The sequence below is a fragment of the Mercenaria mercenaria genome, chromosome 10 (assembly GCF_021730395.1).
Source record: "Mercenaria mercenaria strain notata chromosome 10, MADL_Memer_1, whole genome shotgun sequence".
Classification (NCBI taxonomy): Eukaryota; Metazoa; Mollusca; class Bivalvia; order Venerida; family Veneridae; genus Mercenaria; species Mercenaria mercenaria.
In genome coordinates this window covers 82,774,832-82,846,920 of record NC_069370.1, presented here as the reverse complement: position 1 = coordinate 82,846,920, position 72,089 = coordinate 82,774,832, and the positions used below count along the sequence as shown (strand labels likewise).

The following is a 72,089-nucleotide window of genomic DNA, read 5'->3' as shown; positions in this document are numbered from 1 at the left end:
AACTGCAACGGTAAATGTTGTACTTGATTGATCAGTTCTGCGTAGAAAATTGCGTGAAATAGATGGACACAGTGATAGGATGCTCGTGTTAAAAATATGAGCAAGGGTGAGAAAAATATACATTTCTTTTGTTCACTTTTTAGCCATATGTAGCTATATTAGCTATAAATAGCTAAATTTGCTAAATTTAATACCTTCCCCAACCTGATAAATGACTTTGTAAAATTTGTATAAAAAATATTTATCCAAAATTACTGGGGAAGAGGGTGTTTTTTGCGCATGCTCACTGTCGAAACATGAAGGCCTGACATTTGTTAACTTTTCATTACTTGATCAGGAATGACTGTTGCAGCTTTTTGGGGAAAGTTTCAATATAATAATACCAAGGAAATTTTGTAAATGACAAAGGGTTCGAATTTATCATCAGTCAACGTTCATAAAGTCCCCTTTTTACATACCCCTTTCAGGCCCTCAATTCGTGTGAGTTTGCTTACTAAATATAAATTTGAATTATATAAAGTTTTCAGCAAAGGTTAAGCTTTATTTTGATACCGACCATTGATTTCAATTTGCAGAAATAAAAAAGTTACAGGTAAAAAACCTCATTTTCTGTTCGGGTTTATCATCAGTACCAGTATATATGATATTGAAGATAAACCTTTTATCTTTATCATGCAAACTTTTTTATTTGGATATCCTAAACAGTCATTGTGAAATCTCAAGATGTTTCCACCACGTGTGCAACCTAAGTCATGGCTGCCATTTTCCTATATCATCGTGCCACTTGTGTTATTTGGGACGCTTATGTCATTCAAGCATGGACATTTTCCCCTTCGATGAAATTAGGTTAGGAGAATTGGCAATGACCTTGGAATGAAACTGTCATAAGTTTTGGAAATGAAAACTTGGATATTTTAAAAATAATTGCATTGTACTTGGTTTCTTTGTAAGCAACTACACATTTTTAATGATAGATATTTAATTAATGTGGATTAAAGGCAAACTACATGTTTTTTTATGCATTTTGCCTTCTTTGTTTACGAAATACCATGTGCTTATTATTAAAGTAAATCCTGAGAGTGAAAATACCAATGTCCCTACTGGGGCTCGAACCCCAGACCTCGAGATCTGTAGGCGGACACTCAACCACGTCGCTAAAGGGTTAACCCAACAGCGAGGCTGTTGGAAGTGGCCTATAAACCTACTATCACTACATTATGTTAACACAATTTAGTGACGTCAGAGCTTTTGCAAGAACTAGGAGCGCGTGTAAATGACACAGGCACGAAGATATAGGAAGGCACGAAGATACAGGAACTGGGGATAATTCGGTGGCGGGCTGTGCGCGGGAGACCCTTAAAAACATTGGAAACACAAGAGTTTTATACACTGGCAGCTTGTTAAACCTGATTTATAATATCATCTAAAGAAGACTGACACACCAGTTGACAAGAATTTTGTCCAACAGAGATATTGAATTAATTTAAAATGTATTTTATTTATATAGCGAAAATGGCCTTCGCTATACAGGAGTTGACACTCCTATTAGAGACAGAAAAGGTTCCTAACCCTAACAGGCAGAAATAACTACTATACAGGTCACTTACTACCCAGATGGCCCTGGATTTCGGTGGATGATACAAAAGTACATGTACAATCAATGGAGTCTGGTCTTGAAGCGATGCTGCTCCTCGGTGATTGGTCCTCCTGGCCATGTGATGGGAATCCTCCTCTCTGATTGGCTGGTTCTCCTGTGACCTCTTACAGTGACCTAACTAACCTAACTACGTTCCCACTACACTCCCCCCCGTTCTATAAAGTTGGTTACCAGGGTCTGTGTGAGTCACACAGAAAAGAGATGGCCTGGGAGGCTATAGATGGGTTCCTCACAGAGACAGGCATAACAGGGATACCCTGCTTAATAATAATCATGGAGGTTTCACCAATAACGATTTTACATCTCGTGCAAAACAGACCAGAAATCAAGGACTTCTGAAATCATGGACGAGATTCCCCAATAGGAGATTGTCATTTAGAAGTGGTTGTTCCAACATCTCTTTTAATAACTGGAATTAAGGTCATGGGATCCCCATACTGACCTAAGTTCATCATTTTTGGGTAACCAGATAAACATATTAAATTATTAAGGTCCTGGGATACCCAGGGGAAGAACTAATACCGATACTAATGCATACCAGGAACTACACATACTTACATCAGTTTATAACTTTAAGGTTACCGGAAAGGCATAATAAATCATTAAGGTGCTGGGATACCTGCGGAACAACTGTCTTATCAAAGTGTATCATGGGATACCCATACTGCAGTACACCAGGACATACCACAAAATTTACCTAGCAAAACATTCAGATCTGAGAACTCCCCAGTCATTGAAATACCTCTTTTAAGATCATGGGACCCCATATTGATCTTAAGAAGCAAAGCTGTCTAAAGTTTGGACCATTCTGCATTAAGGTTTAAAGAGACCCAATAGAATTTATAGTCTATGGAAATAGTTTAGCACTTGACAGTATCAGGACAAGTTATCCCAATGATAACCTGGGATGCCCACGAGGCTTGGGGTGCACTGAGCAGATGGACAATTTCTACATCTAGAACAAGGATAAACCCGGGATACCAGGAGGCTGGGGAGACCCCAAGAAGATGGGACAGTTTCTGCGTCTATTGAAGGACGAGGCATTGCCTCTACTGATCCGTATAGGGAAAACGGATCTGAAGTAGGCGATCCGTGACCCGAGTCACTTCCCCAGGCCCTTAGCCCAAGGATCTCTATTGCTAAGACCAGACGGTCCTGTGACAGATCCCGGAATCCCCATCCCATCTGGAAGAGGTTTGTGTTACAGCCCAAAGGATGTGTGGTTAAATAAAGGTGCACAGACTTTGGTCTCACACTAGGAATGTTGCAGGTGATACCAAAATACAATCAGACCCACAAGTGAGACTCTGGCACACCATGCCCTACAGTTCTGTCCATCTGAACAGGAGACCTGAACACATCCCAGAGACCCTACACCAAAAACCTCTCTTTCAGTATTTCCACAATGATGTGAAACTGTTGCGGCAGAGGCACTGAGGCCCTGACTGAACCTGTCAGAATTCAACATTATTACCCCGGACTGTGAACGGAAAGTGTAGAACAAACTTCTATCTCTGAATGAAGGGGCGAGTAAAACGGATTCCCAGAAAAGGACACTATACTTTGTGACCAAGAGCAAGAATCGCTAAACCCATACTTGTTCCATAGTTGCTGCCCTGGAGAATAACATAATGTACAGGCACTCTGGTTAATTACCGGAAAAGGGAACCCTGAGGGAGGGGGTGGTACAGAGTACTATGACAAGGTTGCTGGTGGCGGCAACCCCCAAGCAAGTGAACCTTCATGGGCAAGTCAGATAGGAATAAGCTAACTGTTGGTTCTCAACGTGATAAGGCGGCAATTTCCAGAATGATTGAAGTGCAATACCTACCGAGCTCTTGATATTGAACATAGCTGCTAGTATCAGGTCCGCAAACCTTTGGAATACAATGGCCTCTGAGCTTTCCACCGGTGCCTTGACCTTTAGTAACAAGATTCCTCCTATTCCCGATTCATCTATGACCTTACGTTCCCCAGATGCCACTAGAGGTCCAGATGACTTTGTATTGAACTGGGCTTTAGTTTGGCATAAGCTTGGCGAGGAGTTTAGTGGAAGACATTGGTCATGGCCTTCACCCCTAGAGTCTGAAGTCCCAGATTTGCTGTCAAAAGAGTTACTCTTGTAAAAACCAGTCTCCGAGTTGGGCAAATCTGATGTACATTTTGCCTATTTCCTTTCGCACCAGAGATACATCAATTTCACTTATGGGATATCTTATTGTAAGGCAGTTCCTATAATTATCTTCTTGAATTACCATTAAATATACAGGCAGTATTAAAAAGAGTCACAGTGTTGTGCTCAAGAACATTATTGGATAACTGCTCCCGAAAAGCCGTATCTTTGTTATTGTCACAATCTGCAGGGCACTCGGACACTGGAGCTAATTGAGTACCATAGTGTTCAATTTGCACAGGGTGTTGCAACCAGGGTATTTGCAATGTTCATGCTTTGGTGCAAAGCTAACTGGACATTAGGATCAGGAGAGAATACGGTTTCCGTATTGTTTAAATTGAACAGGCCCTTGGGGGATAAGAAGATACTGTATCAGTATTAATGTGTAAATCACATGGGGTGCTAGAGCTGGGGATGAATGTAGCATCCATGTTGTCTATAGCACATGGAACTAGGAGAAGTGTTACATACATTATGCGCCTTATTATACAGAGCGCTAGAGACAGGAGTGACTAGGGTAACCATACTTTCTGGGGCATCCAAAGATATGGTAAGTACGGTATCTGCTTTATGGTATAGGGCGCTAGCTTTTGTGGCTGATATGGTACGGTGTCATTAATAGTGCACATGGCGTTGGAAGGAAAGGTAAGTACAGTATCATAACACCATCCAATTCATATGGGGTGCTAGACTGGTGGTTTACTACGGTATCCGCATTGTCTATATTGCACGTGGCATTGGACAGAATGGTAGTTACAGTATTTGTATTACTGTCCATATTGCATTGGATGCTGGCATCCACATAGTCTATATTGCACCTGGATTTGGACAAAATGGTAGGTACAGTATTTGCATTACTGCCCATATTGCATTGGGTGCTGGCATTAAGGGTTAATACGGTAGCCGTATTTTCTAAATTACTGGGGGCGCTCAGAGAAAGGTTAAGTACGGTATCTGAACCAACACACATAGTGCGAAGATCATGAGTGGGTACAGTCTCTGATTGTGAATGGTCTCCTTCACTAATTAACTTGTTGGGAATCAGTAATTTAGTGGTGTCAGCAATATTACTCCCACCATTATCTGCAGGGTTGTCAATAAGTTTTTGTTGAACAGGCTGAAATAGAAATGTAGGCGGCCAGCTAGGGGGGTCCGGGGGCATGCCCCCCCCCCCCCCTGAAAATTTTGAAATTCAGCGCTTCATTTCCTGCATTTTGGGGCATTTTGGATGCATTTAAGAACATCTTTTCCACTGCATTTTTAAATACAATATACCCTTATTTTCACATTTTTATGAGCTCACCTGGTAAATTTGGAGATAATAATAAAAATGAGTTTACACGTTCATTAATGCATTTTCAAGTCCTGAAATGCTAATATCTAACTTGTCACCACACTCCAACTCTTTGTTGTACTTCTTTGCAAAATCAAATAGTTATTGAACTACTGTATATCTAAATTCAAAACTCTACTGAGAATTAAACCTGTAGGCCTACTCATATTTCTTTTGTGGGGAAGAAGATTCCCCAGATGATTTTTTACAATTTGGCATGACAAAAAATGTCACTGTTAGAACCATCAAAACAAAATGTACAGAGTTAGAAGTAATACAAGTTTAGGCATAGAAAATTTACTGTTTGATTCTCATCCCACCTATCCTTATCCAAAACCCCTAGCCTCGATTTTTTATTGATCAATATCCAGATATCCAAAATGTATGTCCGGGACCAAATCTCCAGTTTAAAGGATGTGTTTGACAAATTATGATGGTGCAAAGACAGTTTAACAGCATTTGACAGTATCTGATATAAAAATTTACCATGATATTTCCTCTTATTAAAATGATTTAAGAGAAATATTTATCAAAAATCGGCCGGCTGATACCGCGACAACTACTGTACTTTCGATTTCAAAAATTTATAGAAAAAAGGTAAAAGCCAATATATATTTTCTGATCTAAATTTGATTGTGATTAATAATTTTTTTATAGAAATTAAATATCTGTCTCAGTTGTCACACATTATAATCAACACCTTTCTTTGTTATACAATGCAATAAACAGCACTCGAGAGGGGTAAATAGGTGTGAAAATATCCGAAAATTGTTGTTTACAGATTAGTTATGAGCGATTTTGGATTATTAAATGTGAAGGAGCTTGTGGATAATTTCTTTGTTTTGTTTTTTGTTGTCTTTTCTTTTAAATCGGGACCATCGACACTCATGATTTCAAAATTCTTGGAAATTATCGCGGATGTCCCATCACTCTTTCTTCCGAAATTATTGCTACAAAATATAACTTTGACACTACGATAACTGATGAATATATTTTCACGCAGATCTCTAATATTAATCGGGCCTCAACCTTAGCGGTGGACCGTTGGACCGACGCAACCAAAATATCGACAGGTCCACTATCAAAAGTTGGGTAGACCGACGGTCAACCAATTTTCAGTCACGGTCTGCAAATAAAATAAAACCCTTAAAAGTGAAAAATAGAGGTGGGGGGGGGGGGGGGGGGTGTGGAAATCGAATTCACAAAACGAAAGTTGATTTTGCCTTAAGTACGGCATTCTACAGTTATAAGCATTGGCGAGTTAAAGTCAGGATAGCACGAATGGACTACTCAACCGATCGGGCGAGTGGTTTTTACGTGGTAACTTTACCAAATTGAGAAATTACATCCGGCAAAATTACCTGGATTGACTCGAATTTACCCGCGAATCGTAAAAATATCAAAACGTCATGCTGGTAATTTTCCATTCCACAAGCACGTGCGCCCTATCGTAATATCTAATTTACATCGCGGTTACTTTTGACACAAAAAACGCGCGTAGTGCATTCATTTTTTAATATAATCGCTTTAAATTTTCAACATCGCTTGAGAACTAATACAGTTTGAATTCTATAACAATTTTAATAAGATATCTACAGGAATGTAGGCAAAATTCTTTAAAAACGATAAAATTTTCATATAATGTTTTGTAAAATTTCAAACAGCGTGATCTTGATCATTTATTTCCTTCTTAAAGTAAATAAACGGTACATACTACGGTAATAAAATTCAGACTTTTGACCAGAAAGTACAAAAAACACAATTAAAAAATCTTAAATAATGAAAAAGCGGCAGCAATTTTAATACATGGAGTAAAACGATTTTTGGCAAACAGATTTCTGTTAGCGCGGCAGAATAAGTTACGTGACCTCATGAACGTAAATAGAAATGTGCTTTTAAAATGAAGCAGTATGATGTCGTTGCGGTTTTTAATAAGTTTTAAATGATTCTTTGTACATATTTTTTTTGACACAACACTTTGTTGTTGTTAGATATTCTTCTCAAACAATAATGTAAATTTCTTGAGGGCAAATAGGTCACAGAGGTAGGACATCCACTATCATCGTTCACGGTTTGACACATTTACATGTCAGTTTATTCGGGACATTGCACAGTCGCTTTTAAAAAATTAAAGAAAAAACTTGTTTACTGATTTCTTCTCAACAATTAAAGGAATCGAGAAAGTACGATCAGACAGTGATGTGTCACATGGCGCGAAAACATGACGTAATGCCATGACAATCTCGGGGAAACTATACCGCTTTGATCTCCGCTGCAGATGCCACAATAACCGACACACTTCTTTTAGCTCTTTGAGGGGGTGTTAACTGATGATGAAAACGGCCAATTACTTAGTTTATCATCAGAATAATTACCGATAAGTGTTATTTTTTTTTTCACTTTCAACACCGGTCGGGAGGATGATGATTATTGTGTCCATATTTTGGGACACTTTCCAAAATAATTATTTTTCGGGATAACAGTTTGCTACTGTCTTCCATTTTTAATTATTTTAGAAATAAGTCCTGTTTCTTCGAGTCATATGAAGTTATGACGTCTACAACATCACAATTTATGTGATGGAATTGGAGGTCCACTAAAGTCTGAGCAGGTCTACTAGATTTTAGCAGTTGGTGGACCTGCTGGCAACTGCTGAAAAAAGTTAAGGTCGAGGCCTGAATATAATAATTCAGTCCGTGAAACATGATTTTCGTCTCTTTGTCGTTAGCTTTGATTCCGTCAATTATGACGTACGTATATCATCATTTGTAAAGGCGGAGCTTAAATAGTTTTGCCGATAAAAAACGTCACGCGTTCTACATCCACAGCTGTCATTGGTTTATTGCGTGTTTTAACTCAAGTCAAAGATCGACAGGCACGTGGCAGTGTATGAAACCATCGCCCGTGATGACACGCTGTGTATTATGAACGGAAACGACCGTGAGTAATATCGATTTTTAAACTGGATGGAGAGTTCTTTATACAAATTATATTTTCGTGACAGAATCGTGAAAAAAAACTATAATCGACGGGTTAATGTTTTTAGGCCCTTATTTTTTTTTTTTTTTTTTTTTTTTTTGGCGAATTTGAACCGGCCCAAATGCCATTTGAACCGTCCATTTCGGCCGGCAGCCGGTTCTTATTGACAACCCTGTATCTGATGCAGAGTTATCAAACTGGCTACTGGTCAGTCTACTGCTCCTCTGCAGAGACTCATCACTGACTCCCTCAAGACTGGAATCTGGACTCAATAAAGAACTAACAACCCCAGAGCTATTTGCCTGCTCTCCCCAAGGTTTCAGACATGCTCCCCACATGAGAGCACTACTATCATTTTCCCCCACACTCTCCCCACTTCTAAGAGAGCTTGATGATTTGCATTCAGTAACTTGGGACAAATCCTGCTCTGCAAAGTCCAGAAAGTTAAAGAACTGTTCAAGGTCTTCATCTGATTTTATTGGAACCCGGGGGACACAAGGCACACTACCCTGATCCTTAACTAGAGTATCACAGAACAAATCCCCCAATTCCGTTGAGGTACTTACCTCACACATTTCCAGGGAAATCTCGGATTTGGAGAAGTGTGAGGAGGCTTCCTCCCTTAGCACACTCTCCCTTAGGAGATTAATTTCTGACTTGAGGGCTCCTATGATTTGTTCAAGGTCATCATCTGATTTTAGTGGAACCCGGGGGACACATGACACACTACCCTGATCCTTAACTGGAGTATCACAGGACAAATCCCCGAATTCCGTTGAGGTACTTACCTCACACATTTCAGGGGAAATCTCGGATTTGGAGAAGTGTGAGGAGGCTTCCTCCCTTAGCACACTCTCATTCAGGAGTTTAATTTCTGACTTAAGGGCTCCTATGACTTCATCATCTTCCTTAAATTTCTTTAAACTAGACTCAACAATTTCGTCGGAGTAGTTCTTCCACCATGATGATTTGTCATTCAGGGACTTATTTTTATTTCTTAGAATTCGTGTACAAGTCATCAGATACTCCACACAAACACAATATATGTCGCATTTCTCTGTCAATGTATCTACTTTCTTTTGGAGGCGATCCCTCTGGTATTTTAGTTCTTGATTTTCACCCTCCAGAACTTGTATTCTCTGTGATAAACTTTCTTTACGTATTGGCGAATTGTAGGAACAGTTAGCCCCATGGGGAGTTACAGGAAAAGTCACGGGATACCCGACATGTGTTTCTGAGAGATACTGGAGGTTATTAGCATGACCTTGGCTCAAGACCTTTACCGGAGATGCAGCCCGCACTGGTGTCACAGGTGGCGTATCATAGGTCGTCTTACATGGTGTGTGGGGGACTACTGTTTTTGGTGAAGACCACCCATGCCCATCTTCTGCCGTCACGCCTAGTGTGTGAGGGGATACCACCTCAGGGGGAAAATATTCTAATTGTCTATTGGCTGTAATGCCTGGTGTGAACTGGGATAACGCCCCTGGGGACCAATATCCAAACCCCCAATTTGCCCTCATGTCCGGTGTGTGAGGGGCTACCCCTCCCGGTGAAGGCCACCCATATCCCCACATAGGCGGGTAACATCCCAAATGAGGCCCAGTCCCACCCGAGTTACCTGGGGATTTTGTATTGCTGCAAGGAGTACTTACTTTCTCAGCCATAACCTTAGATATAAAGTATAAAGCTGATATATCTGTTGTAAATTAAAATACTCTACGTTTTGCTATTTGTTTTCTTGAATTCTGAAAACCTCAATAACAGACAATATCCCTACACCCTCTCTAATTTTTATTCTTTTTGACCTTTGGTGTAACAGCAATAAGATATGTAGAGGGAAGGATACCTTCCACAAATGAACCAAAGAAACAGTACACAGTAACACTTACTATCTTTCTATCCTTGAATTGAATAGAATGGAATGAAATAACTTTTTGAATAATTTTGAAAAATTCCAAGTCACCGGTTGTTGTTGTTACCGGAACTTCCGGCGTAAAATTGTAGTGGGAACGTAGTTAGGGTTAGTTAGGTCACTGTAAGAGGTCACAGGAGAACCAGCCACTAGGAGAGGAGGATTCCTATCACATGGCCAGGAGGACCAATCACCGACGAGCAGCATCGCTTCAAGACCAGACTCCATTGATTGTACATGTACTTTTGTATCATCCACCGAAATCCAGGGCCATCTGGGTAGTAAGTGACCTGTATTGTAGTTATTTCTGCCTGTTAGGGTTAGGAACCTTTTCTGTCTCTAATAGGAGTGTCAACTCCTGTATAGCGAAGGCCATTTTCGCTATATTGGTGTCAGAAGTAATCGCGAACATCTCGCCTGGAAATTCCCTAGTAGGTCCCTGTCCGTTACGTAGTAGAAGGCGAAAGCCTTTGAACTGTCCCTTCGGCCAGGTTTTTTCTGAACAGGATTCCTGTGTAAGATTAGTAAGGGTTATTTCTATAATTTCTAGCCCGGTTTATACAGCCTGCGGACTGTCAAAAAACTGGGAAAATCGCCGTAAGGCTCAAACGACTATTCTTTTGGGGTTATATCGATTTAGTTTGAACATTCTTTTAGTGGATTAAATTTTCTTCGACAAAAGAAATTGTTTTGTCATATTTTTCAGAAGTTTAGGCCTCGCGCACGGAAAACGTGCCAAACCGAAAGTACTTTCATTTTACGCCGGAAGTTCCGGTAACAACAACAACCGGTGACTTGGAATTTTTCAAAATTATTCAAAAAGTTATTTCATTCCATTCTATTCAATTCAAGGATAGAAAGATAGTAAGTGTTACTGTGTACTGTTTCTTTGGTTCATTTGTGGAAGGTATCCTTCCCTCTACATATCTTATTGCTGTTACACCAAAGGTCAAAAAGAATAAAAATTAGAGAGGGTGTAGGGATATTGTCTGTTATTGAGGTTTTCAGAATTCAAGAAAACAAATAGCAAAACGTAGAGTATTTTAATTTACAACAGATATATCAGCTTTATACTTTATATCTAAGGTTATGGCTGAGAAAGTAAGTACCCCTTGCAGCAATACAAAATCCCCAGGTAACTTGGGTGGGGCTGGGCCTCAATTGGGATGTTACCCGCCTATGTGGGGATATGGGTGGCCTTCACCGGGAGGGGTAGCCCCTCACACACCGGACATGAGGGCCAATTGGGGGTTTGGATATTGGTCCCCAGGGGCGTTATCCCAGTTCACACCAGGCATTACAGCCAATAGACAATTAGAATATTTTTCCCCCTGAGGTGGTATCCCCTCACACACTAGGCGTGACGGCAGAAGATGGGCATGGGTGGTCTTCACCAAAAACAGTAGTCCCCCACACACCATGTAAGACGACCTATGATACGCCATCTGTGACACCAGTGCCAGCTGCATCTCCGGTAAAGGTCTTGAGCCAAGGTCATGCTAATAACCTCCCGTATCTCTCGGAAACACATGTCGGGTATCCCGTGACTTTTCCTGTAACTCCCCATGGGGCTAACTGTTCCTACAATTCGCCAGTACGTAAAGAAAGTTTATCACAGAGAATACAAGTTCTGGAGGGTGAAAATCAAGAACTAAAATACCAGAGGGATCGCCTCCAAAAGAAAGTAGATACATTGACAGAGAAATGCGACATATATTGTGTTTGTGTGGAGTATCTGATGACTTGTACACGAATTCTAAGAAATAAAAATAAGTCCCTGAATGACAAATCATCATGGTGGAAGAACTACTCCGACGAAATTGTTGAGTCTAGTTTAAAGAAATTTAAGGAAGATGATGAAGTCATAGGAGCCCTTAAGTCAGAAATTAATCTCCTGAGTGAGTGTGTGCTAAGGGAGGAAGCCTCCTCACACTTCTCCAAATCCGAGATTTCCCCTGAAATGTGTGAGGTAAGTACCTCAACGGAATTGGGGGATTTGTCCTGTGATACTCTAGTTAAGGATCAGGGTAGTGTGTCATGTGTCCCCCAGGTTCCAATAAAATCAGATGAAGACCTTGAACAGTTCTTTAACTTTCTGGACTTTGCAGAGCAGGATTTGTCCCAAGTTACTGAATGCAAATCATCAAGCTCTTTTAGAAGTGGGGAGAGTGTGGGGGAAAATGATAGTAGTGCTCTCATGTGGGGAGCATGTCTGAAACTTTGGGGAGAGCAGGCAAATAGCTCTGGGGTTGTTAGTTCTTTATTGAGTCCAGATTCCAGTCTTGAGGGAGTCAGTGATGAGTCTCTGCAGAGGAGCAGTAGACTGACCAGTAGCCAGCTTGATAACTCTGCATCAGATAATGGTGGGAGTAATTTTGCTGACACCACTAAATTACTGATTCCCAACAAGTTAATTAGTGAAGGAGACCAGTCACAATCAGAGACTGTACCCACTCATGATCTTTGCACTATGTGTGTTGGTTCAGATACCGTACTTAACCTTTCTCTGAGCGCCCCCAGTAATTTAGAAAATACGGCTACCGTATTAACCCTTAATGCCAGCACCCAATGCAATATGGGCAGTAATGCAAATACTGTACCTACCATTTTGTCCAATGCCAGGTGCAATATAGACTATGTGGATGCCAGCATCCAATGCAATATGGACAGTAATACAAATACTGTAACTACCATTCTGTCCAATGCCACGTGCAATATAGACAATGCGGATACCATAGTAAACCACCAGTCTAGCACCCCATATGAATTGGATGGTGTTACGGATACTGTACTTACCTTTCCTTCCAATGCCATGTGCACTATTAATGACACCGGTACCGTATCTGCCACAAACGCTAGCGCCCTATACCATAAAGCAGATACCGTACTTACCATATCTTTGGATGCCCCAGAAAGTATGGTTACCCTAGTCACTCCTGTCTCTAGCGCTCCACGTGCTCTGTACAATAAGGCAGATAATGTATGTAACACTTCTTCTAGTTCCATGTGTGCTATAGACAACATGGATGCTACATTCATCCCCAGCTCTAGCACCCCATGTGATTTACACATTAATACTGATACAGTATCTTCTTATCTCCCAAGGGCCTTGTTCAATTTAAACAATACGGAAACCGTGTTCTCTCCTGATCCTAATGTCCAGTTAGCTTTGCACCAAAGCATGAACATTGCAAATACCCTGGTTGCAACAACCCTGTGCAAATTAAACACTATGGGTACTCAGTTAGCTCCAGTGTCCGAGTGCCCTGCAGATTGTGACAATAACAAAGATACGGCTTTTAGGGAGCAGTTATCCAATAATGTTCTTGAGCACAACACTGTGACTCTTTTTAATACTGGCCTGTATATTTTAATGGTAATTCAAGAAGATAATTATAGGAACTGCCTTACAATAAGATATCCTGTAAGTGAAATTGATGTATCTCTGGTGGCTAAAGGAAATAGGCAAAATGGTACATCAGATTTGCCCAACTCGGAGACTGGTTTTTACAAGAGTAACTCTTTTGACAGCAAATCTGGGACTTCAGACTCTAGGGGTGAAGGCCATGACCAATGTCTTCCACTAAACTCCTCGCCAAGTTTATGCCAAACTAAAGCCCAGTTCAATACAAAGTCATCTGGACCTCAAGCGGCATCTGGGGAACGTAAGGTCATTGATGAATCGGAAATAGTAGGAATCTTGTTACTAAAGGTCAAGGCACCGGTGGAAAGCTCAGAGGCCATTGTATTCCAAAGGTTTGCGGACCTGATACTAGCAGCTATGTTCAATATCAAGAGCTTGGTAGGGTATTGCCCTTCAATCATTCTGGGAAATTGCTGCCTTATCACGTTGGAGAACCAACAGTTAGTTTATTCCTGTCTGACTTTGCCCATGAAGGTTCACTTGCTTGGGGGTTGCTGCCACCAGCAACCTTGTCATTGTACTCTGTACCACTCCCTCCCTCAGGGTTTTACTCGCCCCTTCGTTCAGAGATAGAAAGTTTGTACTACACTTTCCGTTCACAGTCGGGGGTAATAATGTTGAATTCTGACAGGTTCAGTCAGGGCCTCATTGCCTCTGCCGCAACAGTTTCACATCATTGTGGAGATACTGAAAGAGAGGTTGTTTGTGTAGGGTCTTTGGGATGTGTTCAGGTCTCCTGTTCAGATGGACAGAACAGTAGGGGCATGGTGTGCCAGAGTCTCACTTGTGGGTCTGATTGTATTTTGGTATCACCTGCTAACATTCCTAGTATGAGACCAAAGTCTGTGCAGCCTTTATTTAACCACAGCATCCTTTGGGCTGTAGCAAAAACCTCTTCCAGATGGGGATGGGGATTCCGGGATCTGTCACAGGACCGGTCTGGTCTTAGCAATAGAGATCCTTGGGCTAAGGGCCTGGGGAAAGTGACTCCGGGTCACGGATCGCCTACTTCAGATCCTTTTTCCTATACGGATCAGTAGAGGCAATGCCTCGTCCTTCAATAGACGCAGAAACTGTATCCATCTTCTTGGGGTCTCCCCAGCTTCCTGGTATCCCGGGTTTATCCTTGTTCTAGATGTAGAAATTGTCATCTGCTCAGTGCACCCCAAGCCTCATGGCCATCCCAGGTTTATCATTGGGATAACTTGTCCTGATACTGTCAAGTGCTAAACTATTTCCATAGACTATAAATTCTATTGGGTCTCTTTACACCTTAATGCAGAATGGTCCAAACTTTAGACAGCTTTGCTTCTTAAGATCAATATGGGTGTCCCATGATCTTAAATGAGGTATTTCAATGACTGGGGAGTTCTCAGATCTGAATGTTTTGCTAGGTACATTTTGTGGTATGTCCTGGTGTACTGCAGTATGGGTATCCCATGATACACTTTGATAACACAGTTGTTCCGCAGGGTATCCCAGCACCTTAATGATTTATTATGCCTTTCCGGGTAACCTTAAAGTTATAAACTGATATAAGTATGTGTAGTTCCTGGTATGCATTAGTATGGGTATTAGTTCTTCCCCTGGGTATCCCAGGACCTTAATAATTTGATATGTTTATCTGCATTACCCAGAAAATTATGAACTTAGGTCAGTATGGGGATCCCATGACCTTAATTCCAGTTATTAAAAGAGATGTTTGGAACAACCACTTCTAAATGACAATTAATCTCCTATCGGGGAATCTCGTCCATGATTTCAGAAGTCCTTGTTGTCTGGTCTGTTTTGCACAAGATGTAAAATCGTTATTGGTGAAACCTCCATGATTATTATTAAGCAGGGTATCCCTGTTATGCCTGTCTCTGCGAGGAACTCGTCTATAGCCTCCCAGGCCATCTCTTTTCTGTGTGATTCACACGGACCCTGGTGACCAACTTTATAGAACGGGGGGGAGTGTAGTGGGAACGTAGTTAGGGTTAGTTAGGTCACTGTAAGAGGTCACAGGAGAACCAGCCACTAGGAGAGGAGGATTCCTATCACATGGCCAGGAGGACCAATCACCGACGAGCAGCATCGCTTCAAGACCAGACTCCATTGATTGTACATGTACTTTTGTATCATCCACCGAAATCCAGGGCCATCTGGGTAGTAAGTGACCTGTATTGTAGTTATTTCTGCCTGTTAGGGTTAGGAACCTTTTCTGTCTCTAATAGGAGTGTCAACTCCTGTATAGCGAAGGCCATTTTCGCTATAAAATGAAAGTACTTTCGGTTTGGCACGTTTTCCGTGCGCGAGGCCTAAACTTCTGAAAAATATGACAAAACAATTTCTTTTGTCGAAGAAAATTTAATCCACTAAAAGAATGTTCAAACTAAATCGGTATAACCCCAAAAGAATAGTCGTTTGAGCCTTACGGCGATTTTCCCAGTTTTTTGACAGTCCGCAGGCTGTATAAACCGGGCTAGAAATTATAGAAATAACCCTTACTAATCTTACACAGGAATCCTGTTCAGAAAAAAACCTGGCCGAAGGGACAGTTCAAAGGCTTTCGCCTTCTACTACGTAACGGACAGGGACCTACTAGGGAATTTCCAGGCGAGATGTTCGCGATTACTTCTGACACCAATATAGCGAAAATGGCCTTCGCTATACAGGAGTTGACACTCCTATTAGAGACAGAAAAGGTTCCTAACCCTAACAGGCAGAAATAACTACAATACAGGTCACTTACTACCCAGATGGCCCTGGATTTCGGTGGATGATACAAAAGTACATGTACAATCAATGGAGTCTGGTCTTGAAGCGATGCTGCTCCTCGGTGATTGGTCCTCCTGGCCATGTGATGGGAATCCTCCTCTCTGATTGGCTGGTTCTCCTGTGACCTCTTACAGTGACCTAACTAACCCTAACTACGTTCCCACTACATTTATCTTAAATTTTTGCGCTTTCTGAACTTGTCGATATTATGTTCTGTAGCCCAGCACAAAGTTGAACATACCTGCCAAGGAACCAGGAGCCTTGTCTAATCAGTGATCCGCTTTCATTCCGGATTCAGCAGGTATCCTCGTACTGCCAAAATTCGATCACAACTTAAATTCGATCGGCCCCGGAAATGTTTTATTTTTTTCCTTATTTGGACTTTACACCGGTTGCGCGCGCACCATTTGTTTACACGGACAACTACAACTGTCAAAAAAGTGTCTTTGACGAAAATGGAGATAAGAAAGGTAAAAAAGCATTATTTAAATAAAAAAAAATCAAAATGGCTGGATTTTACTATTCCCAAAATATGCAATTTATAATCACCCTTTATTAACTATATAAACTTAGAAAATATGTGTGTTTACATTCCGTCTGCTAAGAATGCATATTTTCCAGGGCAGAAGTGTCATCGCTTATGTCCCGCAACATATACTTACCGAAAAAAGTTACGTTCACATATATGACTATGCTTATCATTTATTTTCCTAATTGGAATTTAATTGGATAATAAGTGGATGCAGTTAAGTACACCTATCCTGAATATGTCTTTTTTTTTCAGCCTCCTGTATCTGCTAGAGGTCCTTACAGGTCATATGACACAGATGACCTTACTAGAGCCTTCATTGCTGTGAAAAATAAGGAATTGTCTATAAGAAAGGCTTCAGTAACATATGGTGTACCTTTTGCAACACTTGCAGATAGGATTGCTGGACGGATCAGTGTGGACACTGTCAAGTCAGGGGTGTTCCCACTCTTTAGTCAGGAGCAGGAGTCTCTTCTGGCTCAACATCTTAACACTATGGCTGAAGTGGGATATGGTTATACCCGCCAGGAAACCATGAATTTAGCCACAGATTATGCCATTGAACTTGGATTGAGAACAAAGGATGATAGACCTGTGTCTGACAAGTGGCTTTACAATTTCTTGGGACGCTGGCCAGAACTTAAATTGAAAAAGCCTAGAGCGTTAGAGATTGCCAGAGCAAAGAGTGCAACTAGAGATGCAGTTGACAATTATTTCACAGAACTTAAAAGAATTTTAGTGAAATATGATCTTGAAGATAAACCGAACAGAATCTTCAATGTGGATGAAAAAGGACTGAATACTGAACATAAGCCACCAAAGGTTGTCGCTGGAAAATTTAACAAGACACAGGCTGTAACTTCAGGCAAGTCCAAGACAACTACTGTCATTGGGTGTGTCAACGGGATTGGACAACAGGTTCCGCCCTTTTTTATTTTCCCAGGTGCACGCATGATTGATGGATTGATGGAAGGCTCTACTCCAGGATCAAAGGGCACAGTCTCACCAACTGGATGGTCAAATACTGAAATTTTCTGTCAGTACATGAAAGACCATTTGCTGAAATACCTTCCTTCACGTGATAATGACTATGTGCTAGTCCTGTATGATGGTCACAAGTCACACTGCTCTCTTGGACTGATAGAATGGGCAAAGTCAGAGAAAATCATATTGTTTGTGTTGCCGCCTCACTGTTCACACATCCTCCAGCCCCTTGACGTGAGCTGTTTTGGCCCTTTCGAGGTTGCCTGGAATTCTGCTTGCCAGAAGTACATGAGAGAGTCAGGCGGGCGATTGATAACCAGATATGATGTCTGTCAACTAGCCTGCAAGGTATATTCATCTACCCTCACTGTGCCAAATATTGTTGCTGCTTTCAAGAGATGCGGAATCCATCCATTCAATTCAGCAGTTGTCAGTGATTCAGTAGTAGCACCAGCCACGACCTTCAGATCCCAGAATCCTCCACCCACAGAAAGTTCAGGAAACTCCAATGTGCCAAAATCAGCTGAAAACTTTTTATTGCGTAAAGGTGGCAAAATCCTTGAAAATGTTCAAAGTGCTAAAAAAGAAAGAAAGACACTCAGCAAAGTTACTGGTGGAAAACCTATCACAGAAGAAGAAATAATTGACAAAATCAAGGACCATAATGATAAACAGAAAAAATGTAGCAACAGTAAGAGAAAAACTGTGAAATCTCCTGTGGCCAGTACATCCGGTCTTCCTGTAAAAAGGGGCAGGAAGTCTCAGCATGCTGCTATTACAATTGACAGTGAGAGTGAAGAAGAAATAGGTGAAGAGGAAAAATGCATAATTTGCAAGAAGTTCTCCCCTGACACAACTAAATTTCCCTTCATCATTATTGTAAAGTGGGTGTGTTGTGACAGGTGTAATGGGTGGGTCCACCTTGCTTTCTGCACCCCTGTAAGAGTTTTGAGGTGTGGGGCTCCATTTCTGTGCCCCAACTGTGAAAACATAGAAAATGAACAGTAAACTTAAAGCAAAAAAAGAAACTGTAAATATGTTTAAGACTGTTAAAATAGTGTTCAAATTACATTTTTTCAAAAGTTACACTTGTTTACCAGTTACTAACAGTTTAAATTTGTGTGCAGCGCTTTTTTATGTGTGCAGTGTAATTATAACAGACTGATTATTGGAGTAGCTTCCCTTGATCGAATATAGGTCGTGACCCTGGAGTTTAAACAAAATAGCCACCGGATAAACTTTTGCCGATACAAGAACATTGGTTTGGTGAGTACTAACTTTATGTCTTAAATTTATTGTAAAAATGGTTACTTTTTACAATTTAATCGTTTGCCTTGCGATATTTCTTTGTATAAAAATATGCGCACGACGAATTCAGTTAACTGATCGAATATTGGCGGTACGGGGATATCACGTGAGGTGTGACGTGATTGAAAATGGAAGCTGTAGTAAAGTTCACAGGCACTTGGTTGCACTGATAGTATTTTTCTTATATTGGCCTGTACCTACTGTTTGTTGGTTTTAGTACGTGCACCAGTGCTCCCTGTATTCAAAAACATTATTTACTGTAAGTGAATCCCTTTTATTAAAAAAGTTAAAATTTTAGGTTTTGGTATATATCTATCCTAAACGAAGCATTGCAGAACTTATAGATCCGCTAGTGGTACATTACCGTGGTTTGTGAGTACATTTCGATGGTATTCTAAATAGCATCATTCATTTCCCTTTTTTCGCGTGCCGTTCATGAGTTTTATAGGTGAATTCAGGGTTTTTTTTCGGCCGTTTTTATAGCCGTTATTAGGCTATATTCCCAATGCCAAAAAGTATGTATTTTTCCCAAAATGAGTGCAAAAATTCCCAATCTACTATCTGAAAAAAATTTCATCAAAATTGCACAAACATTGACCAAATTATGGACAATTTTGTAATGGAAGTATGTTAAAGAGGTTGTACAATGTGAAACAAGTGTATGAGAAAGTGCTTAAACACATCTTTACTATATCCTATGGGACTAAATATTTCCCAATTTGGAACATTTACGCGTCAAAATTCCCAATTTTGGGGGTATAGGCTATGTTCCCAAATTGGCTAGAAAAAACCCTGGAATTTGTACGATTTTCCGGTGAACGCGATCTTGTTGGAGTAGACGCTTTTGATAAAATAGTGCAAGTTTCTCAGCTCACTCACAGGGATCCGTCACGTGCTATGATTAGAGGGGAAAAATTTTTATGATAGAGGGGAATTATTTTTATGCCCCCGAAGGGAGGCATATAGTTTTTGAACCGTCTGTCAGTCTGTCGGTCTGTCAGTCTGTCCGCAATTTTCGTGTCCGGTCCATATCTTTGTCATCGATGGATGGATTTTCAAGTAACTTGGCATGAATGTGTACCACAGTAAGACGACGTGTCGCGCGCAAGACCCAGGTCCGTAGCTCAAAGGTCAAGGTCACACTTAGACATTAAAGGATAGTGCATTGATGGGCGTGTCCGGTCCATATCTTTGTCATCGATGGATGGATTTTCAAATAACTTGGCATGAATGTGTACCACAGTAAGACGACGTGTCGCGCGCAAGACCCAGGTCCGTAGCTCAAAGGTCAAGGTCACACTTAGACTTTAAAGGATAGTGCATTGATGAGCGTGTCCGGTCCATATCTTTGTCATCCATTGATGGATTTTCAAATAACTTGGCATGAATGTGTACCACAGTAAGACGACGTGTCGCGCGCAAGACCCAGGTCCGTAGCTCAAAGGTCAAGGTCACACTTAGACGTTAAAGGATAGTGCATTGATGGGCGTGTCCGGTCCATATCTTTGTCATCCATGGATGGATTTTCAAATAACTTGGCATGAATGTGTACCACAGTAAGACGACGTGTCATGCGCAAGACCCAGGTCCGTAGCTCAAAGGTCAAGGTCACACTTAGACGTTAAAGGTCATTTTTCATGATAGTGCATTGATGGGCGTGTCCGGTCCATATCTTTGTCATTCATGCATGGATTTTAAAATAACTACGCATGAATGTGTGACACAGTAAGACGACGTGTCGCGCGCAAGACCCAGCTCCGTAGGTCAAAGGTCCTAAACAGGGGTGTAAAATTCCACTCGCCCGCTCGCATTGGCGAGTTAAAGTCTGAGTAGGACGAGTGGACCTCGCTGTATACTCGACCGATCGGGCGAGTGGTTTTTTACGTCCTTACTTTACCAGAATTCAGAAATTACAACTCCAAAACGTCAACAAACTTTGAGATGGTTCAGTCACTACCTGGATTGACTGGAATTTACCCGCGAATCGTAAAGATATAAAAACGTCATGCCGGTAATTTTCCATTCCACAAGCACGTGCGACCTATCGTATTAAATATCTAATTTACGTCGACACGTACACAAAAACCGTGCGTAGTGCATTCATTTTTTAACATTTTCGCTTCAAGTTTTCAACACCTCTTGAGAAATAATACTATTTGAATTCTATAATGATTTTAATAAGATATCGACAGAAATGTAGGCAAAATTCTATAAAAACGGTCGAATTTTCATATAATCATTTGTAAAAATTCAAACAGCGCGATCTCAGTTACTTATTTCTTTCTAAAAGTAAATAAATGATGAATACTCTGGGCGTAAAATTCAGACTTTTGACCATAAAGAACAAAAAACAGAATAAAAAAAATCTTAAATAATGAAAAAGCGGCAGCAATTACAATACATGGAGTAAAACGATTTTTGGTAAACAGATTTCTGTTAGTGCGACAGAATAGGTTACGTGACCTCGTGAACGTAAATAGAAACGCGATTTTAAAATAAAGCAATGTGATGTCATTGCGGTTTTTAATAAGTTTTAAATGAATCTTTGTACATGTATTTTTTGACAACAATTTAAAAGTTTTTTTTGTCAAACAATAATGTAAATTCCTTGATGGCAAACAGGTCACAGAGGTAGGATATCCACTATAGTAACTATCGTTTGAGACATTTACGTTTTATACGGGATATAGCACATTCGCTTTTGATAACAAATTAAAGAAGAAACTTTTTATTGATTTCTATTTCTCAGCAATTTTAAGAACCGGTGCGGTACGATCAGACAGTGATGTGTTACATGGCGCGAAAACATGACGTAATGTCATGACAATCCCGAGCAAAAATACCGCTTTGATCTCAACTTCAGATGTCAAGATACTGACTCTCTTCTTTTAGCTCTTTGAGGGGTTGTAAATTGATCATGAAAACAAGGTCAATTACTTAGTTTATTAATTGAATAATTACCGATAATCCTTAACGTTTTTTCCCCTCTCTTTCAACACGGGTGGATGGACGATGATTATTGTGTCCAAATTTTTTAGACACTTTTCAAAATAAATATTTTCCGGAAAATAATACTATTGCACATAATACTCCTTTCATAAAAGTGACAGTATTAAAAGTGTCAATTATTAGGGCTAGTGGCTGTTCACTAAGGGCGAGTAGATATTACTGGCTACTAGTCCTGCAGGGCGAGTGGTATGAAAAATATTTTTACACCCCTGCTAAACTCTAACATCGGCCATAACTATTCATTCAAAGTGCCATCGGGGGCATGTGTCATCCTATGGAGACAGCTCTTGTTAAAGGTCATTTTTCATGATAGTGCATTGATGGGCGTGTCCGGTCCATATCTTTGTCATTCATGCATGGATTTTAAAATAACTACGCATGAATGTGTGACACAGTAAGACGACGTGTCGCGCGCAAGACCCAGCTCCGTAGGTCAAAGGTCCTAAACTCTAACATCGGCCATAACTATTCATTCAAAGTGCCATCGGGGGCATGTGTCATCCTATGGAGACAGCTCTTGTTCTAAATGTTTTTTTTCGGCGACGCTGTCTAAATTCGTTTTCGTTACCTATGCCACGTGACTTCAGTTTGCAAATCAAACTACTTGATAACGCATTATAGATAATTGATCAAAATGGAAGATTTATGCAACACTCTGCCTGATTGGACAAGAGTGTCAATTTCTTTCACTCTGTTGATTGTGCTACGCTGAGTGAAATGTAGACAAATCGTTTATCCTAAACGACGCTGTTCACAGTTTTAAAGCTAACTTTGGCTCAGTATATTTAGCAAGAATATTGATATATCTCAAAATGATAAGTAAGTTTAATAAATATGATAAAAAACCTGTTCAAATACCAACATATATCAAATTAAAGAAAGAGCTGAATACGGTCTGCGTATCACATGAATAAGGGTGTGATAAGAGTATTTTATGTAGAGAAGTGCTTTTTAAAAGATTTTCCTTGTTACAATTGTCATCTGTATATGAAAAGGTTTCTTGCTTTTGTGACTTATTCAGATTGCTTATTAAAATGAGTACTTGTTTGCTTTGATAAATTATTTAACTGATTTATTATATATGAATATTTTTCTTTAGTATGGTATGCAAATATTGAACTCAGTTGAAATCTGTTTCATTATATATATGCTATATAATGACTGAATCTCATTACACTGAAATGAAGGTACGCTGCATACAGTTTATCTATGTGATATGACTACGGACAAACTTTGCTTATGAAACAGAAATATTGAAATAATTACAGTTGTATGTTTTGCTTGACCTTCACTTTTTTATAGATGTGACGTCATTGCCCAAAGATTCATAAATAGCGAATATGCATTTGTTAAAGTGGGATCAGTTGGCCTATTTTAGAAATAAATAAAAATAATAAATAAAAAAATCCTTTAATTGATTTTTTCTCATGTATTCTAATCAAACTTGATTTGTAGCATCTTTATTAGGCCCGCAGCCAACTTTGTTCAGCTGGGACATTTGACCCCTTTTAGGGGCTGCTAGAGCTAAAACTAGAAATGCCTTTATACAGCGTCTCATGAACAGCTTGGTGGATCTTTGTCATACTTGGTCTGGAGCATCATTGTAAGGTCCTCTTCCAAATTTATTTATATAGGAACTTGGGTCCTATTAGGGACCACTATAGCTAAAAGTAGATATGCCTTTCTTCGCATTAACCACTAAAATGTAATGGATTTTTATCAAACTTGATGTGTAACAATATCGTAAGGTCTCCTGCTATTTTGTTACAAATGGGGATAGGGACCAATTTAGCTAAAACTATAAACCCGTTTAATGACCTCTTCTCATGAACCGCTTCATGAATCTTCATCAAACTACTGCTGTAATTATTCGTCTAAGGATAAACGAAACAAAATTGCAACCCTACGAAACCTTTGTGAAAAATTAAAAGAGAACCATTTAAATTGTTAAAGTGCGGTGTTTAGTTTTGCAATTTGAAAAATGTTAGATGAAAGATGAATGTTAGATGAAAAATTCATAAACTTCTTTCCTTATTACAATTCGCCGACCATCATTTTTAAAGATATTTCTTGTTTCAGATGAAATTCAAGAAGTTATATGTAAAAAAAATCACCCATAAAAAATCATGTAGGAAGTGTCTAGGGGTACGGATCCGTACCTCTAGAATCTGATCAGGTCTAGGAAAGTGGTATACTACAGTCAACACGCCAATAGAGAATCACTGCCAATAGCAGGTCACTTGAAATTAAAATGTGAATCTCTCTTAAACATATTAATGTTTAAGTATCCAGCAATACTATATATCCTGTTTTCTCATATTCTCCGGGGCCTAAGGGGTTGTTTTTATTCCCAGTAACAGATTAACCATTTCATAAACAGCATTTAGGTATTATTTTGTAGAAAATCCACTTGTCTTTCAGATGGAGTCATAAAATGTTACAGAAATTATCCCATTTAACAGGCTGGTAACATTGCCCGATAGAGCTTACAACATAAAAAGTAATATTTCTTGAAAAATAATGAAGATATTTCTTTCAAACTTGGTCCATTTATTAAGCATAACATATATGATGCTAATTAAGATAGAAATAACGTTGTTGCCTTCAGTTTTGTTAGAATTACTTCCCTTTTTCAGATTTTTATGATGCATAATTTTTGAAGTCCAAAAAATTTATGTTTTAATGCAATGTTTAAAACAGAAAAGGGTTCAATGGCTTTCTATTGCTCCAAACTTGTGCGCCAATGTCTTTATTCAATATATTTAGGGTAAATACTTTGTTTTTAGTGCAGATGTATGAACAATTTTTTTAGAACTAACATTTCTCTATAATGTTGTAAGTGAAAGCACAGTAAAATGTATACATTCATGTACTGGCGCAATAATTAAGAGCATTAGAAAGCCATTGAACCCTTTTTTATTTTAAACTTGGCATTAGAACATATATTAATTTTTTTGGACTTCAAAGATTATGCATCTTAAAAATCTGAAAAGGGGAAATAATTCTACATAAACTGAAGGCAAGCAAGTTATTTTTATTCTAATTTATATCATTTGTTATGCTTAATAAATGGACCAAATTTGAAAGAAATATCTTTATTATTTTTCAAGAAATATTACTTTTATGTTGTAAGCTTGATCGGGCAATGTTACCAGCCTGTTTAATTATTTTGTTACTGTATTTGATACCACCCTCACCCGCAAAAATGGACCAAGAGTTTCTCGTATTCCGTGGATTTAGATTTGACTTTTCATCACAAATAAGTTGTAGAATTTAAAACATTAAAATTACCATTGTGTAATAAAAAGATATATTCTGTAGTAAATACATCAAGAAATATGACAATTAATTGCATAATCAATAATTTATGGCAAATTTGCTAACACCACCAGAAAAAAATAAGGATTTTTTTGAAAATTGAGTAAAATGCTGATTGTTTCGTCAATATGCGTTTAAATCACTTGAAATTTTCAGTGTGTCAGTTTTGTACCATTCCTGTCTAGAAAAAAACAAACATTAGATTATTTGACAACTTTAAGGCAAAAAACGAGAATATGAGAAACCCTGAGAATACGAGAAACAGGGATATAGCAATTATTAGACAAAAGAAGATGGATCTAATCTAACGCCGAAACTGATCAAATGCAAGCACAACATAACAGACCAAACACCAAGAAATTATACAGCCTTCTCAAGCACTCAAAACAAGATTCCACTGGCATCGACACACTCAAACATGACAACAAACTTCACACACAGGACCCTGACAAAGCCACAGTACTCAATAAGCAATTTCAGTCAGTTTTTACTTCAAAATCTCCTCTCTCTCTGAAATCTTTGGCTGATATGAACAGAAGGTCCAGGATATCGCAGATACAGGTAAAGAGATCCCAGGAAAAGAAACGTACAGCCCACACAAACCTATGCCTGATATTGATATTTCAACACAAGGTATCGAAAAACTTCTAAGCAACCTTAATCCCCATAAAGCTGCAGGGCCCGACCAAATAAGACCGGTCGTACTTAAGAATATTAGCCAAGTGATCTCCCCTATCCTTACACAACTCTTCCAAAAATCCCTGCAGTCCAGTTCTCTGCCAGATATATGGAAAATGGCGAATGTCTCTCCCATCATTAAGAAAGGCTCTAGGTCAGACCCAGCCAACTATCGCCCAATATCTCTTACCTGTATCTTGTGTAAAACCCTGGAACACATTGTATCCTCTAGCATAACAAAACACTTCACAAAGAACAATATGTTCTATGAACTGCAGCATGGTTTCCGAGAAAAGAGGTCTTGTCAAACACAGTTACTAATGTTAGTAGAAGATATCCTTCAATTCTTGAACCTGAAAAGTCAAGTTGACCTCATACTCCTTGACTTTTCAAAGGCGTTCGATATGGTCAACCATGAAAAACTACAAGCTGCATTTCTATGGTGTAAGGGGTCATACTCTTAAATGGATTAAAGCTTTCCTTGATAACAGGTCACAGTCAGTGGTAGTTAACGGGTCCACATCAGGCACCATACCAGTCTCCTCAGGTGTTCCCCAGGGTTCGGTCCTCGGGCCTCTCTTATTTCTTATCTATATCAAAGATCTACCTGACTTTGTGAAACACTCTAAAGTTCGACTCTTTGCCGATGACACGGCCATCTACCTTTCTCTGACTGTCTCTTCCCATTCAAGTCTACTACAGCAAGACTTACAGCAACTGGAATTCTGGGAAACAAAATGGGACATGAAATTCAATCCGTCTAAATGCCAAGTAATACAGATCACTAAGCGTAAAACACCTATACCAACACAGTACCTTTTACACAAAACCATCCTACAAACAGTAATACCTTGGCATAACTATATCACACAACCTTACATGGAATGACCACATTGACAACATCACCAAAAAAGCAAATCAAACATTGGGTTTCCTAAGACGTAACATCAAAGTGCACTCAGAAGGGTTAAAATCACAAGCATACAAAACACTTGTACGGCCCCAGCTGGAGTACAGTTCCACTGTGTGGTCCCCCCACTCTGAAACTCTTATTGATCAGCTTGAGTCTGTGCAGCGCAGGGCTGCACGCTGGGCCAAGCGCGATTACGGTCGTACATCAAGTGTAGACAACATGCTGACTTCCCTAAATTGGCGACGCCTTGCACTCCGTCGCATTGACCAGCGCCTGGTTATGTTTTATAACATCTTGCATAACCTGATTGCCATCCCACTACCTGACTACCTAACACCCAACACTAGATCTTCCAGAACCAGAACCACTCATTCCCAGGCATTCGTCCAAGTTTCACCTTCATCCAACTATCATAAATTTTCATTCTTCCCTAGAACAGTATATCATTGGAATGCCTTGCCCTCAGATGTTGTCAACTCATCTGGGCCAGTGTTCAGTCAGGCTGTAAGCCAGATTGAGCACATCTCACCTTAAATACACCTGCCCTATTTTTAACCTGTTTTTAACCATTCTCCTTCTTTCTTTTTACTACTACTTTTTTACTCATTTTAACATTCTTGCTAGTTGACGCGCAAAGTCTAGGTCCCCATATGACTATATGGAAGATAGAAGATAGATAGATGAGTTTGAGTTCCAGGAGTAGATAACTCTTGCAACCATGTTTCCTGACTTGGATTTTAGCACTCTTGAATTCTTCAAAGTAGAATATTTTTGAGCATACCTCACAATTTCTTAGATAAAACCACACAAATTTGGTACCATTTTGAAGAGTGAAACGCACACTTTCATAGGAATAATATGATTATGAATTTTAGATTGACCTCGATGAAAAAAAGTGCCATGAAACAGAGGCGGCCATTCAGCCAATAGACCTTTTCACGGTAAACGCCGCCATATTGGATAGGGGGCAACAATCAAGAGCGCCGAATACGCGTCACCTGACACAAGTAAAAAATGGCGGAAAGTTTAAAATCGATAACGGTCTGTATTTCAACGACAAATCAGAGGATAATATAGCGCCTAGTCATTTACCCATAACTTAAATATTGTTTTTGTACACCATGCTCTATAAAAGTACACAAACATTATGCGATCAAATATGTTAAGCATCCATATCAGGCATAAAAAACAAACCTATAGTAATCGACTAATCGTAGCACCAACCCGGAAGTGACATTGACTTTTGTAGTTTCTTATTTCAATATTACGAATGGCAAGTTGTTTATCACAAAGATATTTTGAAAAAAAATTATATATATACGTATATATATAATGTGAATGTTGGGCTATGACATCAAATCACAACAAAACTGTTGTTGCAATAAAGATCTAGCATGTCTTCCCCAACCCCTTTGCCAAAATGAAAATCCTTTCAAATGTGACTTAAAAAGTAATCACAGATGCTAAGATGATAGCAAGTTTATTTACTTTCCCATCACATATGATCAGTATTTGCTATTTACTAGCATGTAATGACCTGTATCTTATATCTGGTTTATATATAAATTTTCTTAGGACAAAAATAATAAAAAGGTATGTTAAATCTGTCAGATTGTGAGAAAAATGTGCAGCTTGACTGGGACTCAGAAATGGAGTCTTTCACTTACAGGGGCTGAGGACAAATTTATGCACTACCGACAGCTAGCTGTGCCACTTCCGTATGTTTTACCCAAAATGAATGTATTCTAAGTTTCGAACCATGACGTAAGGTGCTTAATGTCACAGTTTGAGAAAAATTTGAAATCTGACTGGGGTTTGAACACGGGACCTTTCACTTACAGGGCAAATACTCTACCAACTGAGTTAGCTGTGCCACTAACAAACCTGCTCCCCAAATATAATGTTTGAATTGTTTAATCCATGTGTAAGAAAATTGATACATGTATTGATAAAGCTATTAACATTTACAGATTAGAATGGCCATGTAGATCTCCAACATTTTAACATTTACACGACAAGTCAACACCAGTAGAAAGTCTACTACAGTTGTCAGGAAAGTCTAGCATCAAGATCAGGTAATGCCAAAGACAGTACAATGAATATTGTATTATATATTATATATCTATTTTTCTTTAATGCAAAATAAGTCTAACAGGTGACCAGTGATATCTAAATGTGACTGGCCTAAATATCAAGTTATATGCAAATATTATGATTTCAAAGTTTACCAAACTTATGACAGAGAAAAGTGCTCAACAATTTCAACAATTAGATATTCATAGAAATTAATCAGACTCAATGCTTTATTTATTCCATATTCTTAATTAAATGAAAGCTATATTTTCATGTTTCAGATCCATCATACTGTGGCAGTCAATGTGATCATGTGGTAGTTTTGTGGGATGGTAATTAAGAAAATTGTAAGCATATTGAAGTAAGTATGTATGTGACTTATCCATTATCTTGTGCATTTACCACTTAACCCGTACGAAAACTTACGCCCAGAAAAATCTGAGAAAACCGCCTAAGTTATAGGCGGATTCCGCTTAAATTGCAATTCAGGATAATATAGCACAGATTCCGCCTATAAGCAGGAATACGCGGCGAAATATGCAAATTTTCTAAGGCGGAAACCACCCTTACAGAAGAAAAAGGCCTGCTGCGTACTCTTGCTGTGTACATACAGCGTATATGATGCGTACATGATGGGTACTGAAATCAAGGGCTTTAAATAGTACGCAGGATCTACACCACACATACACCGATAGTACGTTTGTAGTACACTTTTGACATGCAAATGAGCTCTGCCGCGTACTACTTGCTGCGTACATGCTGTGGACTACATAGTACACAGGATGTACGCTGGATGAATTTAGTATGCGGGAAATAGTACGCAGCATGTACGCGGCACATACACTTTTCACATGCAAATGAGCCTGCGGCGTACATGCTGTGTACTCCTGGCCCGAGTCCTGCGGCGTACATGCTGTGTACTCCTGCTGCATACATGCTGTGTACTCCCGTACGAAAATATTAACCAGATTCCGCCTTAAATAAGCAGGAAACCGCCTAAAAAATCTGTCTAACAAAGATTTTCCGGCTAAAATAAGACGGACATGGAATCCTGCTAAGTTTACCAGTATTCCGCCTAAGGGCTTAGGTGGAAAAGTTAGGCTAACTTAATGAATTTCATGATTTTTTAATAAAATAGCACCAGTTTTGGCGGAAAAAATGATAGTTTGTATAGTTTGAAATTCTGGACCATGTGGAGTACAGTAGATTTATGTGAATAGCATAATGGTATCAGCTACAGTAAGTGCCTTTATATATATAAAATACACAAGGCATGAAATCAAAAGTACAATGTGATATTTTTTTCCATTTATTTGATTCATATAATTCTAAACAGATGCAGACTTATTTTTGTCATCAGTTTTCATGACTTTTAATTCTTGTACATGTAAATGTTTTGATCAGTACTTGATCCATAGTGATGTTCAAATCCATCAATGCTGACTCCTTTCCTGAGTATATGAAAGATAAATTTCAAAACATTAATCAAAGGCATCATCATAACTTGAGATCTGTAAATAACTCTGAAATAGTCATTCCAAAACCGAAGAAAGAACTCTTTCGTAAATCATTGGTTTACTCAGGTCCCAAACTATGGAATGATATTCCACTTAATATACGAAAGTCTGAAACACTTAAGGAATTCCAAGCTTCATATGACAATGTTAAGTGGAAATTCTCTTCTCATATGTGAATAATGCAATTATAATCTACGTGTTCATTTCCAACAAAAATATATTTTGCTTTAAGTTAAACTTGATATTAATTATTTGAGTATGACAATCTTTAAATTATGTTAACAATGCCACATTTCTTATTCAGTTTGTACAGAACTTTTATTTATGTACCATTCTTATTTGTTTTGTATTGTAACTTTGTTTAATGCTCTGTTGTTTATATGTATATATGTTGAGGCCCACATGGAAGATTGGGAAACCAAATGTGTAGCCTCATTAAATAAAGTCTTTACTTACTTACTTACTTACTTACTTGATCCCCATGCTTCTTATTTTGTCAAAAATATGTGTTTTTCTTAAATATAATTATAAAAATGAAATTCAAAATTACAGTTAAAGCTATAAATTGTTACAACACTGAAATTTTGATATACATGTAGCATTGTACTTTGTATTTTTTAGATTCTTACAATTTAACCAAATGGCAGACGTTTTTCCTGTTAAGAATTTCTTAAGGCGGATTTTTTTCCTGCTAGTGAATCCTCTAGGCGGAATTTTAAGGCGTATTTTTTTTCCCTGCTAAATACTGGCTGGGTGGATTTTTAACTGCCCTTACAGAAGCAAGCCTCTGTGGCGTACATGCTGCGTATTTGCTGTGTATATGCCGCGAACACAGTAGTACGCCAGAGGAGTACATTTTACATACACCGCATGCCGCGTACATGCCGCGTACTATTTCGACGAGTACACAGCATGTACGCAGGAGGTCACTAGTACACTTCAAGTACGCAGCACAGACTCTGAAAATTTAAGGAGTACACTGCATGTACGCAGGAGGGACTTGTACAAGAAAATAGTACACTGCATGTACACCGCAGATACTTTGAAATTTGTGCAGTACACTTCATATACGCGGGAAAGACTTGTACAATTTCTTCTGGCATTTATACTTAGTTTTTTTTTATAAGTTAAAGTCTGAAGTAAACTTCATATACGCGGGAGGGACTTGTTCATTTTCTTTTGGTGTTTATACTTTGAATTTTTTTAGGTAAAAGTCTGAAGTACACTTCATGCAGGAAGGATTTGTACATTTTTTTTTTTTTTTTTGGAAGCAAGAACTTGATTTCCGAGTAACTTTTATCTTAATAGCATAGAATAGTTCAGATTACCGGTATTCTGAACAATGAAAATTTGCCAAACTATTTGCAATGTTCATTTGTGAAGCTTACATCTTAGTGATTTCTGAGCTGCACCTTGCATGCAGTGTAAAAATATATTCTTTTTCATTTTGAATTAATCCTGGAGCTTTCTAACTTGGATAATTGAAAAGCCTTATTTGAACTTCGTTGCATTACATTTTGTAATACATGAAATAATTACCAAGATAATGCCTCAACAGCGCCCGAATGAGAAGAATTAATAGCTCTCACTGTTATTTGAATACTCTTAAGCAAAACACCATTCTATCATGTTTTATAAAGGCTTTAATGCTCATTATGTTAACTCATTAAGGCCTCACCAAATTAAAAAGTTGTTCATCGGATTTGCCGCTCGTATATTTTCAGAACGTTTTTGGCTAATTGCGCTCGCCCCATTGGAAAAAATCAGTCCAAAATTTTTTGGTGCGCTACTTTTTACGGACGTAAAAGTGTATAAATGCTTATACAATTCCAGTCCTAGATTGTTCTCAGATGGATTTTAATCAAAATAAATACATACTACGCACACATCGTCTATAATAAATCATAACACTTATATTTAGTTGCATTAAAGTTGTTTCCCCTTGATGCAGTTACGCCATTTTCTTCAAATGTTTACCAAATTACATGCTACAAAAATTGATTTATTTCATTGAAAAGTGGATGAAGAAAAGCATACTAATTTATTTGATAACATCAATCTACATTATTTTGGTAAGGGTAAATACTTATTGATGCATGTCACTTATCTTTTTTCTGTTTTTTAGCTCATCTGATTTTTTGAAAAAAAATGATGAGTTATTGTCATCACTTGAGCGGTTGTCGGCGTCGGCGTCGGCGTCGGCGTCTGCGTCGGCGTCGGAGTCTGCGTCGGCGTTGCCTGGTTAAGTTTTATGTTTAGGTCAGCTTTTCTCCTAAACTATCAAAGCTATTGCTTTGAAACTTGGAATACTTGTTCACCATCATAAGCTGACCCTGTATAGCAAGAAACATAACTCCATCTTGCTTTTTGCAAGATTTATGGCCCTTTTTGTACTTAGAAAATATCAGATTTCTTGGTTAAGTTTTATGTTTAGGTCAACTTTTCTCCTAAACTATCAAAGCTATTGCTTTGAAACTTGGCATACTTGTTCACCATCATAAGCAGACCCTGTACGTCAAGAAACATAACTCCATCTTGCTTTTTGCAAGAATTATTGCCCCTTTTGGACTTAGAAAATCAGTTTTCTTGGTTAAGTTTTATGTTTAGGTCAGCTTTTATCCTAAACTATCAAAGCTATTGCTTTAAAACTTGCAACACTTGTTCACCATCATAAGCTGACCCTGTACAGCAAGAAACATAACTCCATCCTGCTTTTTGCAAGATTTATGGCCCCTTTTGGACTTAGAAAATATCAGATTTCTTGGTTAAGTTTTATGTTTAGGTCAACTTTTTCTCTTAAACTATCAAAGCTATTGCTTTGAAACTTGCAACACTTGTTCACCATCATAAGCTGACCCTGTACAGCAAGCAACATAACTCCATCCTGCTTTTTGCAATAATTATTGCCCCTTTTGGACTCAGAAAATCATTTTCTTGGTTGAGTATTATGTTTAAGTCAACTTTTCTCATAAACTATCAAAGCTATTGCTTTAAAACTTGCAACAGTTTTTCACCATCATAAGTGGACACTGTACATCAAGAAACATAACTCTATCCTGCTTTTTGCAAAAATGATGGCCCTTTTTAGACTTAGTAAATCATGGGTAGGACAATATTTCTATTATACAAAAAAAAATCAGATGAGCGTCAGCACCCGCAAGGCGGTGCTCTTGTTTCTGTCCAAATGATCAGCATTTGCATACGAAAGTTGGTGGGGTAAGGAATTTACATTATCACAGCAGTTTCGCCACAAGAGTACACAGCATGTATGCAGCAGGAGTACACAGCATGTACGCCGCAGGACTCGGGCCAGGAGTACACAGCATGTACGCCGCAGGCTCATTTGCATGTGAAAAGTGTATGTGCCGCGTACATGCTGCGTACTATTTCCCGCATACTAAATTCATCCAGCGTACATCCTGTGTACTATGTAGTCCACAGCATGTACGCAGCAAGTAGTACGCGGCAGAGCTCATTTGCATGTCAAAAGTGTACTACAAACGTACTATCGGTGTATGTGTGGTGTAGATCCTGCGTACTATTTAAAGCCCTTGATTTCAGTACCCATCATGTACGCATCATATACGCTGTATGTACACAGCAAGAGTACGCAGCAGGCCTTTTTCTTCTGTAAGGGTGGTTTCCGCCTTAGAAAATTTGCATATTTCGCTGCGTATTCCTGCTTATAGGCGGAATCCGTGCTATATTATCCTGAATTGCAATTTAAGCGGAATCCGCCTATAACTTAGGCGGTTTTCTCAGATTTTTCTGGGCGTAAGTTTTCGTACGGGCTCTTGTGGCGAAACTGCTGTGATAATGTAAATTCCTTACCCCACCAACTTTCGTATGCAAATGCTGATCATTTGGACAGAAAAAAACAGAAAAAAGATAAGTGACATGCATCAATAAGTATTTACCCTTACCAAAATAATGTAGATTGATGTTATCAAATAAATTAGTATGCTTTTCTTCATCCACTTTTCAATGAAATAAATCAATTTTTGTAGCATGTAATTTGGTAAACATTTGAAGAAAATGGCGTAACTGCATCAAGGGGAAACAACTTTAATGCAACTAAATATAAGTGTTATGATTTATTATAGACGATGTGTGCGTAGTATGTATTTATTTTGATTAAAATCCATCTGAGAACAATCTAGGACTGGAATTGTATAAGCATTTATACACTTTTACGTCCGTAAAAAGTAGCGCACCAAAAAATTTTGGATTGATTTTTTCCAATGGGGCGAGCGCAATTAGCCAAAAACGTTCTGAAAATATACGAGCGGCAAATCCGATGAACAACTTTTTAATTTGGTGAGGCCTTAATGAGTTAACATAATGAGCATTAAAGCCTTTATAAAACATGATAGAATGGTGTTTTGCTTAAGAGTATTCAAATAACAGTGAGAGCTATTAATTCTTCTCATTCGGGCGCTGTTGAGGCATTATCTTGGTAATTATTTCATGTATTACAAAATGTAATGCAACGAAGTTCAAATTAGGCTTTTCAATTATCCAAGTTAGAAAGCTCCAGGATTAATTCAAAATGAAAAAGAATATATTTTTACACTGCATGCAAGGTGCAGCTCAGAAATCACTAAGATGTAAGCTTCACAAATGAACATTGCAAATAGTTTGGCAAATTTTCATTGTTCAGAATACCGGTAATCTGAACTATTCTATGCTATTAAGATAAAAGTTACTCGGAAATCAAGTTCTTGCTTCCAAAAAAAAAAAAAAAAATGTACAAATCCTTCCTGCATGAAGTGTACTTCAGACTTTTACCTAAAAAAATTCAAAGTATAAACACCAAAAGAAAATGAACAAGTCCCTCCCGCGTATATGAAGTTTACTTCAGACTTTAACTTATAAAAAAAAAACTAAGTATAAATGCCAAAAGAAATTGTACAAGTCTTTCCCGCGTATATGAAGTGTACTGCACAAATTTCAAAGTATCTGCGGTGTACATGCAGTGTACTATTTTCTTGTACAAGTCCCTCCTGCGTACATGCAGTGTACTCCTTAAATTTTCAGAGTCTGTGCTGCGTACTTGAAGTGTACTAGTGACCTCCTGCGTACATGCTGTGTACTCGTCGAAATAGTACGCGGCATGTATGCGGCATGCGGTGTATGTAAAATGTACTCCTCTGGCGTACTACTGTGTTCGCGGCATATACACAGCAAATACGCAGCATGTACGCCACAGAGGCTTGCTTCTGTAAGGGCAGTTAAAAATCCACCCAGCCAGTATTTAGCAGGGAAAAAAAATACGCCTTAAAATTCCGCCTAGAGAATTCACTAGCAGGAAAAAAATCCGCCTTAAGAAATTCTTAACAGGAAAAACGTCTGCCATTTGGTTAAATTGTAAGAATCTAAAAAATACCAAGTACAATGCTACATGTATATCAAAATTTCAGTGTTGTAACAATTTATAGCTTTAACTGTAATTTTGAATTTCATTTTTATAATTATATTTAAGAAAAACACATATTTTTGACAAAATAAGAAGCATGGGGATCAAGTAAGTAAGTAAGTAAGTAAGTAAAGACTTTATTTAATGAGGCTACACATTTGGTTTCCCAATCTTCCATGTGGGCCTCAACATATATACATATAAACAACAGAGCATTAAACAAAGTTACAATACAAAACAAATAAGAATGGTACATAAATAAAAGTTCTGTACAAACTGAATAAGAAATGTGGCATTGTTAACATAATTTAAAGATTGTCATACTCAAATAATTAATATCAAGTTTAACTTAAAGCAAAATATATTTTTGTTGGAAATGAACACGTAGATTATAATTGCATTATTCACATATGAGAAGAGAATTTCCACTTAACATATGAAGCTTGGAATTCCTTAAGTGTTTCAGACTTTCGTATATTAAGTGGAATATCATTCCATAGTTTGGGACCTGAGTAAACCAATGATTTACGAAAGAGTTCTTTCTTCGGTTTTGGAATGACTATTTCAGAGTTATTTACAGATCTCAAGTTATGATGATGCCTTTGATTAATGTTTTGAAATTTATCTTTCATATACTCAGGAAAGGAGTCAGCATTGATGGATTTGAACATCACTATGGATCAAGTACTGATCAAAACATTTACATGTACAAGAATTAAAAGTCATGAAAACTGATGACAAAAGTAAGTCTGCATCTGTTTAGAATTATATGAATCAAATAAATGGAAAAAAATATCACATTGTACTTTTGATTTCATGCCTTGTGTATTTTATATATATAAAGGCACTTACTGTAGCTGATACCATTATGCTATTCACATAAATCTACTGTACTCCACATGGTCCAGAATTTCAAACTATACAAACTATCATTTTTTCCGCCAAAACTGGTGCTATTTTATTAAAAAATCATGAAATTCATTAAGTTAGCTTAACTTTTCCCCCTAAGCCCTTAGGCGGAATACTGGTAAACTTAGCAGGATTCCATGTCCGTCTTATTTTAGCCGGAAAATCTTTGTTAGACAGATTTTTTAGGCGGTTTCCTGCTTATTTAAGGCGGAATCTGGTTAATATTTTCGTACGGGAAGCTAAAAGTTCAGGCACGCCTCTATGCATAAATTTTATCTATACTTATAACAGACTGTTCTAGTTAAGTGATTCATTTTGGTCAATAAAATATATATAACTAATGTTACTTGTACTGTATTAATGATGTATAGACAATTCCTGTCATACTAGCATAGTTATGATTCATATTTCTCAACCTGTATGACTTAAAATAAATTAATTACCACTTTATGTCACATGTAGATTTATTTTTATTTTATTAATGTATAAACTCAAATGTATCTCTATGCATCTAACGGGTTATCAATATTTTTCAGCTGAAGTTAATCTTTTTCTTTTACTGTGACACTGAAGGTTGGTTACCAGTGTAGTTCAAGCAGTGAACACAGTTACAGTTTCAGTTCATCCACAGAACTTTACATCTACAGCTGTTCAATGAAGTAAGTACTATAACATTTATATAACATTTTATCATCAAAATACATTTATTTAGACTAAATAAACAAAATACTTATCAAATAGACAAATACCTTGAAATCAGTATAAATGATGTGTGATAGTCAGTAGTTGTTGGTACATAAGTTCCAACAGAAATTAATACTTACTTTAAGTTTGATGGACTCTTGCATTTAAACACAGGCTCAATTATTTTGTCTGTGTTTAATTATTGTTTATAATCTCAATATTTTTCAGCTGAAGTTGATCTTTTTTTTCACACTGAAGGTTACCAGTATAGTTCAAGCAGTGAACACAGTTACATTACATCTACAGCTGTACAACAAAGTAAGTACTATAAAATTTATATTATACAATTATTGCCTTTTAGTGAGGTCGACATGTGGTTTTATCAATGTAATAGAAGTAATATCGACTGAGGGTGCAGCCCGAGTTTGATATCGCTTTTATCAGGTTGATAAATCCACATATCGACCGAACCTAAAAGGCAACAATTGTTTTATTATTAAATCCAGCCTACTTATAAGTATAAAAATTATAAATACAAATATATGCAACCTTTGGTAATTTTTCATAGTAACTAGTGTACAACGTTGCATTGTCTTGACATCAAATCGTTGTTGTTTACGTATGATGTCACATTCATTTTTACCTAAGTGATTTTGCACATGACGGTTTTCGGTGCGTTCAATGTGTACTTTAGGCCCAGCCCACCAGTCAATATGATAATTTATCACAGATCATGTGACCGTGTTTAAAACAATCACAATCAACAAAATAATCAGTTTGATAATAAAAGATTGTATCATCATAGTACATTTATTTAGAATAAAAAAAATACTAATCAAAAAGCCAAAATGCCTTGAAATCAGTATAAATGATCTGTGATAGTCAGTATTTGCTGGTACGTACATAAGTTCCAACAAAAATTAATACTTATTTAAAGTTGGATGGACTCTTGCATTTAAACACAGACTCAATTGTTAAGTCTGTGTTTAATTATTGTTTATGATGCCTTGCCAAAGGACAAACATCTTGTTGCCGGACATAGGGTCAAACCATGATTCTCTTGGTGGTGAGATGAAGGCCCAAACCACTAGCCTAATGAAACAAATTACATGAAAAGAAACTTTTAGTATATTTTAAACAATAGTTATTATGTTTATTTATGGAAATTGCTTGTGCTGTTTTATGAGTGCAGTCATGATTTCAGACAAAATGGGAGGTGGTGATAGATGCACTGTAGGAGGCTGTAACAATGACCGGAGGAAAAAAGATTATCTTCTTGTCCGTTCTCATGTGACTGAACTTAAGTTTCACAAAATGCCTCGCAATGAAAAGAATGGAGAGAAATGGACAAAAAGTATCTCTAAAGGCAGATCTAACTTTGTCCCGTCTGACAATATTGTTGTTTGTTCTAACCATTTTGTGGATGGTTGTCCCACATATAACAACCCTGTTCCTACGTTGTATATGACTGACAGTGACTCAGTCCGTCCATCCCCAAAAAAAGAAGAATCATATCTAAACAAGAACCAGCTCCACTGCCAGTAAAGAGGAAATTGATTGATGATTCCTCTGATAATATTAGTATATGTTCAGAATTTAAGTTGAATTTATCTTTTAAATTCACGCAGATCACACGAGATTGTGATGTTCACTTTTATACTGGGTTGCAAAATGCAGAATTGTTTTGTGTTATTTTTGAAAATCTAAAGTCCAAGGCAGCCAATATGCAATACTGGAAAGGTGATAAGCAGACAGTTGCTGAAACACCAACAAGATATGGTGATCAGTCACTTGGGCACTGCAAGCCTGGTCCTGATAGGAAACTCTCTCTTGAGGAAGAGTTTTTCCTTGTCATGATCAGACTAAGGTTAGGTCTACTGACGCGTGACCTTGCCATGCGGTTTGGTATCAGTGATGGCAGTGTCAGTTCCATGTTCTTCACCTGGGTGAGGTTAATGCGGCTGGAATTGTCATCACTGATAATTTGGCCTAAGCGGGAAATTGTGAGGGAGTACCTGCCTGTTTGCTTCCAAACATTTTATCCAAAAGTAAGATGCATTATTGACTGCACAGAGGTCTTTGTGGAGAAGCCATCAAGCCTTGATATTCAGGCCCAGTGTTATTCAGAATATAAACACCACACAACAGTGAAATTTCTTGTGGTCATGCAAATTGAGACCAGTTTTCTGTGGTACAACATGCATGCATGTTACATCCAATTTTTAGGTGTATTTTGACCTACCTCTAGCTGGTAAAGACACTTATATAGATCTTCCTTTTTTTTTTTTTAAATATAAATAACTTATATCATACCTTTTGATAATGGGCCAAAAAAATGCTATATGAAAACAACTATAGGGTTATATATATATAAACAAGTGTTTTGTTTATAACATATTGTATATATAGTACAATATTGTTTATACATTTATTTCAGTAATATATGAAATATTTATACATTATTGACAGATATCAGTTCATTATGTTATACTGCAGTAGAGAAAATTAGGTGCCTTCCAGTAGGGGACTTTGTATTGCATGGCAATACTTCATTCACTTGTTAACTATTACCCCAACTTTACCAAATAGACTACTCCATCATTCCCACTTATAGTTCAGTGAATATTTACTGACGGAATAGCAGCAGTGCAGATCAAGTTCAGAATGCACAGATGTGCGGGCTGATCTTGATCTGCACTGGCTGCAAAGGCAGATAAAATTCCAGGTAGCATGCTGACAGTTAGGATTCTTGTTACATTAAAGGAAGACATTTTTACGTAGTATCATAATACCTACCTGTGCTTTTACATTAGATCTAAATGACAAAAGAAGATAATAGGTAAGGGTAGATTTCTTGGCCTCAGAGCCATGCATTTGTAAAATAAGCCCACAACAAAAAAGAACCTGTAATGGAAAAATACTACAGATGGGATGCTAAATATAGATGGGGGGTTGGGGGAGGGAATTTGAAGGGGAAAGTAGAAGAAGGATGAATATACAAAGAGAATGCTATGTTCCTTAATCACAGTTACACTATAATAAGCTCACTGTCACTTTGGAGAAAATGCTTGGAAGCAGAACAGGGTAAGAGAGGTAACTCTTTGAAAACCATGTTTATATCTTTATGTATTTACCTCTCCTTTATTAATGTTTCAGTGGATTATACAGAATTATCCAGCTGGTCAACAGGCCAAATAAAAGATTATTTAAGACTAAGAGGTCTGAGTGTAACTGGGCCCAGGCAGGAACTTATACATAGAGCTTATACATCATATGAACAGAAAATCAAAATTAAATTAAGTGAAAAGGAACAAGTCATTAAACTTCGTGAGGAATATGAAAACAGATTGAAAACTCATAATATTACAGATCCACTGTTGATACCTAGTGATCAATTAGTAGATGATTGTTCTCTTTGGCCAGTTATGGATGTTGGGAAAATTTTTGTTTAAAAATCATGACCAAGATCTTGAATTTGTTGGTAAATATAAGACACATAAAGCTTTTTCATACTGGATGTCTGGATTTGTTGACACCATTTTATGTAAAAAAGAACACGACTTTTGTTATTTTGTATCTAAAGTCCGTCCATCTATGTCTGTCCGCAGTGGTGACCACCAATGTTGGTTGGTAATAAAGCACGATGCCACAATTGTAACTTGTTGGTGCACCTGTATCGCCGGGATGGCTCAAACCTGTAACCACATTATGGCAGTGCTATACAAAATGGAGCATGCAGCCACTCATGGTTTCACTGACCCTTCTTGTACAAGTAGGCCATGTGGGTGGAACAGGGGCACCAAGCAAGAGATATTGCCTGCACAGGTTTCAGATTTAAATGTGCGCAAGGATAATTTTAAATCTAATGGAGATTCAGCATCTAGTTCATTCCTTTTAAACAGCAACATTAAAAAGCAATTTGACCCAAGAAGAAAAGACCAAAGGGCAATAACTTCAGAAAATGTTAGTTCTCTTTTTTTCAAACATTAGGCCAACATTTTTTTATTTTCTGGTTTACGGGAGATTTTTAAAAAAATTAGGGTCGGGGGGACAAATAAAAATAAAAATAAAAGTCCCAATTTTGAGCAGTCGACCAAATAAATAAAAATAAAACATCCAAAAGGATACAATTTTTTTATTTTTTGTAAACCACAGAAAACGAAAGCTTGCAAGCTTAAATTGCATACACACTCACAAATGACCTATTCTGAACTGGTTTATATCTCATCATCTCAGTATACTGTTGTTTTCTTTATGTGTAGCTTGTATGAATAATGCCATTTTCAAAGTCACCAAGGATATGCACTATTTGTGTTTTTGTATGTATCTATTTTGAAGTAAAAATAGACTTGTGGAAACATTTTTCATTATTAAATATACATATACCACAGTTGACATTATCATATCATAAGACCACTGCATAATGTTTATTATTTAAACATGAATAAAAACTGCTTTAAAATGGGTATATGCAATGACTACTTTAGGTCTGCATCCTGCATATATGCATATTGATTGGCTGGAGATGGAGTCTTAAAAGACAGGCATAGTCATACTAGAAATGAAAAATTATGAATTGATAAATATTATGCACACTCAGTGACACTGGCTTTAAAATTAAATTGCTTTGGTTAAGTTTCAGTGGCTTGAATATTGTTTTATATTTTGCTGACTGTCAGTGCCACCTATATTGTACGACAAGCCAAAACAATCTGAATTTTGGTTCAGCTAAAATGTGTACAAAATAACAACCTTATCGGCCGATGTTCAGATAACATTATCGGAGATTTATAAGACTCTTCACTGAGATGGGACTTGGAATTAATAGCAGAGCTACCGGCGCCGCAAAGCGGCGCCGACAGCGTCGCATTACGGTTAAACGTGTGAAAAACAAAATGAATAAAACTGTGTAAAGAATTAGGTTTCGAGTTGAAAATTCGTGGTACTTTTTTGGAATCGGTGTTGTTCGGGTTTCTTCCAGCACACAATGCTCATAGTAATTAATCAGCAAAGACGTCAGTAGACGCTTACTGTTTAGGGTTGACAAAAGCGTCTCGCTTACTGCTTTGAATATTGAATAAAAATGTAAATGAGCGTTTGATAATAAGAAATTAGTGCTAAATACATTTTCTACGAAGAAAAAAAGAAATAAAATACAATATTTTCATTTTGAAACGACTTTCGTCACGCTGCCATTACTGAACTTTATTGTGTATACTTATGTTTGTGTTGATGACGTCATACTTCCACATTGGTACTGTGGTTAGCGAGTTGGCGTTGAAAACCAAAGGTCGGGAGTTCGATCCTCACCATATGCATTTTTTTTTTATTGTTTTTTTATTTCAGTTTTTTTTTATTTATTTATTATGAGTTTTAAAAGCATTGTAAAAAATAAGGTCATTCATGTGAAATTTAACAAGTGTTTTGTTAGTGATGTCAGGTTCCAAAGTACTGTCTGTAGATAAACTTATTTTTAAAAAAGGTTTTGGGGTCAGAATATACAGGCATTGAACTGTGAAAAGCACATAATGCTCTTCTCCCCATTCACATTTATTTCATCCACAAGCTTAAAAATAACTGACCAGAGTTTATTACTAGGGAAAAAAAACTATTGTCAATGAATTATCAATAAACATCAAAAAGGCTTCTACTACCATTCCTATTCTATACCAGTAGTGCTAAAAGATTAACAATAAAAATGTCATAGACTGTTAACTTAGCAGTTCAGTAAATAAAACAGAAGTTTTCGAGAATTTCTGCAAACAGATCTTAATGAACATAAACTTCCTAAAACGGATTCCAGATAATTCCAGCAGCACTCCTTTAATTTTCAAGGGGCACTGGTGATTTTTCAAGGGAGCTCTGCGTTCTAGGTAGCACCTAAGTTCATATTAAGTTATGAGTCTAAAAAAACATTTATTACTGGATATGTCATTATGTGTTCCTCAGTGTCAAAGGCACATGTGGCATATAGTGTCTGAATGTTTGTCCCAAACCTACTTTCAAAGGGTCTTCTTACAGATTTTGTTGGTATACTTTATTAAGTGAACATGACAATATTGCTGGGAGTTTCAGTTTCATAATTATCTTTTGAGTTATAGTACCTGGCTAGAACTTGATCCTAGGAAATAAATCTTTTATATATGGCCAATATCTCCACTGGATTAGATTGCCCGTCACAAATATTAAACAATCGTTAATCCGACGGTCCAATTATTTTGACTAGTTTGAATCTTTTATCACATGTATCATTGACTTTTATTTTTATTTTTTGTCAAAAAATAGGGTCGGCGCTCCCGTAAACCAGAAAATTAAAAAATGCTGGCCTTAACAGGATAAAGCCCAGTGCTGTTTTGTTCTCGGCTTTGCCAAGAAAAAGCAGTGATGTGATCACTCTTTCTCTGTCTGAAATGGCCAATAATCACAACAGTACCGGTGGTGATTCCTCCACATTTTTAGAAAGTGTTAACTTCACAGACAAAAATGTTGCTGACATTGAACTTTGCACCAGGCAGCAACGAGATAGTGACATGTGGATGGAACAAAGAAAAGGCCGACTGACAGCCTCAAAACACCATGCTGTTAAGTCAAAGATGAATATTATTGGGAAGTCTGCTGGTGCACACCCTGTCAAGGTTACACCCCTTGTTGCAGAGATATTTGGGCATGGCAGGGATATTTCTTTTGTGCCATCAGTTAGGCATGGTCAAAACTCGGAAAGTAAGGCCATGGAAGAGTTAGTAACTCTTTTGTTACCTGCCCATTCCAACTTGACTTTTAGGAAAAGTGGTCTGTATGTTAAAAAGGACCTGCCATATATTGCAGCCAGTCCAGATGGCATTCTTACATGTAACTGTTGTGGACAGACAGTGATTGAAATAAAGTGTCCATATAAGATTTTTGGCAAGGTTTCCGTTCAAGATGGTTATCAGCAGTTAGATTATCTGCAGAGTGATGGGACTTCAATCACCTTAAAGGAGTCTCATCCGCACTATTTTCAAGTCCAGTCACAGATGGCTGTGACAGGAATACATAGGTCAATGTTTGTGGTCTGGTCAGGGGTTGGCTGCCCTCTACTTGTGCCAATAAAGTTTTGTGAGAGTCACTGGCGTTCTCTTCTTCCAAGTCTGGTCAACTTCTTCAAGGCATATATACTGCCTCATCTTTTTGGTGAAGAAGAGTTTACATTCTGCCCTGTTTGTTCAGATATATGTTTACCTTGTGGTGAAATAACAATTTCTTCTGACAACAGTATCTGTTGTAATACTTGTCAGCTTTGGTTTCACTGGAAATGTGTCAACTTAACCCACAGTCAGGTTCCTGAGGAGTGGTTTTGTGATTCATGCTCTGGGGAACAACTCAATAATTAGGGTTATGGTCACCAAAAGTCTTTGGGTGATGTACTTTTGACATACCTTACTAAATTTTCTCATTACTTTGTATAATACTCCGGTGAGTGAAACCTTATAATGCTACATTTTATTATGTACAACATACAGTACTACTAGTACTTAATTAAATAGTTAAACAAATATATATTTGCAGGTAAACATGTCTTTTAAATGGTAAGTTAAATGTCTGTCTGCTAGAGCTGTTACTGCTTTGAATGTATGTTAGTCTGCAAATGCTTAGTATGTCTTATGTGTGCTTATATATGCTATATGCATATTGCTTGTATTGCTTCAGTTTACTTTGTGCAGTGCTTCATCATCTTTACTAGTTGCTTTTCTTGTAACTGTTTGTCAGCTTAATGCTTTACTTTTATTACTAACTTGTTTATACCTAACTTTACTTCTTGTCACCTTTTCAATATTATGCTGCCCTTGGTTTTACAACAGGTGTTGATGCTTTACTGCATGCTAGTTTCATAGGCTTTACTTGTTGCTTTGCTTGTAACATGTTTGTCAGCTTTAAGCTATAGTTATTGCTTTGCTTGTAACATGTTTGTCAGCTTAAGATTAACTTGTTGCTTTACTTGTAACATGTTTGTCAGCTTAAGGCTTTACTTGTTGCTTTACTTGTGACATGTTTGTCAGCTTAAGGCTTTACTTGTTGATTTACTTGTGACATGTTTGTCAGCTTAAGGCTTTACTTGTTGATTTACTTGTGACATGTTTGTCAGCTTAAGGCTTTACTTGTTGATTTACTTGTAACATGTTTGTCAGCTTACGGCTTTACTTGTTGATTTACTTGTAACATGTTTGTCAGCTTAAGGCTTTACTTGTTGATTTACTTGTAACATGTTTGTCAGCTTACGGATTTACTTGTTGATTTACTTGTAACATGTTTGTCAGCTTAAGGCTTTACTTGTTGATTTACTTGTAACATGTTTGTCAGCTTAAGGCTTTACTTGTTGATTTACTTGTAACATGTTTGTCAGCTTAAGGCTTTACTTGTTGATTTACTTGTAACATGTTTGTCAGCTTACGGATTTACTTGTTGCTTTGCTTGTAACATAATTGTCAGCTAAATGTTTTGGATTATATCTCATTGATAAAACACAATATTTCATCACTTAGTATAAAATAAACTGGTAAGAATAACTCTTACTGTACATAACAAAAAAAAAATAAGATTGAGTTTTTAGGTTGGAATAATTATTGATGAAAAATGTTGAAATGAATACTGGCAGTTATGAAAAGAAAATTTACTTAAGAAATAATATATCTCATTCAGTGATTTGCTCTTGAATAAATCATTGTTTGGATTTCAGATGCGAAGGAATTATATCACGAGGGTGCAGCCCAAGTGATATAATAATACGCATCTGAACGACAAACAATGATTTATTCAAGAGCAAGTCACTGAATGAGATATATTATTTTGATTCTAACACATTACCAAGGATTTTTAAGTACATCCTTGACAACATTTATTAAATATTTGTCCGTTTTCAATCGGTTTCTTTTCCAGCGCGCCGCTATGCCGTTTGACGCCATGACGTAATAATTGTGACGTCAGAACAGTGATTTGTTGTATAATAATTCACTGTTTTCTGCCTTCTTAATGTTTAATAGGAAAATGGATGGTGTTAAAATGCATGATATGTACTCATTTTTTTCTAATACTGTAATATTTGTTACTTTTATTCGTTCATTAACTTGACTTTTAAATACAACAACACAATGAACAGAGAATTACTGTATTCTTTCTTTAGTGTGTTTTTCATGACTAAATACTTCTATTATTTTTATTCAAGATTCATTAGATTTATAAATATTTGGGACACCTGCACTTTACCAGTACGCACATTAAGTAAACACTCCCCGTTTGTTCTTATGGGGGCTACCACCCCTACACCCCCGTTTTTCTTTTTTCATTAATAAATAGATTATTGTTACAATTTATTTAAATGTAAATGTAACGAGCACATCCTACCCTTTACAATCCTAGCAAGAATAGCGTACCAGTAAAGTGCATTCTATTATCCAAATATTTTAAATTTTTCTCTACTGAACTCATGCACCAGTGGGTAGAAAAGAATAAGCTTTAACCCATAGTATTCTAAATTTCTGAAATGGACTTGTCCATCTTTACTTTGTACAGCATCACTTACAGTTTACAGGTTGCTGTAATTGATAATTTCAGATGCCCATGATTCTTACACATCTTAACCCTTATCATGCTAGACACAATTGATTCTGCCTTTGCATGCAGTCTGATCATGACCTGCACTGTTCGATATTCAGTCAGTATCTTTTTGGAATGAACCCCTTTAGATAGTTATAATGGTACTGTCCATACTTAATGATAGACAAGTGCATTACAGAAATTTAGCAGGGCAAGAGTTAAAAGTTGCATTATTTGTACATATCTTAAGAAATCATGCGGGACCACCAGACAATCTGTCCTCTTTGCACCAGCTTTTTCTCTTTATTAGTCTGGGGAGGGAATTGAACCCTCTTACATGTTTTCAGTCAGAAATGTTCAAACATGCAACTTAATTTGTACTAATGATTATCTTTACATTTTGACAGATTGATATACAATAATATTAAAACTTTTAATAATATGGCTATATATGACCAAATTTATGCAAAGTCTAACATTCATGTGTTCTGACAGCCAAAAAATATGGATTTCAATCACCCTGTGCAGACAAAGAAATCATAATGTTGATTTTCTCATCACAGCCAACTACTTATATAAAGTATGAATATAAGCTAAACAATCAAAATTACAATCCGGTCATATCAAGCCCTGTTTGATTTCTCATGACATGTCTCATAATATGCATTATGGAATATATAATTATGAATATATATGTTGTGTATGTGCAACAATAAAATTTGAAATCCTGATGATTCTGTCTTTCAGTATTTAGTGTCACTCTCACTTTCAAATAAAGAATGTCTCCATGATCAAAACTGTGCACCAGAAAATATAAGTATTTTGGAGTCTAACTACAAAATTGTGACTTTCAGTCTGAATATAGTCTTGTATTAAGACACACTTTTCTATGAAACTGGTACCAGAACTGTACATGGCATAACATATGTTTTTGTTTTAAGAATGACCACAAAATGGAATGGGTATTTGAGGTAAAATAATGGATTCCGGCGAAATTACGAAAACATGCATTGTGTTTTCAAGGACACGCAAAGTACTGTTAGCCGGTAAATACCCATGTTTATGAAATGATATTTCAAGTAAAATCAAGTGTCATCAATATTTAAACAAATAAATCAAAATAATACATATCTATGCTTTACACTGCCAAGTGGTATCTCTCATCTATTCTTTATGTACATATAACCCGAGAATAAATATCTTGTTGTTGTGCGTATTTGACAGCGTTCGCCATTTTGTTTACGTCAGTTGTTGCCGCCCTATCCAAGATGGCGGCGATAACCGTGAAGTCGACTATAGAGAATCACCCATTTCAGGGATAATCAAAATGTTGTTTATTTTGCTTAAAAATACAAATCAAAGGTTGATTTGATGTTGAACTGGTTTGAACTGGCAAATTTAGATAAATGAATAAGGTTCTGTGAATCAATATTTTGATTTTAGTTTTAGATATAGCTAGGTGGTGCTACTTATGCATAGAAATACAACTGTGAAAACTAATGCTATATTCTTTGACTTAATATCTCCTGTTTGAAATGTAAACATACTGTCTCACATTATATTCTGTCTTGAAATGTTTATTGTACCCCCCGACAACAAAGTTGTAAGGGGGGGTATACTGGTTTCAGGTTGTCTGTCTGTCCGTCTGTCTGTCTGTCCGTAGACACAATCTTGTGCGCACCATCTCTCCTCATCCCCTTGACAGAATTTAATGAAACTTCACACAAGTGATCAGTAACAACAGTAGTTGTGCATGGGGCATGTTAGGTTCTTTCAGAAAAAAATCTTGCAGAGTTATGGGACTTTGTTTTTTGTTACTATACTATATACATAGACACAATTTTGTGCGCACCATCTCTCCTCATCCACTTGACACAGTTTAATGAAACTTCACACAAGTGATCAGTAACATCAGTAGTTGTGCATGGGGCATGTTAGGTTCTTTCAGAAAAAAAAATTGCAGAGTTATGGGACTTTGTTTTTTGTTACTATACTATATACATAGACACAATCTTGTGCGCACCATCTCTCCTCATCCACTTGACACAATTAAATGAAACTTCACACAAGTGATCAGTAACAACAGTAGTTGTGCATGGGGCATGTTAGGTTCTTTCAGAAAAAAAAATTGCAGAGTTACGGGACTTTGTTTTTTGTTACTAAACTATATACATAGACACAATCTTGTGCGCACCATCTCTCCTCATCCCCTTGACACAATTTAATGAAACTTCACACAAGTGATCAGTAACAACAGTAGTTGTGCATGGGGCATGTTAGGTTCTTTCAACGACAAAAATTGCAGAGTTATGGGACTTTGTTTCTTGTTAACATACTATGTACATACAGTCTGCATATGCAGTCTTGTGTGCGACTAATCTTCCGAACCCTTGCACACAATTTAATGAAACTTCACACAAGTAATCAGTGCCAACCCTAGTTGTGCATGGTGCATGTTATGTTCTTTTAGATAAATATTCTGCATAGTTATGGGACTTTGTTTTTTGTTACTAAACTGTATACATACAGTCTATATACATACAGTCAACATAATTATGCAATCTTGTGTGCATCAAATTGCAATGTACTGTGTCAGTGCATGTGGGGGGTACATTCATCACCTTTAGTGATAGCTCTAGTTTCTAATACCACAGTCATGTTTTGTCAGAAAAAAGACTATTTTAAATGGATAGAAAATATGACAAACCAGGTGATCCCCTATTGGCAAAAGTGACCCCCTATTGGTAAATGAGACAGGTATAAATATTTCATCATAACTTCAGACATAAGAGAATGATTCAAATAAATCAAACATTGATTCAAATAAATCAAACATTGATATGAATGCAAGCAATAGTTTTAAGTGTTAGAAGGTTTAGATATCATGAAAATCTAAACATTCTTCATTATATGCTAAAAGTTTAGATAGTGACCCGCTACTGGCGAGTTATCTGTTTATTTACAGATTATCTGTAAATTTACAGATAATCTATAATTTTACAGATTTTTCGATCTATAAATTTATAGATCAAATGTTTGAAAACTGCTATTATTATATGCAGCTAAAATCATACTTTGACTCAAACTCGCAGCTTGAAATTAATTGATTTACTTATGGTACGCATAAATAAAGGTCAATTGTAACTTTCAGTCATTTCTGTCGACTTTGACTGTTTTGAAAATGCCAAAAATTCAAAGTCAATAAAAATGGCTGAAACTCACAAATGATATTAATTTGTGCATACTGTAAATAAACCAATTAATTTAAATCTGTGGTTTTGTGAATAAATGTAAATTCGTCAAGCAGAGAAAATTATGGCTCAGTATGATAAGACGTGATGTAATTGATGACAACGGCAAGACGGTACCCTTTGAACCAGTCTCATTCCAGAGTGTGCTCAGCCCATTTTGTTGGAGGTAATTTAACTTTTTCTAAGTCATATATTATACATCAGAAATTAAGCATATGGGCTGTCATTCATTAGTATGGTTTGGACCATAATTTAAGTAAATTTGGTAAAAGCGAGACTCAGTCATTTATGTCAATATATAGAAACTTTCACTGTATCATCAAACTGGCCTGTGATACAATACAATTTTACTGACAGGCTAATGTATTGTGATACAAAGAATAAAATTAATTTTTTAGTTACACCCAAAGTAATTGTTCAATGTATAATAACTTAATAAAGTAAATGTGTTGAAAAATGTATTATTGACCAACAATACAGTTTAAGTAAAAACATGACATGCCCCCACCCACCACCACACAAAGTATCGACAGAGCTTTAATCTGGTCCCTCATACAGAATTATGAATTATGAATTATCAATTATGGTTATTGTTAAACATTTAAAAAAAAAGTGGATTGTCTGAACAGCAATGTTTAGGACATAACAGAATGAACCGAGTATCTATTTTAATGTCATACTAGATATTAAGCTGTTCTCAGTTACTCACTTAACTTTTGTCATTTCTATGTTATTCGCTTTTTTCAAGACAAGTGGTAACTTTTTAGCTCACCTGTCGCATAGTGACAAGATGAGCTTTTGTGATCACCCTTCGTCTGTCGTCCGTCGTCAGTCCGTGCGTCAACAATTTCTTGTCTGCACGATAGTGGTTTCATTTATGATTTTATTTTAACCAAACTTGCACACAACTTGTATCACCATAAGATCACGGTTCCTTTCTTGAACTGGCCAGATCCCATTATGGGTTCTAGAGTTATAGCCCCTGAAAGGGCCAAAATTAGCTATTTTGACCTTGTCTGCACAATAGCAGCTTTATTTATGATTTGATTTTTACCAAACTGGCACACAACTTGTATCAACATAAGATCTTGGTTCCTTTCTTGAACTGGCCAGATTCCGATATGGGTTCCAGAGTTATGGCCCCTGAAATGGCCAAAATTAGCTATTTTGACCTTGTCTGAACAATAGCAGCTTCATTTATGATTTGAATTTAACCAAACTTGCACACAACTTGTATCACCATAAGATCTTGGTTCCTTTCTTGAATTGGCCAGATTTCATTATGGGTTCCAGAGTTATGGCCCCTGAAAGGGCCAGAAGTAGCTATTTTGACATTGTCTGCACAATAGCAGCTTCATTTATGATTTGAATTTAATCAAACTTACACAAAACTTTTGTCACCATAAGATCTCGGTTCTTTTCTTGAACCGGCCAGATCCCATAATGGGTTCCAGAGTTATGGCCCCTGAAAGGGCCAAAATTAGCTATTTTGACATTTTCTGCACAATAGCAGCTTCATTTATGATTTGATTTTAACCAAACTTGCTTTGTATCACCACAAGATCTTGCTTCCTTTCTTGAACTGGCCAGATTCCATCATGGGTTCCAGAGTTATGGCCCCTTAAAGGACCAAAATTGGCTATTTTGGCTTTTGCAGCCATATAGAGACTTCATTTATGGTTTTATCTGATACAAACTTCCAAAATATCTTCAACAACAATAAATCTTGGATTCCATGACAAATCAGATCCAATCGTATGTTCCAGAGTTATTTTATATCTGATTACCTCCCCTGATTGTAATCAAAATGGATTTATATCAGTAAGTACTTATAGGACTTATTTGAAATTTCATTATTGTTATGAGTTGGACTGAGACAATCAGGGTAGATAACTATGGACTGATTTTATGTCAAATTACCTCCCTTTATTTCAAATTAAAATGGGTATATCTCCGTAACTAATGAAGATACTGATCTGAAATTTCATTTATGTCAGCAGATTTATTTGGCAGATCCTTCTTTTGTTCACTTACAATATATTTTTTTTTATTACTTCCCTTTTACATTACTATAAATAGCTTATTTTTAGTAACTTTTTTATTATTGGCCGTAGGGAAAAACCGAGACCACTTTTCTGTGGTACAACATGGATGATACCTCCAATTTTTAGGTGTATTTTGACATATCTATACCTTGTAAGAATTTTTTTTTCTTTTTGGTTAAATTTCTTCCCCGGTTAGCTCAGTAGGGAGAGCGTCGGTCTACAGATCGCGGGGTCGCGAGTTCGATCCCCGGGCGGGGCGTATGTTCTCCGTGACGATTTGATGAAAGACATTGTGTCTCAAATCATTCGTCTTCCACCTCTGATAATTCATGTGGGGAAGTTGGCAGTTACTTGCGGAGAACAGGTTAGTACTGGTATAGAATCCAGGAACACTGGTTAGGTTAACTGCCCGCCGTTACATGACTGAAATACTGTTGAAAAACGGCGTTAAACCCAAAACAAACAAACAAACAAATTTCTTCCCTTTGTTGTTCCTGTCCTTTGGACTGAGATATCTTTTCTGAGGACCTTCTTGTCCTCAAGTGCAATGATAAAAGGTGAGCGATATAGTGCCATCATGGCCCTCTTGTCTATGCATTTATATTACTTTTGTTATTTTTTATGCATTTTTACTTCAGGTTCTAGATCTAGCAGTTCTCTTAGTGCAGCATATGTTCCTGGCTAGAATCTTCCCCAGAAACAGCACATTGAAGAGCACAGGCAGCAGGTATGTAAATATCTTTTTGTATTGGTTTCTAATTAGTGTTACAAACACAACACTTGTATCATACAAATCATATAACAGACATGGAGCCCTCTTGCGGAAATGAAAACATTGTCATCCTAATGGCTGTTAAGTGTATGTTTGTACATCTGATTTGTTTGGCCATTACATGTACAAGATTTAGCTCACCAAAACGTTCCTTCTAGCACATATAAAATATTATTTTTAAGGGATATTGTTTTAGCATAATGTTACAAATGTTTAATAATGCAATGAGAAAAATAAGTCATTGTTTGTGCAAACTTAATTAGATCGATTTAAGAACTAATCTAAGTATTAACAGTTTTATCATAACCCAAAGCTGTTTTTTTAATATTATAAGCAAGTGCAGCACATATTATGCTATTGGAAGCATTTGTCTTGCAGTCTGTATTTCACTTCCGGATATTTTCATCATGCGACTACACCAGCGAGTACCCGCACACTTAACACAAAGAAATTTCGTACATGCGTTTACGATTCGAAAAATCGAAAAACAAATCAGGAAGTAAAAAGGTACGCAAAAGAAATGACTTGCAAATTTGAAACGTTAGAAGCCAAAGGAATCACGTGACCAGGGACAATTTTATTACGTATTTTTTTTGGGCGGGAGTCTATTTTTAGACGATGCATATTCATTTCATTAATCTCGATTCTTTACTATGATATATTCAATCGAGGAGTTACATGATTTAAACTTTATCATTGTGTCTTCTTGCTCTGTTATTTTACGTAGTTGTATTGCACTTTTTAAAGACTGGAATAAAAACACATATTGGGCTAGAGGCTATCTGTAATGAATATGCATGAGTCCAAGATGGCGGCGCCCTACGGGAAATCGGATTCCTTTGACGATACCCTTGTATACATTACATGCTCAGTCAAGTGTGACATGTTCACCATAAGTGTTCCTTCTCTTGAGAAGGAACAATAATTTTGTAGTACATAATTCTACCTGATACAGTTAAAGCAACTGGCCTCCAAATGGTTTAGCAACATATTTTTTTTATATAGATATCTTGAAATAAATGATTTATTTCTTAAGCAGGCTTTAAAATTAAGTGAAACTTATGTTACAGAAATACAATCATGACAATTTGCTGTATTGACTGCTTTATACTAGGGCTGGGACGATTTCAAAACTTTTAAACCGGTTAATCATTTGTTTGAAATTGAATTGAACCGGTTTATCGGCGGGCATATTGAAAATGCTGTTTTTTTTCCTAACGACCGTCAATCAAGGTACTTTCAGTAGCAGACTTCATTAGAAACTTACTGACTTTATTGTTTGCAAGCAGTGTGACAATTAATAAGTCATATTTTGGTGTACTTTATTCTAAATATAACAAGACATGCAAATCTGAGACGCTTTGATTATGTTCAGTTGATGTGATTTAGCGGAAATATACTGCGGGTCTACGCGCTGCTCGAAGAACCATATGACGGTAAAGTACGACTTGTGATGTTTATTGTTTGAGAGCGATTACCGGTTTTGCAAATTTGAAACCGGTTTCACCCAGTAATCAAATCGGATCCGATTAACCAAATATTCTTCCCAGTCCTACTTTATACGACATTAAGTAAAAGAAACTGTTTGTGAAAACGTCTCGTAACGGCTACCAAATCATGAAATGTGTGAAAAACATAAATACACTAAGGGTTAATTATCAATTAAAAATAGTTTTTATTTCCAACATATTTAACATTGTTTTGTTTAATCTTTATATCTTTTTTCTGCCAGTTCGAATCCTCGTGATTTATTTGGTGTTCCTCGGTTATTTACGTTCCTAAAGAAAATGTAACAAATCGGATGAACGTTATTATCTATTGTGCTTACGATAGTGGAATTTCTGTAAGATAGAGTACTACGCGTCTTAACAGTTCGATCCTTTATTCAATTCTGCAAAAACAACTCAACAACATGACGTCAATATCTGACGTCCGACATTTACATAAATTGGCGGCAATGTTAACGTTATCACGACATCCTTGGGGCCGCTAAATGATATATTTTGCAAAACATCATGACATAATGATATCTATAGTGTCTTTTCATAAAATGAATGCTCAGATAAAGGAAATATCTAAAAAGTTACAACTAAAAAATCACATTTAATATCCTGCAGAATGCACCAGTCACGGTTTCGTATTAAGTAATAGTACAACTCTAAACATACTTGAAATAAAATAAACTTCAAATTAGCGTGTCTTTTTAACTGTCACAGTATATTCGCGAATTTATGAAAATGAACCACTTCGCAATAATGCCAACCATGATTAATGAATCTGGCATCTCTTTACATTACACTCGTAAAGTTTAAGTGTTTCTATAGTTCACACATTCTAGTGGGTATAACTTCACTACTGGTCTGGTTGTAGTTCTGTTCGCGGTTCTAATTGTAGCAGCTCGGGTACGATCGTCTCTTCCGGTAATTAACTGCTCAACAACGCCTAGTTTCCATCGGTTCCGTGGACAATCATCGTGGATTTGTACTGCGTCACCCACGGCTATCATCTGTTCATTCGTTCCTGGTTTACGGTGAGATTCACGTAGTGCTGTTAAGTACTCCATTCTCCACCGTTTCCAGAAATGGTCAAGGAGCTTGGATTGTAATTTTGCCTGTTTTGTAACCGCAGAATGTTCGTCAAATTTGGATGAATTTTCAAGGTCTAAGGTAGTTGTGTTATACGGAAGTGACGTCAGTCTCCGGCTGTAGAGAAGGTGTGACGGTGTTAGTGGGTCCATGTCATCGACACTTGATGACATCTGAGTTAACGGTCTGTCGTTCAGCATGGCTTCGATCTCCGTAACTACCGTTTGAAGTGTTTCCATGGTAACAAGGGAGCATCCTAGAACTTTCTTCAGCGCTATTTTTGTGAGACCTATTAGTCGCTCCCACCATCCTCCATACCATGGTGCTCGTTTGGGAATGAAATTCCATTCTGTGCCTTTTCTGCTTAATGTATTTTTTGACTTGAGTTGACTGGAAAATATGTTTCAAACTTTCTGATGCACTTGTAAACGTTGTAGCATTGTCTGACATCATGACCCTCGGAACTGATCTCCGGCTTACGAAACGCCTAAAAGCTAGTAGGAATGACTCTTTGGACAGGTCTGGTACAACCTCTAAGTGTAAGGCTCGAGAATTGGCACATGTGAATAAACAGATATATACTTTTATTACGCTTCCGGAATGGTCTCTTACGTATAGAGCACCTGTGTAATCAACTCCAGTCACAGTGAAAGGTGGAGACTCCTCTACTCTTACTTTTGGTAATGGTGGTGGATCTGGCGCTCTATACGGCTTTCCTTGTACTCGTCTGCATATTGTACATTTCCGGAGGATAGATTTTACGCACTGCCTGGTAGCTGGGATCCATTGCTTCTGCCTTAACTGGGTAGCAGTAGCATTCGTTCCTGCATGTAACTGGTTCTCATGTGTGTCTAGTACAATCAGGCGTGTAAGTTGATGTCTCTTCAGTTACATATAGGAGAATTTGGTGACGTCGGATAATGGCGCGTTATGTATACGTCCTTCACAACGAATAATACCGCTTTTATCTACGAATAAACGCAATTGTTTGACAAGTGGTAATCTTTTGGTGGTACTGGACTTCAAACTGGACATCTCATCTGGGTAAGTAATTTTAGCCACCTTATCTCTGCACTTTCGATTTCTGCTGTCGTTAATTCATCGGTAAGTTTTGTCTGTGCATTTTGGCAATTGCTTATGAATCGTAATATGTAGGCAGTTACACGTAACAGTTAGAAGTATTTGCTGTATTTCTCTATGTTGATTACTTGATGGATGCCTTCATTTGTGCTACACTTTATACTGCATACTACGCTCATCTTTGTGGAATCGGAGGGCAACGAGATATCCGAAACTGTGCTTTTGTTGTCGTCTGCATTTGATTCTCTGTTGGTTTCCAAACAGGCCAGTTGGACTGGTTTTGTATCCATGACGGCCCACTGTTCCATAGGTCGTTCTGTAAGAGCTGATCAGCAGGAATACCACGAGTTAGAAGGTCTGAAGGATTATCATATGTTGGACAGTAGTACCATGGGTAATTTTTGGTAAGTGTTTGTATTTCTATCACTCTGTTCTGCATGAACCGTTTCAGTGGTTTAGTTGTTGATAACCAATGAAGCACAATCTGGCTATCGGACCAGCAGATGACGTCGGAAATGTTCAAGGATTCTTGTACGTGTTGAACTAATCTGGCGCCGACTACTGCGGCCATAAGTTCGAGCTGTGGTAATGTCATGGGTTTCACGGGAGCTACCCGATTTTTCGCGATCACCAATCTGGATCCATATGCGTTCACTATGTATACTGCTGCACCATATGATTTGAGACTGGAATCGACAAATACATGGAGAGTACTTTCTGTTCTTGAATTATTTATGGTCTGTTTATGCTTTGATTGTCGTATGTACTGTCTAGAAAACTCTGTGTCTGTAACTGTGTTCAAATCTTCAGCCAGCTGGTTCCATTTATCTTGCACCTCTAGTGGTAAGGGTACATCTCAATCAAACTTATCTTTCCATAATTGCTGAAGAAGTAATTTTGCCCTTACTGTTACCGGGCTTAACAGACCTAGTGGATCATAAATTCGTGATGAATATCTTAGAATGTCCCTCTTGGTTACAGAGTCTAACTTTGGTATCTTGTGATGTCTGTATGCCATGGTATCTGTTTCCGGTTTCCAGCACATACCTAGTACCTTGATTACTTCATCTCTATCTATGACTCCTTCTCGTGTGGCGATAGCTTTTAGTTCGGAGTTGTTAGAAGACCACAATCTTAAGTTCATACTGGCACATTTCATCAGATCATGTGCATCACGGAAATAGGTGAGTAGATCTCTTTTTTCTTCTAAACTAGACAATATATTGTCAACATATAATTCTCTCTTTATAATCTCGGCTGCTTTGTTGGTTTTGTTCAATTCCAGGTGTTTGAGAATAGTGGCGTTAAGAATAAACGGTGAGCACGTCGCGCCAAACAACACTGCTTTGAATCGGTATGTGCAAAGTTGAGATTTAGGATCACTAGGATCACTGAGCCACAAAAACCGGGTAACATCCCTGTCTTTTTCTTGTAGTCCCACATGTAGGAAAGCTTTTTCTATGTCTTTGGTTACAGCGTACCTTTCCAGTCGAAATCGTATCAATATAGATGTTAATTCATTCAGCACAGGTGCTGTAGACTCCAGGCAGTCGTTCAGGCTAGGTTGACCAGATGACTGTTTACAACTACAGTCATACACGATACGAATAGGAGTGGTAGATGATTCCTTTCGCACAGGGTGGTGGGGAATATAGTGGACTGCGTTTGAAGTTTGTACAACATCGTCAATCTTTTCTATAAATCCCCGTCTCTCTTGCTCTGATATATTTTCACCATATTTCTTTAGCATATCAGGTTCCTGGCTAAGTCTGCGAATCGTGCTCTCAGTTCTTTTCTTTGTGATGTTGTAATTTGTTGGAAGTGGGTCGTGGTCTAATTTCCATGGAAGGGCTGCAGTGTACTTGTCGTCTGTAAATTCAGTTGACGTCTGCTGATACTGCGCCAAGTAATCCGTCTTCTCTTGCTCGTCTTTGCACGGAGTGATACCTATGCTCTCGAGCGACCAGAAACGTTTTATAGCGTTTTCATCTCGTGCACATGTCGTCATAACGTTAAATATGTGGTTCATCTTACTAGTAGTATTGCTGCAGTATGCATTCACAGGTCCAGACAAAAGATATCCGATCTTGGATTTCACTGCAGTTGGTCCACATCCGCGTATAATATGATCTTCAATGACATCCTAGTAATGGTCAGCTCCTATCAGCAGAGAAATTGTAAATACCTCATCGCCGCTAACCGGATGTGCCAGGTTCAGTCCTCTCAGGTAAGGTAAATGGGACGCTGTGTTGTGTTGACTGGTACTAATAGGTACTGATATAGTAGGTACTATTAACACATTGATCGGTATTCTCTTTTTCTGGTTTGTAATGAGGTACACCATTGCGGAATCAACTTGTTTTAGTTGTTGTTCTTGGTTACCAAACGTTGCTAAGTGTAAGGTTTCTGTACCGGATGTGGATAGTTGCAATTCTTGTGCTAGCGTCTCGGTGATAAATGACTTCTGTGCTCCTTCGTCAAATAGGATATGAGTATCCCTTGTTATGTTACCGGAAGTCACCTTGCTAATGGCTGTTTTCAGTATAACACCATGGGAAGTTTCTTGGGTAGATGAAAGTAGAACTGCCGTTTCCGGTTTTGATAGTTGTACATCCGGAACATTCCCGCCACTGTTTTGTTCTTTATTCTTGTTGTTACATATGCTAGTATGATGTTTCTTTTTACAAACCAGACATCTTCTTTGTGACGTGCAGTTTATGACTCGGTGTTTTCTTAAACAATTAAAGCACAATTGTTTTTCTTTCACTTTCTGCATTCTTGACAGCGTATCAGGAAACCTTGTACAGTCAATAGATTTATGTGATTCTTCACAGAATGTACAAATGATATCATTTGATTTATATTTTCTGTTTGTATTGAAATCTGTCTCTGTTCTGTCTTTATTTTGCCTTCTTCCTTGCTTTGATAACGCTCAGTAGTGTTATTTCTAGAGATCAAAAAGGGCAGGTGCTTCCTAAAAGGGGCAGGGTGATGTCCGAAAGAGACAGGGTGCTCTTTTAGACGTGAAAGTTACCACAGCAGTAGTTGCATTTCTAGATGTCTATATATATGGGCCATTCCATGAGAAAACCGGTATTAGTGACAAAATTTTCGATTTTTGCTTTTTTGCATTTTCTTAAAGAAGAATATATATATTTTCATTCAGCGCAAAATTTAACATAATTCAAAGCTGCTTTTATATTTTATAACACGTTTTAAACCCGAAGGTACCAAATGATAATTTACAAGAAATGATGACGTCAACGTCACTTTCTGAACGTTAGATGAAAAAAAACACAAAGAATCATTGCATGCATAATTGTTTGTTTTAATCTTAAACCATATCATTAGAATATAAAACATTAACTTAAAGGCTCTATCAATAATATTGAAATAGTTTACCTTTCAAAAAGTGGATTTCTTGATTGAATAATTACTCGACACTGAATTGGTGGAATATTTCTAGCAAATTTATAAATTTACCAGATATATGACAAAATTTAATATATTCAAATAATGATGAAATACACGCCATTTTAAAAATATTTCCTGCTCAAAATTGCTCAATAATAATTGCAGTACTTCAACTCATTTTAAATACAAGTCTGTATATGGCAAAACGTATCTATCGTGGCGCTGGTTGCGGGCACGTGATATCCATATTGGCAGGATTCAGGTATTTTCTGACATTTTTATACAGGTATTCAACTCGTTGTCTGCTCTGTCCTTTTGGTTGAAGCATAGTAGGTCTATCATCATTCACACGGATACCAGTACAGATGTTAACCTTAACTTCCGGTGTATTTTTTCCAGTTTGCATGGTAACGACACCAGGTTCGTCTATTGTCATACTAAAAGACTGGTGCTTCCTGTGTCAAGTGAAAAATATTAGATTTCAATGGAGTATTCAGTATATTTGTTTTAGTTTTCTTGCACGTCATTGCTTTTTTTTACAGAAAAAGGGCATTGTACTATCAAAACAATGATTTAAGCAGAACGAAAAAAATAATAAAAAAACTCCCAATTTGCGAGATTATTTACACTTTACAGTTGCAGATATAAAGTGTAAATAATCTCGCAAATGACCCGTAAAGGCGAGATTTCAAGAGGTTATTCCGTTTACACAATTTAAGTTTTATATAAAAATATCACTTGAACTGAACGAACATTTTTGTTTCTAAAGAATTCTTGCTATTCTGGTATTGCGTTATTTAATCATCGATTCAGCGCAAATTGTTGTATCTGCTTATTTATAATACAGTTACATACACGGTGGCAATGAAACGATTGTTAAAACGTTGCTATAATTAATTGTTACCTTATTCCATGAACTGATTTGAACATTGGAGTTAGGTAACTCTTCCAGTCAGCCCACCGCCATGCTGGATAACGAACTTCTTGATTGGTCGCAGACGACAAACGTACAACGTCTCCAAGCTGGTCCATGATCTCTATGTTCGATCTTCTGCAAGAAAACACACTGTCCATAATAATTAGATCAACTCAATGCGAACGCAAACTAATTGAACTCTGAGTTATGTTCCAATAATTCATTTTATTATATATCTATATAAATTATGTCAAAAATACAGTTTGCATTTCACAATGAAATACGAACAGGTTGAAAACTCTCATATTGTACCTTCCAAAATCCCGTATATTGTACCTTTCGTATTGTATGTTACCGGACTACTTTCATCAATATGCATATGCTGACACATAATATATAGCACAAAAAAACATCACTCATTTAATTTTAACATCAACATACATTTTAGATTTCGTTCGATTAAAAATTAACAAACAAAAATGTGGAAGCATATAATAAAAGGGTAATTACAACAACGGCAGCTAGATCTGGGATTTTGTATTCGGCTCTCGTGGATTTTACTAGGACGGATCACATATCCGATCTGGCAAAATCCACGGAAGCCGAATACAGCATCCCAGAACAAGCTATTGTTATAATAACCCTATTATAGCATTTATTTTATGATACTGATGTGCGTCTGCTTTACTGGAATACAATTCACTTGCAAACTAGTATAATACGTTCATTGAAAAATCATAAATGTGTTAAATTTTTTTTATGAATTTCGATCCCTAGTTTACTTTTCTAAAAGTAAAAATACAGAACTTTTAGGATTGTACAAGCTTTAAAACATGATAATAACATGATAGATATAAATTATGTACCTGTAAAGCTTCTTTAAATGGCCAAATCCAGCATCTACCAAACATTTTGCGTGACCGGGAACCTGCATAAGATATTCGATAGAATCTTGTCTTCCCGTCAGGATACGCCACATGAGGTAACCTAACAAATAACGATTCTTGTTTTGTCCTGAATAAAAAAATATATAACTAACAAACCTCTTCATTCCGACGTTCATAAACATTTAGTATACCTTATACGTTAAATATAAACAAAACTAAGCAAAATAATACAGTTTAGAAGCACTGCATGGATAAACAATATTTCAAACTTCATTTTTAAAAACAATAGTGAAAATTATAATTGTCTTTAAATGTATAAACTTCAGCTTACCAGGGCAGTTGTCTGCATGGAGTGAGATCTTAGGCTCATGTTGACTGTACTCGTCAAGCACATAGTCCAACATTGATATTACAGCGTTAGGACCGTGTATTTGCGTCCCGTCTTGCCCGATCGTCTCGTTTTCATCTACCAAGAAGTTCAGTTGCCTTGGATACCCATCAATGCGCACGCCAAATATTTGCACTTTACGTAATGTTGCAAAATAAATTGGTCCCATTTGTCTGGAATAGTGTGGTATTGAAACATTTTGGGAGAAATCAAAAGTGTAATGATTATATCTTGTTTGTGGGGTTTGATCATGTGACTCTCGTGCCTGCTTGATACAACTGTTGTTAACTTCTCTCTCTATTTGGGCTTTTAAAATGTGTTCTCGGAACTGATCAGTTGCGTAAATTTTTTCGTTTTCTTCAACAGCTATATTTATGTTTTTTCTGTGTTTCTCGCATGCGGCACACACGTCATCTCTCGGAGAGGCAATTTTAATGTGGCCCAGACAATTATTCCAGATCTCGCAAAAAGAACTTTGTTTAACGTACCGTATATTGGATTCCTCACAACTCTGAAGATACATTTTGTGAACTTTTAGCTTTGTTGTCCGGCTGTCTAGATAAACAGGGGGTATATTATCACTTCCACGTGGAGCAGCTGGTTGTGGGAGCCCATATGCATCTGCATAATTTTGGATATACTCCACAACTTTTCGGATGTCCTCATACACTAAAGCATGCTTAGGCTTACGACCACTATTTCCGTGTTTCCGTGCTGTAACTCCTTCTTTTTTGACATGACATACAAGTCCTTCTAGTGCATGCCTACCGATATCATAAATAAGTGAAAATGTTCTTCTGCAAATTGATTTGCCGCTATATGTATATATCATGCGGATGCGTTTCCGTTTTTTCCCACGTTTGGTTACGTCCTGATTACCACCATATGTTATAGATCCCATCATATACATGTCTTTCTCTTCCTTAGACATTTCCCTTACTGAAAGAATGTGATCATATATATCATCTGCACTTATTCCAATATTACATCTCTGCTTACATCCACAACCAGATCGTGCAAACTGTCTTATCTTACCTCTATCGTCATCATAATCTTCATCATTTACTACGTTTTCATCACGGACTTCATTATCATAAGCATTATCGCCAGAGTCGTCACTTCTATCATCCTGCCATTCCTGATCAGAATAATGTGCTCCCTCTTCTAGATGTAGAAGGTAATCCCTTGCTCTGTCCTCAACAGCAGATTGAATTGTGGCCCGGTCAAATTCATCATCATCACTCGCAGTGTCACCAACCAAGTCACCGGTACTGTTTTCACCATCATCGTCATTTCCGTTTTGCGATGCATATGGTGTCGCTGACGGTGTCCGTCCAAAGTGATCAGACAGTAAGCTCTCAAGATCCTGAAAGTTAATTGAATTTTTTATAGGTAACTAAAACTGTACATAACAGTCAAAATCTGTACATAAACAGTCATTTATAATACTGACAATCAACGAAATGAAGTATTTTATAAACGTATTTGTATTAAAATATCATTTTTGGGATTGAGAAAGAGAATAAAAAATATGAGTATTAAAACAAAGAAGAACAAAAAAGAAAGAAAAAAGAGGCGAAACCATTACGTCTCGAACCCATATATTTAACTTCTAAAAAATGGGACAACGCTCTACCTATCTGAGCTAAACGCTCACTTGACTTTTAGGCGCTAAATGTAGTATATATCATATTTGGTCATGTGTTTACTTGAAATTCACTTTTCTTATAACAGTTCAATATGTAATATATTAGAGATGGATAGAAAGAGAGAACAAATATATTCATCTCGATAACCTGGTTAATTGTCAAACACTATCAAGACCAGCATAATACTACAGAAAGGGCACATCTACCAGCGAATGTCATCTTTGCTTTATTTGATATCCTAGATCTAGAGTGTAAAAGAGTTTTATCAAAACATGCAATCACTTTTGTAGGATTGTATCACAACTGAAAGTAGTCAAATTAAAGTATCTCATCTATAAAGAAATGACAAAAAAAGAGAAACAAAATGGCGGCAAAAATTAATGTCAAGATATGTTCAAAATAACTGTTGAATTTCCGTCCTATAACACTTTTGTTTAATAATCAACATGTCATTATATATATATCATTCGTTACTAACCTCGAAATCACTATCCATTTGAATTCAACTTTAATATATCCTGTACAATTAATCTCCAAATGATGTCAACAAACTTCCGGGTTATTCGCTGTAGATAATAGTGACGTCAAACTTTAATTGCTTCTGACGTCATTGTTTATCGATGTCACTAATACCGGTTTTCTCATGGAACGCCCCATATATATTTTATTATGTAAAAAGACGATGTCGGTATTAAATCGTTTATTTCCGGTGTGTAGCTTTGAATTCCGACTTCAGGTATCCGGACTTCTTTCCTCAGTGCACTCCTAAGTTCTTCTAACTTCCAGTCATTGTCGCCGTGTTCTCGTGCAAGATTTTTTCTGACCGCTTGTGGCATTTTGTCTAAAATTATTGGCACTAACAGGCTTCCGTAACTTTCTTGATTTTGTCCCATTGATTCTAACCCTCGAACGTATGTTTCCATTTTATCATGGAACGCTTGTAAACTGCTAAGCGTGTTAAATGGCGCCGGTAGTTGTATCAAGGCCTGCATGGTGGTGTGTACAATCTTATGCTGTTGTCTGAACCTCTCTCTAAGTAAACTATTGGCTCTCAAATAATTGGCATTTGTTAAGGCAAAACTATCTATAGTACGTGCTGCAGCGCCCTCTAGCTGAGACTGTAAATATGTAAACTTCTGTACGTCTGTGAGATTGGTATTCAGGTGAATGGTTGATTCAGAGGAATCCCAGAAACCTTGCCATTTAAGAATATCACCGTTAAATTTTGGTAGAGACAACTTTGGCAGTCTATGAAATTGAAATTAATTGTTACTTACATTCTGACTGACGAAAGGATGTGCGTTCACGTTCAACTGTGCCTGTTGAAAACCGGAAGTGCTCTGTAACGATCTGTCAATTGCGGACTGCGACAATTCAGAGGAAAATGTCTGCTGCGACTCGACGTGAAAATTTGACTGACCATCAGTGGGGAAACACTGCGGTTGTTGTACATCTGTACGAATCTGTTTATCTCTGAAGTTACTAAGGTGTCTCATTTTAAGGTCTAAGTCCAACATATACTTTTCGGTTTGTATAATTTCTTCGTTAATTTCTTCGCTGTCCGTAAGATTTGCAATCTTCTCGTTCATTTCTTCCATTTGTTTCACTTTTAACGTGAGTTTTTCAAATATTCCGTTGAAATCGATCAGTGAAATGTTCTCGGCGCCTTTGGCATCTTCTATTCTCCCTAAATAATAGTCTATGACATTCTTCTGAGCATTTCTCTGTGCTAAATGCTTCTGTAAATTCATCTTTGTTGTTTGGTCACAGCACCAAAAAATGTGCTTACGATAGTGGAATTTCTGTAAGATAGAGTACTACGCGTCTTAACAGTTCGATCCTTTATTCAGTTCTGCAAAAACATCTCCACAACATGACGTCAATATCTGACGTCCGACATATACATAAATTGGCGGCAACGTTAACGTTATCACGACATCTATAAACCATTTAGATCCATATTTAAGGTGAATTCTGATGAAATGTTATTTGTTATTTCATTTTCAACAAAATTTGAAATGTAAATGACCCTCACTGACTGGGAAACCCATGAGACATGAGCCATAGTCACATAAAAATAAAAAATGTCACATAAGATTTAAGTGCTGATGAGCCCTGTGTCACATGGCTAAATTGTATTGAATGCAAAAGGATGAAACTATTTAATAGTGCAAATCTAAAGTAAAATGTGAAGGAATGTAACTGGATTTAAAGTGCTTCCAGTGTTTAAAAATGTGTTAACATCACATTTTATTCTAGACTTTGATTTTATGTCAGTTAAGTAAACAAGCAGTATGTGCTCTTAGTGTAATACCTAGTCTAAAACTTGAGTGGATGTCTACTGCTACATGTAAAGTTCTCTGTGTTTTTAAATGATTGTTCATAGAAGTACCAGTACACTTAGTCTGCTTCTTCTTTCAAAGTATTAAATGTTGTCAAATTTTACTTTTGTCACATACAGGTACACTGCTGTAAAATTCTTTTAAGAATGTTATCCAGGGTATGGTAGAGCCTTGTTCTGAAGGCTTACAGTTATTATCAGTGGTATAAAGGAGTACTGTTCAGTTTTACCAGGAAAATAGAGTAAACTAACTCTGAGTTACCCAGTATCGAATGTAAACTGCTTTGAACTTTATTGACATTAAAGATGTGAAGCTGTTACAGTTTTAGTCACTATACTTGTATTTAATTAAGAGCTTCTTTAATCTGAAATATATACATACTACAGTGCCAATTCCTAGTACACAACAGCGATTTTTTTCCTTCTTTATAAAGTATCCCTAAAAGGACATTTTCCCAATTGAAAAATGCAATCTTTTTTCCCAATTATCATCCAAAAATTTCCCAAATGACCAAATTAAGTTTGCATTTTGATGATTGCAGAAGGTAAACTTAGTTACATTGACATTCACCATGATTTAACCATTCAAACAGTTTGTTTGATGATATTTACATGGAATTAAAGGAAGAAGCATTCTAAATGATGTTATTAATTAACTATAAAAATTCCCAATCTTAGTAAAAACCCCGCTATTTTTCCCAATTTATCCGGTACCGGACCTTTTCCCATAAGGTAAAAAAATCACTGCACAAGGCGCAACTGTCCCATGGAAATTTCTAAATGTCACATAAAATTTTTAAATGTCACATAATTTATTGTGTATGATGCCAGCAGATGGGCCATTGTCCCATGGACAAAAGTTCTTTCCCAGTCACTGGACCCTTAATCTCTAGAAAAACGGAGGTCCGTACCCCTAGAAAACCACTAACAGGCTTGTCTACAGGTACGGATCCTTAGGGCCTACCTCTAGAATCAGATTCTAGAGGTATGGATCCGTACCCCTAGACACTTCCAAAAATGTAACCAGGTTGAATTTATTACATTTGTATTTATTAACTCTTGGTTAATACTTAATCATATTCCTTTCCGATTAATCCCTGCTTGTTGTCTCTCTGCTTTTACTCTCGGTTTTGTAGTTATTTTTAGTTCCCGCTCTTTGGTCATGTGATTAGTCATGTGGTAGTATTATACCTGTTGTACATCATTCTTTCGCTATAACTGACAGAGGTCAGACATGTTTAATGTTTGTGTCTGAGTTTTCTTAACTCGGCATGCAGTGTGAGATGTAGACATTGTACCTTTCTTAGAGTAGATACAGGTAATTTGTAATGACTGGAATGATTTGTTTATGGTCTCGAATTTATAATTTCGGCATTCGAAATATATTTCTGTTGTTTTGAAAATGGTGGTCGATTATCTGTTCTTCTGTCATTGGACATAACCCAGCATGTATGACTAGATTTTTATGATTTAGACTAAGGACAGAATTATTGATAGGTCAGATGAATTACCGTATTTGTTCTAATTAATTATTTGGTAAATGTATTAGGATATGTTTGATATGTTTATTTTCAGACCTAAAAGATTCTGGTATCTGTCTGTTAGAGAGAATTGTATTTAGAAGAATGATACTCATTCCTGGTGTTAACTGTTATCATCTGGTCATAAATAAAAATATAAAGATCGAACATCTTCTTGGATGTGTTTAGCTTCAAGTATAATGGATACAGATCCCAAGATTACAAATGGAGCCCCCAGTGAGGATCAAACTCACGACCCCTGGTTTCTAAATGGAGCCCCCAGTGATATACCAGTGATACACCAGTGAGGATACCATTGATACACTATGGCCAAGGCAGTGACACACCAGTAATACTTCAGGGATACTCTGTGAGTTAAAACATTATTGTCAGCAGTAAAGACTTTTAATACATTTAGTTTTAAAGAAAGTATTTACATACAACACAGTTCTTCAAGAAATCTATTGAACTCCAGTGAACTTCAACACTAGTGTTTTGAGGGTCTTCAACTTCTAGATTGGTGCTTTTTATAGAACAACAGTGACAGAGTGACAGTGATTTTACAAGTTCAACTCTTGGTACATATACAATGGTTGTAGATCTGCAGTGGTACCTTAAATGTTTTTAAGCTTAATGTATGACTTGTATATTTTACTTATTGAAACTTACCTTTAGAAGTCACCTACTGAGGACAGTATTTTCTTTGGCTGGAGGAGAAGACATTTAGTGTGTGTGCATTTCAATGAACTGAAGTAACTTAGACATTCGGCAAGTGTTTGTGAATAGTATAGTGGTCACAGTTTACAGTATTAACAGATTTGGTGAGTCATTTTATATTGAACACTTTAGTCGCTCGAGCAGAATTGTCCGGAAAATTACAAGCTTTCTTGGTTTTAGAAGTTATACGGTAAAGTTCTGCCAGAGTGAATTCAGTTTCATTATAACCAGAATGCTATTGTAAAAGTATGTGAGAAATTTCACTGCACAATTAATTTTTAGCTCACCTGAGCACGAAGTGCTCAAAGGTGAGCTTTAGTGATCACCCTGTGTCCGTCGTCCGTCCGTCCGTCTGTCTGTCCGTCCGTCCGTCCGTCGTCAACAATTTGACTGTTAACACTCTAGAGGTCACATTTTTGGCCCAATCTTGATGAAACTTGGTCAGAATGTTACCCTCAATAAAATCTTGGACGAGTTCGATATTGGGTCATCTGGGATCAAAAACTAGGTCATCAGGTCAAATCAAAGGAAAAGCTTGTTAACACACTAGAGGTCACATTTTTGGCCCAATCTTAATGAAACTTGGTCAGAATGTTACCCTCAATAAAATCTTGGACGAGTTCGATATTGGCAGGCTGTCAACTGATTCCTATATTCCTATATTTTCCTATATTTTGGATCAAAATCCTATATTCTGAAAAACCTCCTATATTTCCTATATTTTCCTATATTTTAAAAAATATTCCTATATTTTTTAGTAAAGTTCTTGCCGATGAATAAGAGAGTAAATCTTGGTTTGATACTGCTTTTGGATTCTTTATTTTATAGGTAAGAAAATTCCCATGTCTGCCACAGCATCACCATCTTTAAGATAATGTTGTTTTGCTCTTCTTCATCATCTGTATGGTCACTTTGCAAGGCAGTGAAACAGGACATGGGTCTTTCAGGTAAATCAAAGTCTCATTCAGATGTTTTCTTTCAGATACTCCCCAATGATGAAATACAAGGCAAATCTCTGAGATCTCTGACATCAAAAAAGTATAGTAAAGATGACAAACTGGTGCAGAAGTACCATGTCTGTTTTAAATATACAGTTCATGCAGTTTTACCAAAATTCAAAGTCTTCATTTACTGAATTGTCAACAGGAAGATTTTCTCAGAGACTTACCTACATACTGAGGGGACCATGCCTGCTCTTTCAAACTGGAATCGAAGCACATAGGCAGACTGTTTGTGCTATTAAAAGCACATGTAGTCTGTTGTCATGGTAAGATAAATATTTTCAACACTTAAGTTTTGCAGGTGTGCCATAAGACAACCATGTTGAAAAAACCATTCAGCTTGTGAGTGTGACTACCTTGTAATAGTAAGACAATGCCTGGAGGAAAGACACATTGGAATGACAAGTGGCTTGATTTAAGAGGACGACAATGGTGTTAAATTGTTTAAATGGTGTAAATCTGTAAAAGGAAATACTGAAGTTGCTTACTGCATTTTATGCTGTAAGCAATTTTCTGTAAGCAACAGTGGTTTCACTCAGGTTAAACAGCACTGTAAATCAACAAAACACAAACAGATCTCAGATACTCGTTTTGGTAAAAACACTGCCCAAAAAGTGTTGACCAAAGGGTGACGGTAAAACAGTGACTGCTTCAGCTTCTGGAGCATCTAATAAACCAGCTACTGTTAGGTCAAGCGATATTGAGCAGAGGCAAATACAACATGTATTCACAAGTCACCCTTTGAAACAAGTCACAGAATCTGAGCTGTTGTGGTGTTTTAAAGTAGCAGCTGCTGATTTTTCATTCAGATCATGAGATGGCCTTGACAAAGTGTTTCAGAAGATGTTCAAGTGTGATATTGCTGATCGTTTTTTTTTTTGTCAAGGACAAAAGCATCATACATAGTTTCAGAAGCCATAAGACCATTTTTGACAGAAGCAATTGTGAAGGAAGTGATAGATGGAAATTTAGGGTATGTTCTTATGTTTGATGAAACTACTACAGCACAGCAATGTAGACAAATGGACATACTGATAAGGTTTTGGAGCAATATTGAGGGAGAGGTGTCCCTGAGGTTTTTGAAAGCTTTTCACTTTGGCCATGCAACAGCTGACATTGTAAGTGAAGCTTTCCTTAAATTAGGGAATGATTTTGAAGTAGACCTACCCATGAAGAATTTGATAAGTCTCTCATCTGATGGCCCGAATGTCAACAAATCCATTCACAGAAAAGTCAGTGAAAGTTTGAAAGCAGATGGCAACCCGGGTTTGCTTGACTTTGAACCCTGCAACCTCCATACAGTGCACAACGCTTTTAGAAAAGGTCTCAACTGTTTTGGAAGTGAGTCTTCTGTCTTGTCTGGATTGTGATGCTGTTGAAGAGAATGGTAGACATTCTAGACATTGATTAATGTAGAAACAGTAAGACAGTAAGTGTACAGGTAAGAGTTGATAGTATATGTACCAGTAAATGAAAATATATGTTGTTGAAAACTCCTATATTTTGCCTCAAAACTATCCAAAAACTCCTATATTTGTTGTGAAAATATTCCTATATTCTTCCTATATTTTGGAGAAGACCTGGTTGACAGCCTGTATTGGGTCATCTGGGATCAAAAACTAGGTCATCAGGTCAAATCAAAGGAAAAGCTTGTTAACACTCTAGAGGTCACATTTTTGGCCCAATCTTAATGAAACTTGGTCAGAATGTTACCCTCAATAAAATCTTGGACAAGTTCGATATTGGGTCATCTGGGGTCAAAAACTAGGTCATCAGGTCAAATCAAAGGAAAAGCTTGTTAACACTCTAGAGGTCACATTTTTGGCCCAATCTTAATGAAACTTGGTCAGAATGTTACCCTCAATAAAATCTTGGACAGGTTCGATATTGGGTCATCTGGGGTCAAAAACTAAGTCACCAGGTCAAATCAAAGGAAAAGCTTGTTAACACTCTAGAGGTCACAATTTTGGCCCAATCTTAATGAAACTTGACCAGAATGTTAATCTTGATGATCTTAAGGTCCAGTTTGAATCTGGGTCATGTAGGATCAAAAACTAGGTCACCAGGTCAAATCAAAGGAAAAGCTAGTTTACACTGTAGAGGCCACATTAATGACCATATCATAATGAAACTTGGTCAGAATATTAATCTTGATGATCTTAAGGCTAAGTATAAATCTGGGTCAGGTGGGGTCAAAAACTAGGTCACTAGGTCAGATCAAAGGAAAAGCTTGTTAACACTGTAGAGGCCATATTTATGACTGTATCTTCATGAAACTTAGTCAGAATGTTAAACTTGATGATCTTTAGGGCAAGTTTGAATCTGGGTCATGTCGGAACAAAAACTAGGTCACCAGGTCAAATCAAAGGAAAAG

At 37.1% G+C, this 72,089-nt stretch overlaps 4 protein-coding genes across 4 annotated transcripts; 1 reads left to right on the top strand and 3 right to left on the bottom strand.

The window, feature by feature from the left end:
* The first annotated feature begins 43,989 nt into the window (after positions 1-43,989).
* LOC128546478 (uncharacterized) lies at positions 43,990-45,608 on the top strand. The gene has a single exon (XM_053517034.1). It carries the CDS (start codon positions 43,990-43,992, stop codon positions 44,947-44,949), a length of 960 nt encoding a protein of 319 aa, XP_053373009.1. The 3' UTR covers positions 44,950-45,608.
* A 12,130-nt stretch (positions 45,609-57,738) lies between these two features.
* On the bottom strand, positions 57,739-58,890 carry LOC128546477 (uncharacterized). The gene has a single exon (XM_053517033.1). It carries the CDS (start codon positions 58,888-58,890, stop codon positions 57,739-57,741), a length of 1,152 nt encoding a protein of 383 aa, XP_053373008.1.
* A 135-nt stretch (positions 58,891-59,025) lies between these two features.
* Positions 59,026-59,658, bottom strand: LOC128546476 (uncharacterized). The gene has a single exon (XM_053517032.1). The coding sequence runs from the start codon at positions 59,656-59,658 to the stop codon at positions 59,026-59,028; it is 633 nt and encodes a 210-aa protein (XP_053373007.1).
* Positions 59,659-60,189: 531 nt separating this feature from the next.
* Positions 60,190-64,793, bottom strand: LOC128546271 (uncharacterized). Its single transcript, XM_053516644.1, has 5 exons — positions 64,615-64,793; positions 62,431-63,853; positions 62,079-62,226; positions 61,201-61,347; positions 60,190-60,751 (listed from the first exon to the last, which is right to left on the bottom strand). Exons 1-5 carry the CDS (start codon positions 64,630-64,632, stop codon positions 60,508-60,510), a joined length of 1,980 nt encoding a protein of 659 aa, XP_053372619.1. The 5' UTR covers positions 64,633-64,793; the 3' UTR covers positions 60,190-60,507.
* Positions 64,794-72,089: the final 7,296 nt, after the last annotated feature.

Coding starts and splice junctions, on each gene's coding strand:
- LOC128546478 (XM_053517034.1), top strand. CDS start 43,990: ATGGCCAATAATCACAACAGTACCGGTGGTGATTCCTCCACATTTTTA.
- LOC128546477 (XM_053517033.1), bottom strand. CDS start 58,890: ATGACGACATGTGCACGAGATGAAAACGCTATAAAACGTTTCTGGTCG.
- LOC128546476 (XM_053517032.1), bottom strand. CDS start 59,658: ATGCAGAAAGTGAAAGAAAAACAATTGTGCTTTAATTGTTTAAGAAAA.
- LOC128546271 (XM_053516644.1), bottom strand. Junction 62,227..62,430: donor CCATGCAGACAACTGCCCTG/GTAAGCTGAAGT, acceptor TTTTTTATTCAG/GACAAAACAAGAATCGTTAT. Junction 61,348..62,078: donor CATTTAAAGAAGCTTTACAG/GTACATAATTTA, acceptor GTTTTCTTGCAG/AAGATCGAACATAGAGATCA.